This window comes from Aegilops tauschii, chromosome 7 (genome assembly GCF_002575655.3).
Source record: "Aegilops tauschii subsp. strangulata cultivar AL8/78 chromosome 7, Aet v6.0, whole genome shotgun sequence".
Taxonomy (NCBI): Eukaryota; Viridiplantae; Streptophyta; class Magnoliopsida; order Poales; family Poaceae; genus Aegilops; species Aegilops tauschii.
This window is the reverse complement of record NC_053041.3, coordinates 51,759,549-51,831,637: the sequence shown is the minus strand read 5'-3', so window position 1 is coordinate 51,831,637 and position 72,089 is coordinate 51,759,549. Positions and strand designations below refer to the sequence as shown.

Below are 72,089 nucleotides of genomic sequence, written 5' to 3'. Positions count from 1 at the left end.
AGGCGTGCGACCTCCTTCTGGCATGACCGCTGGCTCCCCTGTGGGATGCTCCGGACGACCTTTCCTGCCTTGTTCACGCATGCCACCTGCTCCGAGGTCACGGTCTGGAGGTGCGCCGCCGCGGGGTGCGCGCGCTGCTGGTGCCCCGGCTCACCCCGCGGGCGGCCCAGGAACTTGATGCGGTTCAGCTGCTGGCTGCGGCGTGCCCCCCTGGGCGAGCCCGACACCCGGTCTGTCGCGCTCTGTGCGGGGCCTGGTGGTGGGTTCTCTTCACGGGGCGCCTACGCCCTCTACCACTACGGTGGTGTGGGCGCGCCTGCGGCTTCTTTCCTTTGGTCTTCCCGTGCCCCATCGCGAGTCAAGTTCTTCGGGTGGCTGCTCACTCAGTCTCGTGTGCATACACGGGACGTGCTGCTGCGCAAGACCATCCTCACTGCGGCGGAGGCCGGGTGCCTCTGCTGCGAGGCGGAGCTTGAGACGGCCGACCACCTCATCTTCGGGTGCCCGTTAGCGGTGCAGTTTTGGCGTAGGATCGGGCTGCCCCCTGCTGCAGGTTCGGTTCGTGCGCTTCATCGCTTCGACGCGTCCCCGGCCGTCGGCGCCAACTCTCCTGCGAGCTTCGTCCTTCTCTGCTGCTGGCGGCTATGGAAGCGTCGAAACGCCATTGTTTTCCAGGGTGACACGATGTCCCTTGCTGCTACACTCAAAGCCTGTCGGGATGATGCAGTGCTTTGGCGTGGCCGGATGAAGACCGACGATCGGTCCCACATCAAGGTTTGGTTGTCTGTTCTTAGATGAGCCTGTGAGGCTTGCGGATCCTGAGAGTTGCACTCAGCTCTCGCCCCTCTTGTAATGACTGAATTCTCTGGTGGCTTTTGCCCCATTTACGCAATATATCCAGGTGGTGGAAGGGCTCCCCTTCCCCCCCCCCCCCCCCCCCCCCCCCCTTACAAAAAAAAGTACCAGATCTCGCATACCTCAAACCACAAAAAAATTAAAGAAAAAGCTCACCCATGTACGCACCTTGCCTTTCATCGATCTACATGTCCCTTCAAGAATACAAAAGAAAAAATACCAGATCTCGTATCCGCCAAAGAAAAAAAAAACTAAAAGGAAAAACTCGCCCAATGTACAGACCTTGAATACTACACCCTTCCATAAAAAGAAATATATCTACACCCACGTACACACCTTGCATCTATCTACATGTCCCTTAAAAAAATACCAGATGTGGCATCCCTCAAAGAAGAAAAAACTAAAAGGAAAAACTCACCCACGTACATACCTTGAATATATGTACACCCTTCCTAAAAAACAAGAATATATCTACACATGTATACACCTTGAATATATGTACACGTCCCTACAAAAAGAAAAAAATGACCAGATCTCGCATCCCACAAAAGGAAAAAAAACTAGAAGAGAAAACTACAACGATTTAATTGATCCACGGTACATATATATGCAGTTTGCATGATCTACACGTCCCTTGAGAAAAGAAAAAAAAATCCCAGATCTTCATCGAAAGGAAAAAAAACTACTGCATGAATCTCACGTATCTGGACTATAATGATTACGAATAGGAAAGACAACTTTGACCCCAAAAAAAGAGCTACAGTTATTTGAAAAAAATTGAGTATTACATCTCCCGTACAATAACTAATACCAGTTTGTGTTTCCAAAGACCTTTGTTAGGTCTAGCATGTCGAACAGGAGGTGCTTACGGGAGTAAGCAATCCGCATATGCTCACAAGTCCATCGATAAAGTTCAGCAGCAGCATACATAAAAATTTGGTGTTGTTATATATACATGTGATTGTATGAGGCCTATTTTTACTTGATCCTCGTGTTAAAAGGACTAATCAAGCCACAATCAAATTAGAATATTATAAGTAGACAGATTAAAATAACATTAATTACAAACAAATTGGTGACTTGGTCGCGACACCGGATAAATTATTCAGCAGTCCCAAATAAGTTACTATTTTCTTTAAATGTAACTTTTTATATATTGAATAAGATGCCATGATTAAAAATGTTAATTCAACATTCCTTATACGCATGACACATAGGTTGGCGACTTAATCTACTAACAACATAGTTATCATGAGACAAAAGAATCGTATTTTATTCCAACTGAAATTCCACAATCAAAACGTTTACTGAGGAACCTAATATAACATATCCAATAGAAACATTGCCGAGTTAGTATATAAACACCGGCTAATTAGTCTATTAGACCTAGAATATATTTTAATTGTTCTTTTTAAAGGTTAGTTTTATTACTACATGTTATTCTTTACATTCATCGGTCCTTACTCAGCATACCAATTTGATATGAATTGTGGTATCATACAAGCGCTTTCCTATTCTCTTTTGCTCGATGTCTGACCATACTAATAGGTATAAATACCATGTTTTATTGTGCACTGGTCAAGCTACAAGACATGATCTTTGTTCGTTGGTCGACCATGGCTGAGATCGCGGTTTACTCTTTCTATAATCCAGATAATTAGTTCCTTAACTGCAAACATAGATTTTTCACATGTATTTTTTGTACCATAGTCATACATGATTCAAGAACAAAGACCGGCACGTGAGGCTGGACTGCATGTGTTTAGAAGATTGAAACATTTGAAGTGTTTTTTTACTGGCTACTCAAAAACATATATGTCATACTTCAATCAATTAAATAGCAAACCAATACATATATGTGCTCGAGGAGTCTTCTAATTCAGGTCACATCCAGTATTCAATGCTTTGAAATACCCAAACAAAAAATGTGGAAATCCGAATGAATGAGAAATTTATTCTCTCGACTATGTTTACTATACCACACAATATCAAATTTGAAATCAACACTGATATTAGTTAATTAATTAATTAACACAAATTAAATGTTAATAGTGCTGTTTGGTCATGGTCAGAACCCAACTAAATTAGCTAATATTGAGCCACATATGTCTCTCACTAAACCATGGATCAAATTAGAATATGAATTGCCCTAATATTCCTATATTTGGTGATTCTTCTAAACTAAATGATAAATTTATTCTCTCAACTATAGGGTGGGTGTAGGCTTAGGTTTATGTCATGTAGGCGAGAAAAATATTTACAAAAATATTATGCTTACCAGTCCTCTATATTGAACTTGCATACAAAATTATCTTTTAAAATCATGCATACCCAAGAGGCCTTTAATAAGTTTGCTTTCTAATGATATTCAATTTAGCAGAGACAATGGAATATAAAAACATTAACTTCCTAACATTTTTAGAACAGTAAAGGAGGTGCCCCACAAATGCCCACACATAAACTTCATAAAATTCCAGCCCGCGCATCGAGCGGGCCACTGTGCTAGTGAGATAAATTGTGAATCATCCTGGTTATTTGCCTTGTCTCAAGTTTTCTTTGTGATGGATCGTGACCGTCAGGTTAGGCCGTAGCTATCCATCACCGTACCATCATCAGTACGCTATACCAGAATACAAAGAAATGAATTCAGAAGCCACCTCACTTGACCGATTCCATGTGCCTAAACGCGTCCGCTCATTTTCTCCCGATCATTGTACTCATCCTACTTTTTTCGCCTGCTGCGCCAAGGCAGCAACAGTTCGTTCTTCGCTGTCTGTCGGACGTCAACCCACAGTTGTCGCTCTTCTATTTATTTACTGGAGGATTGTTGGGAATAAGCCGTGGAAGAGCCCGGGACGCGGTGTGCGTGCGTGCGCGGCGGTGAACGCGTCGGGCTCGGCCGTGGCAGCCTGGATCGCGTGTGTGCGTGACCAGGTGTGCGTGCCTGTGTGTCCTCACGTTCGAGCGCGTGGGCCGTTGTGTGTAGGCGACAGAAACAGAGTGGCAACCACGTCGGGGCGCTTGACCCGGCCTGCGGCGTCTGTGTGCGTGCGCGGTGGATACGCGGGCCTGGGAGCGTGGACGTGGGGGTGTGCGCAGTTGGAGTGTGGTGTGGCGCGTCCGTGCGTGCTGGGATAAAAGGCCAGCTCCTCCACCGTTGTATATCGCCAGATTGAGTCTGAGCTCGAGAAAGGAAACAAGGACGCCGTTCGTGCGGCGGGCGGAGTTCGTGCTCCAGCAAAACCACTTGTGTCCTTGCGTCCTTCTTCTTCCTCCTTCTTCTTCTTTGCTGTGTTAGAGAGTGAGCGAGAGGGAGGTGCTGCTGAGCGAGAGGAAGAGGAAGGCCGCGGCAACAACAAGGATACCTTTTTCTTCGCTCTTCCATTACCTCCTCTCGGCTCCATGAAGATGGTGATCATGCTCATGCGCATCCGACGCCCCCTTGCTCTTTTCGACTACCTCGCCGCCCTTCTCCTCCTCGTGCTGCTCGCCGTCGCCGCTGCCGTGGCAGCTCTGCGACACCACCGCCGGGAACTACACCGAGGGCAGCCCCTAGCAAGCCAACATACGCGTCCTCGCCGGCGGCTTCCCCGGGAACGCCTCGGCGTCCCCGGCCCTTTTCGCCAAGGCCTCCACCGGTACGGCACCAGACGTCGTCTACGCTCTCGCGCTCTGCCGCGGGGACACCAACGCCTCCTCCTGTGCGGCGTGCGTCGCCGCCGCCTTCCAGAACGCGCAGCAGCTCTGCGCCTTCAACATGCGCGCCACCATGTTCGACAACCCCTGCATCCTCCACTACTCCAACCACGACTTCCTCGCCAGTGCCAACGACGACGACGGCGCGGAGGTGTTCATCGCATTTAACTATAAATGTTAGCAGTAATCTTGATTAGACTATTAGTTAGTGCATGTGTGGCTGTTAGTTGCGTAGATGGGTCATGGAGATATTCCAGGCAGTAGTTGCTGGGCATGCGTTTCTGTTGAAGGCTCGCCGCGTCGTGCGCACGTTGGAGCGCATCGTGGGCGTCGGCCAGAGCAAGCGGATCACGCATGCACCAGAGAGAGGTGGGCAGCGTCGTGTGTGTGCACCTGTGTTAGCCCGGGTATAAATACCCCCTGTACCGCTTGTTGATGCATCGGAGCTGAGCCAGCCATGTAGCCATTGAAAAGATAAAGAAGATTAGGGCGTGCGTGCGCCCACGGCGGCGTTCGTGCGCCGGCCCAAAATTTCTTGCGTCTTGTGTCTTCTTCTACCTCTAGCCGAGAGTGAGGGAGGGATGCGGTTCCAACATTTGGTATCAGAGCTTGGTGTCTTGGGCGTGCGTGCCGTGCCGGAGGCGTGGCAGCGATGGCGGCGCTCGCCGGTGGCTGCGCGATGGAGCTCCGGGCCGTGTGTCGGCCTCTGGAGGAGGGCGGGGCTGCAGCGATCATGGCGCGTGGCGGAGGCGGCGGGCGGTGACGTCGTATGTACGGCGACCGCGGAGGCCGCCGAGGCGCTGCGTGGTGGCTGCGGCGGCACGGTGAGGAGGCCGCGGAGAACCTGCATGGTGGCGGCTTCAACGACGACGACGGCGCGGCGAGCGCGTCGCGGCGGCTCGGCGCGACAACGGTGGAGGCGTGTGGCATAGAGCCGCGGCGCTCGTGTCGGATGCGTCAGGCGTGTGTATGGGCGCGCGCCGGACGTGTCAGGCGCGGCAGGACCGTGGTGTAGGGTAGCCGTTGGCGAGCGAGGGTGTGCGCGTTGAGCTGGTCCATCGCGGGCTTGCCACGCCCAGACGTGTGCGTGCATGTCGGAGGGGGCGCGGGCAGAGCGGGCGGGACGGGCGCTCGACGTGGGCTGGGACGTGGGTGCGTGCCCGGTGCGTCCCTGGGTATAAAACCCCCGTGTACGTTGTAATGGCAGTGCCCGGAGTCGAGTTCGAGCTTGAGTGAAGCCAGAAAGCCGTCAGTGCGGCAAGCGTCAGTGCGCCGGGAAGATGGTGGCTGCCACAGCGTGTGGCGCTGTCCCATGATCACGAGTTCAAGATTAGAAGGGAGAATGTTAGCAGTAATGTTGATTAGACTATTAGTTAATGCATGCGTGGCTGTTAGTTCCGTAGCTGGGTCATGGAGATATTCCAGGCAGTAGTTGTTGGGCATGTGTTTCTGTTGGAGGCTCGCCGCGTCGTGCGCATGTTGGAGCGCATCGTGGGCGTGGGCCAGAGCAAGCGGATCACGCATGCACCAGAGAGAGGTGGGCAGCATCGTGTGTGTGCACCTGTGTTAGCCCGGGTATAAATATCGCTGTACCGCTTGTTGATGCATCGGAGCCGAGCCAGCCATGTAGCCATTGAAAAGATAAAGAAGATTAGGGCGTGCATGCGCCCACGGCGGTGTTCGTGCGCCGGCCCGAAATTTTTTGTGTCTTGTGTCTTCTTCTACCTCTTACCGAGAGTGAGTGAGGGCTGCGGTTCCAACAACAACGTCAGCGCGGGGGCTGCGGCGGCGTTTGACGCCGCCTCCGGCCGGCTCGTCAATGCCACCGCCGACTATGCGGCCAAGGACCTGACCCAGCGGTTCGGCACAGGGGAGGAAGGGGGGGGGGGGGGGGTTGTACGATAAGGCTTACCCCAAGATTTACTCGTGCACGCCGGACATGACGGCGGCCGACTGCCGGACCTGCCTCCGGGACATAATTGGGGAATTTACCCCCGAGTATTTTGTCGGGAAGCCAGGCGGGAGAGTCTTCCGTGTGCGCTGCAACTTCCGGTTCGAGACGTATTCTTTCTTCTCTGGGCACCCACTGCTACAACTCCCGGCCATGTTGCCGCCTTCGCCGGCGCCGGCGCCAGCGGCGACCGGAGAAGGTGAGTTTCAGAAACACAAGTGACCCCTCCCGCTGGCACTTATGGTTGTTTGGTTCCTGCTTGATTGGTGGCTATGATTAAGATGCGCCTCGTCTGTATTTGTTTGCAGGAGAAACAAGACATAGGAGGACAGGTTTGGTCTTGGCCATTACACTGCCTATAGCTGCCGCACTACTGCTTCTCATTGTAACGTGCGTTTGCTTTTGGAGGAGAAAACTGGCAAAGAGAAAGCCCTCAGTACAATGTAAGCTGAGTTTATTTTTTCTTTTTCAATTCAACTGCAAGCTAAGATAACCCTTATATGAAACTATTTACCAAAATAAACAGTTAAAAACTAATAAAGTATGGGGTATTTCTACACTTTAGCCGTCGTAGTTTTATAAAAAGCTCCTGATGTTTTTTAAATAACCCGTGGTCAAGTATTAAGTCCCTCTTCTTTCTCTCCATCTGTTGGGTTTTGGCCCAACTTCTGTATCCAGTGTCGCGCGCATCTGGGCGCTGGTTAGTATTCCACATTCATCTATAGTAGACCCCGTTCACTCTATTTTCAGATCGTTTAGGTCCCTGGTCTTTATTATTTACAAAGAATATGTTAAGATGATCAATGCTATCACTTTGCAACCGTAACTCGGATTAAAATAATTTATATATGTCGTTTGACCAGAAAAATGCTTAGTTCCAACCGTGCTATTAGTGCTCCTGTTAACTAATATAAAGTTCTTTTTATGGCATGACCTCATTTAACCTAATTAATTGCATTGAAATATTAAATGTTTTCTACCTCATTTAAATTGGCTACATATGTTCAATAAACTATGTCAGAAGGGCCTACAGTGCACCTTTTTTTTCTCTAAAGACTAAGGAGTAGCAAATATGTGTGTGTGTGCGCGCGCGCGCGCGCGCGTGTGTGTGTGTTTACCCCATTTAAAATTGCTATACATGTTAAATAAAATATGTTAGGAGAGCATGCACTGCAGACTAAGGAGTAGCAAAAAATATCTGTGCTTTATGAGATTAGAACTCATGACCCACAAGGCCCCAACCAGCTGACCTAGCATGTGCTTGTGCTAAAAAATAGATTTATTATTTAATTAAAAATTCTTGCTTTGACTCTTTGCACGAGAATACATCAATTTATTTACATTTGCACGGGCTAGCATTGTTGAATAAGAATATCCTGGTGATTAATATTATTTTTTACAAATAACATGCCATATTAGACCATTGCATCTAAGCAGAGAAATGGACTTTATAAGAAAATTATTTAGATCCTCTAAAACTTTTGCAACTAAGTAGAAGAATGGTCAATATAAGAAATTGAGTATAAGAGCTTATAGTGTTGTTTGGTAGAAACTTACTAATATTCTCTAAAGGTGTCCAGTAAAATACAGTAGAACAAACAGCACAATTATGATCAGGTATAAAGTCACATATACTCTTCCAATGGAATGTTTTATTCTAAAATATTATAATATGGTAGTGTTATTCATTTGATCAAGTACTTAGCTAGTACTCAGCTTGATACGTAGCTACCCATAAAAGTTCATGTTCCACATTGCCATGGGAATTAAGGACAACGGGACATGAATTTTTTTGAATGTTGCAAGTTACTTCATCCTTAGTCTCAAATAGATAAACTGAGTCGATAAGTCAATGCTTTTGAAGTTTCACGAAGTATTTATACAGAAATATGAAGATAAACGATACCAAATCAATATGATTGTATCCAATATATATTGTTAATGTATTGTTGATTTATTTTTCAATATACTTTGTCAAAATTGAAATAATTGACTTTTAAAATGAATTTATATGCCATCTTTAGGGAAAGAGGGAGTATATAGAAATAGAGACCCATGCATTCTTTAATTTCAATCATATGCATGTGTTTTTCTAATTTGAGTACATTTTCATAATATTTAAGTGACATAGCACGCATACGAAAACAACCATACATCATCTACTCTTGGATTGTCAATGGGCCCCATGGGCCAATATATAGATTTGCCAGTTGTTAATATTTTACTTACATAACAGCAATACGAAAAAACAATGCACCATACACTACTGAACTGACCAAGAGCCCAAATCTAAATTTGGAGGTTGTTAATAAAGAATGTATATTTATATCTTTTTTTTTTACTTTCTTTTGTATCTGCTTCGTTGCAGGAACATGCTATAGAATTTAGTAGGTATATATATAAGCATGATGTAACATGTGGCCAACTACAAAAATATGATCTGAAATATGACTCAGATATGAAAACGCAATACAGGTTCCACTTTTAATCAATTAACCTATTTAAATCCTTATAATAAACAGCATCATGTATCATGGAGAGAAAGGGAAATATTTGTTCGACAATGATGTCGTCTTTAACAAAATAGTAGTGAGCCTATCTGTAGAAAAATATTCTACATAGTGATGAGGTCTCCACTAACTGCCCGAAATAACTACATACACAATTCGCCAATATTTTGATGGTAATTGGTTACCCGAGGTGCGCGCTACTGCTGCTGCTATTTCCAGCAAGAGGCCATGATGTATCTTCATGTATCTACGAAACAAACATGTCTTGGAAGTGTCAAGGCAAGATATAGGTGCACCAATGTATTATATGTTAATTTTCAGAATTAGAAGTAACGATTAACGGCATGATATGTTCATTAAGGGCATGTTGTCCCAGGAAATAAAGCGCAACTATCTAGGTACATGAAACTCTTAGCCTAGGTATGTCTGCATGAGATATTACAACTTACTCCTGTCGTATACAACTTCCTACAAACTTAAAGCCACATATATCCATTTCCTCAATTGCCATTGTCGACCATGGCCTCTTCTCTACTCCCGACCACTCGATGCAAATTTAATCCAAACCGAGTTTGGTGCGATCGATATAATCCAGTCTAGGAATTTGCTGTTGTTGCAATACGCAGATCGGATGTCTATACTTAAATCGTTTTCTACGTGGAAACATTGAAAAACCAATTGTGATATTTCATATGCAAAAAGTAATAGGTGATGGGAGCACCCAACACTATTTAAACAGACAGTAGAATAAAACATGTGAAAGATATTTACTAAAACAGTCTTACTGCCAGTATATATCTATATTCAGATAAAACTAAGAAGATCTAGCAAGAATTACCAAGACTATGTGACATGGATGCATAAATTTCACAAAGAAAGATTAAGATCATCGGAGACTATAGTGTGTCAAAAGCCTAATGATAATAAAATTTCAGTGCTAGAAAGAAAATAATCGCAGCTAGTACTTAGTAACACATATAAAAAATAGAGTAGCTTCAGATTGTCGTTTTGAAAGAACAATTGGTGAGCATGCCAGTGAGCTATCAGGTAGCTGAAGGGGAGCAGTCAATGTAAGCTGCAGATACCAGTACATCTATAGGAAAAGTAGCATCTAATTGTATCACATAAGGGAATCGAATCTCATGCCAAGATATATAAGGTCTGCATCATGGCCACACATATGCTTTGTTACAATCAGTGGAGTCAATCTGTCAGAGAAGCTCGTGTCTTGATATAGGTTAGTACCTGGATACCTAGAATGTGGTGATGGAAGCCTGGGGCTGGTAATGTGGAAATAGATGGTTCAGCCAGAGCGACATCTCCACATGTGTTTTACATATAGAAAATAAGATAGTTGTTACTTACCTGAAGTAGTAACTCGCAACATTTTAATCATGCTGAAGGGTAGAAATTATTGCGTACTTATCAATTTCAGTTAGTCTTTTCGAAACAAAAAAAAAATCAGTTATTGTGTTCAACTGCAAACATGAGTGCAGAATTAATCTAACAGATAATGTCGTCCTCATCCAAATGCATGATTATCAAAATGTGGTATGAAACTGTAAGATTTCAGTTAAGTCAGGAAATCAAAGGATTATTGTCACACTGCTATAAAACCCAAAAATGCTAGATCAGTAAGCAACTTCTATGGAACTCAAGCCAAAAGTTCTGGTCGCTTAGCCTTCTTAGGAGAAATGACACTAATAGCTGCTATATTTTGTCATCAGTATAGATTCTGGATTCAGCCATTTATGCAAGAGGACATATAAAAGATGTATTGGGTAATTTAAAATTAGTATATTCTAGTTTTCTAAGCATAGCAAGATAGCAATACAGAATGAGTCAAAGAAACAAACATAAGTGCATGTGCATCGTACCAAGAAACAATGGATCTATACATTGATATTCCCAAAGAAAATGATGTAATTATCGGGCAACATGAAGAGGAATTCGGAGAGGTAGAAACCTATGGAGAGGAGAATTGATTCCATACCTACAAAAGCCAAAACTGTTATCAATAAACTGACCATCCTGAAATTGGATGTAGTTAAAATCACTTGAAAATTCTGGATGAAGATTGTACATCATATTTGCAATCTATTTACAAATAGTATGGTAGTGCTTAAGTTTGCTCACATAACATTTTTTACAGTTCATGTTCTAGAGTATTGTTTTCAGAAGTAGATATAGTTGTTTTACAGTTCCTGTTCTGGAGTACTGTTTCCATAAGTAGATATGTTGTGATGGTCTAAACATTCTATTATGCACAACGGAACACAGGAATCTACTAATTTTAGAAAAACAAAATTGGCCGACAATATTTTGATCATTATCAATGCAAACAGCCCCGGCCTTCAAATATGGAAATCACTAAGAGGGCTGTCTGATATCGTAGCTGACAATATATTAATATAGGTAGCATCTCTAAAATCATAACATTGGAATTAAAAAGTATAGATCATGCACATTATTAGAAATAAACCTAGGCAATATGGATTTCATTATTATATTTGCAGGAAAGTTTCATATGCGTGGATGACTAAGTACGCCATACATCTAGCTTTACTTTTTGCATGTGCGACAATTTAAAATCTTGCTGATCTACCATGGAAAGATTATGCACTATATATTCCATGGTACCACACAGATACTCTAAGAAATAGCGTTTACTCGTCGAAGAAACATACAAAATAAAAATTCTCTCCATAGGAACAGTCAACTAATTCTGTTGTCTAGCAAATACGGTTGCATGGGAAGACATAGGTGTAAAGTTTCCAATAAACAGTCTATGTAAACTGGGTCGTGGGTGCTTGATGTATATGCAGTTTAACAAAAACTTACTGTGGGGGAGCCACTTTAGGCGATGCCGAACACCTATGTGCTTCTCCTCCACTCCCCAAAACGTATAATCTGATAAAGAGAAGAGAAGCGCTGAAATATAGACACGTGAATACCTAGTTTTTCTTGATGAGATGTTATGTATCAAGGCGACTAATTAATTTCTCGCTCAGGATATGAACTTGAATAGGGTTTGGAGTGTGAGTTGCGGTGCAACTAGTCCAACGTAATTCCTCAGCTCGGAACCTCGGGTTTCCATGGCGGCTTCCTTTCTTCAAACACTCATGGATACACCTCCACATCTGATCCATCAACCATACTGGATCTGAAAACTAATAATAAGAGGAGGATTAAAGGTTTGGGAGGAAGGAGAAGAGAGATGGGGTTGATGAACTAACGGATTTAATTAGTGTTGATGAACTAACGTGAATTCGTGGCCCATAGGTAATTAATAACTGTTCATATAGAGATTTTTTTCCTCCGTATGATTTTCAAATTTAAATTAAAAAACATGAATCATGGCAGATAGATGATTATCAACATGCAAATTTGGTTTTAGATTATTTTGAAGTGTCCAATATATAAACTGAGGTCGGGCAAACCAGATGCACCACACTCTCAAGTGCACATCATAACTTTTTGAAAACTTTGTGGTTGTTGATTTTGGGTCGTAAGTTTCAATGTTAAGACGGAACTTTTGCTAAGTTGGCACAACTGCAGCGCCGACTTATTGATTATTAGTTATTCATTATTCTCAGTTCAATTTCATTTTCAATAGTTCTTTCACAAAAATGGATGGGCGCGGCAACGCGTGCCTTCATGTTCTAGTAGGAATAGGAAAAAAGGAAGAAAATTGACAATAATAATAATAAAAGAAAAAAAAAGTTAGGGGAAAAGTGGAAAAAAAAAGAAAAGGAAAAGAATAGACATAGAATATAAAGGTAAATGGATAAAAATATCTGTACTTATTTACAAAAGTGAAAATGTTCATAATTATATTTACTTTATTTAAAGAACAACTTAAAAGGGAAAATAAAAATATTCATAATTATGTTTATTTTATTTATAGATAATAACAAGGAGGAATTTTTTTATTAAATTATATGTAAATATTCAAAAATAAGTAAAGAGAAAATGGAATAGAAAAAGTAAAATATTAGAAAATAAAAAAATTAAACTGAAACAAAAACTGATGTAAGAAACCAAAATAAGAAACCCACGTATTCCATTCCACACTAGGAACTAGGAAGCACATATGCGCATGAGCATATTGGGCCAGCCTAGCACATATTGATGCCGCATCAGATTGCATGTGCATCATTTGTATATCCATGATCAAGAGGTGTTGAATCCACAAAGCTATGGAAGTTAGATTCGTATTGATAAGAGGAGATCTAAAATGAGCATTAACATATTTATGGATAAAGAGGGCATTAATACAAGGATATCCAAAATCAGGATATGTATTCATGCAGAGCTAAGCACTAATAATTTGAATAATATATGGCCAAGCTGCATACTGCATTTCTGAACCGCCAATGCATATGTGCATAGAATGGAAAATATTCATTTCGATATCCATGTCAAGATGTGTTGCATTTATGGCTATGCACTAGAAGTATTAGTAACAAGATATCCGAAGTGAGTGTCAACAGGTCTGTGCACAACCAAACTGGATACTGCATTCATGAACCCCCACTATATAAACTTTATAAATACATGCTTAGGCATCCATCAAACCGCACATCCATTTCAGCCTTAGGCATTGCCTACACACTTATCCTCACCACTCCTACTTTCAATAAATTCAAGGTTTCTAGCCGGCCTTGCAACAATGGCAGTAGCACAAACGACCACCATCTTCTCCTCTGCCATCATCATCGTGCTCTTTTCCTCGTCAATTGTTGCTCATACTAGCGGTGATGTTGGTGGCAAGCCGAAGGCAGCCGATTTCGTGACAGAAGCATGCAAGAACGCTACAGCCAACTATGACAAAGAAATTCACCTCACGGAGAAATTCTGTGTCTCGACCCTCCGGTCGGACAACCAAAGCGGCAAGGCTAAGGACCTTCATGACCTGGCACTCATTGGCGTAGACATCCTCAAAGCACGTGTCGTCACAGCCAATGGTAAGGTCCAAGAAATGTTGCACAAAGCCAAATCTGGCATGTCGAGGGCGCGCCGACTCACTTTCTGCAAGCTGGACTATGACGTGACGGTGAGCATCACGAACGTCACTAGTAGAAAAAGGGTCTTTTGTTCCGGTTTATAAGGGCCTTGAGTCCCGGTTATGGAACCAGGACTAAAGGGTCGTTACTAAAGCCTCCCCTTTTAGTCTCGTTTCTTACACGAACCGGGACTAAAGGCCGTCCACGTGGCCGCAGCCTGGAGCTCCACCTTTAGTCCCGGTTGGTGTCAACCGGGACTAAAGGAAATTTTATGATTTTTTTTGAATTTTTTTTTGAATTTTTTTTTGATTTTCAAATTTCTGAATTATTTTAACCTCTAATCTCTAATCATCACCCCTCATCACTGCTCAATTTAACCTCTAATCTCTAATCATCCCTCATCATTCTAAATCATCTAACTTCCCGGACGGTCACCCATCTTCTCACTACTCCAGCCTGAGCACGCTTAACTACCGGGTTCTATTCTCCCTCGTTTTCAAGTCTGCACTTGTTGTTTTCCTGACAATAGTAAGATGTCAATCCTATTAACCCTCAGGAATTTAGCTTGAGCATGAAGTCACACATTTCACTGTTTGAGTTTTGAAACTATTGTTTTAAAAAACAATAATTATTTAGTAACACTAATATTTTTGAATAAGTAGTTTGACCACACTTTGACCACAGTTTGACCAGATTTGACCAAAATTCAAAAAAACTGAAATAATTATTTAGTAACACTAATATTTCTTGAATAATTAGTTTGACCATTGTTTGACCATAGTTTGACCAGATTTGACCATAATTCAAAGAAACTAAAATAACTATTTAGTAACACTAATATTTCTTGAATAAGTAGTTTGACCATAGTTTGACCACAGTTTGACCAGATTTGACCAAAATTCAAAAAAATGAAATAATTATTTAGTAACACTAATATTCTTGAATAATAAGTTTGACCATTGTTTGACCATAGTTTGACCATAGTTTGACCAGATTTGACCAAAATTCAAAAAAACTGAAATAATTATTTAGTAACACTAATATTCTTGAATTATTATTTAGTAACACTAATACTTCTTGAATAAGTAGTTCGACCATAGTTTGACCAGATTTAACAAAAATTAAAAAAAAACAGAAATTTGAGCATAACTTTTTTCCTTTTAGAATTTGAGCATTCTAAAAATTTGCAAACAAGCCGTAGGCGGTCAAAATCAGATGTGGATTTTCGTGCTGAACATTTTGATATATTATACGTTTTTTTTCTGACATCGTATGCAAAAGTTATAGCCGTTTTACATTTTCCCTAAACTTTTTGCAAAACATGTCCAAATTTAAGTTTTTAAATTTTCCTAACTAGTACATGTAGTAACATAACTACATCTGGAAGGATTTTAATTTTTGAAGTTTGTATCATTTTATTTTGCTTTTTACAAAACTGAAAAGGCGATCCACGGTTCGTGCCATGAACCGATACTAATGCCTCAAACCCCATATGGGCATCGCACCCTTTAGTCCCGGTTCGTGTCTCAAACCAGGACTAAAGGGCTCAGGTGAACCGGGACTAATGCCTTAGCCGCAGGAACCGGGACCAATGCTCACATTAGTCCCGGTTCATGACTGAACCGGGACTAATGTGAATATTGCCCTGTGACCAAAGCCCTGTTTTCTACTAATGCGTCTGCACCGCCTTGCTGAAGGACTACCGTGGCGCTGACGGTGGTGACAACGACGGGCCGCCGTCTTTTATGCTCCCTCACTCTGTGGAGCAGGTGAACATCCTCAGCGGTTACTGCGGGCATGAGCTTCTGGATATGCCGGGGCTTCATGCGTTGTTCAACGAGAATCTTGACTAGAGTATGCTGGCCCACCTCAACATGGCCTTGCTAGCACCATATAGAGACAACGATTCATAATATGTATTTTAGCCTGAGTGGTGTATGCTGCTTCATTTAGAATACTAATAATAATGAGAGGTTGCTACATCTTATTCTATTGAGAAGTAACTATTTCTCCACCAGTTTCTGAACCACTGAATCTATGCAGTGATTTGTGCTGAATCTATTTATTTTACGCATGTAATTTTAGTTGCATGCTCATAGCCTACGCGCAACTACAGTTGCATAAATGCCTATCTATGCACAACTGCATCTCTATGGCCAGCACACGATTACACATATGTCGCCTTTTCGCTTTTTATTCTTTTTGTAGATGAACGTTTTATATTTTTTATGTGCTCTTATTTTCATTTTCTTCTGACACGTTAACTATAGTTGCACGTCACTAGTAGAAAAAGAGGCTTCCATACGCCCCCATTAGTCCCTAAAATAATTGAACCGCGACAAAAAGGGTCTTTAGTCGCGATTCGGGAGGAGACCCGCGACCAACTATCTGGGCCCAGCGCGCTCGGTCGACAGCTGGCGGACGGGAGGGGCTTTAGTCCCGGTTGGCCTGGCCAACCGGGACTAAAGGTCCCCGAAGGCCTTTAGTCGCGGTTGGCCAGGCCAACCGGAACTAAAGGCCCATCCCTATATATAGGACTCAGCTCACTTCACAATATTCAGAAGGGGGTGGTGGGTTTGCTTTTGGTTCCTCCTATGCACACAAGGTGTTCGATGAAATGCCCGAGAGCCTGAAACAAACATGATATGAAGTGTCCGAGCCACACTTGGGCTTTCTCATTTATTTTTCCTCCGCGATCGCGGTTAGCAACTTGAACCTTTCATGTGTCATTGATAAAATATGCATGTGTGTAGTTCATTGTTTAATTTGTATTATTTCTAGCTAGTTAGTTTAACAAATGCATGATGGTTAATTATATACTTTATATAATAATAATGCAGATGAATCGGCAATGGATGTACGGTCCCCGACTCTCCGGCGAGTTCACTACGGGTTTGAAAGATTTCCTCGTAGTGGCAAATGCGAACAAGCAGCGAGGTTTTATTATCTGTCCATGTGCTGTCTGTAAGAATCAGAAGGGTTACTCCTCAAGAGACGTTCACATGCACCTGCTTCGGCACGGTTTCATGCGAAGCTATAATTGTTGGACCAAGCATGGAGAAAGAGGGGTTAGAATGGAAGAAGATGAAGAAGGGGATGATATCGATGACAACTATCATGATCATTTCGGTGATACTTTCATGGAGGATGATGCTGAAGGTGGGGAAGGGTTAGGTGAAGGTGAAGAAGAGGCACATGATGAGCCCACTGATGATCTTGGTCGGACCATTGCTGATGCACGGAGACGCTGCGAAACTGACAAGGAGAGGGAGAATTTGGATCGCATGTTAGAGGATCACAAAAAGTCGTTGTATCCAGGATGCGATAATAGTCTGAAAAAGCTGGGCTGCACACTGGATTTGCTAAAATGGAAGGCACAGGAAGGTGTAGGTGACTCATCATTTGAAAATTTGCTGAAAATGTTGAAGAATATGTTTCCGAAGAATAACGAGTTGCCCGCCAGTACGTACGAAGCAAAGAAGGTTGTCTGCCCTCTAGGTTTAGAGGTTCTGAAGATACATGCATGCATTAACGACTGCATCCTCTACCGCGGTGAATACGAGAATTTGAATGAATGCCCTGTATGCACTGCATTGCGTTATAAGATCAGAGGCGATGACCCTGGTGACGATGTTGAGGGCGAGAAACCCAGGAAGAGGGTTCCCGCCAAGGTGATGTGGTATGCTCCTATAATACCACGGTTGAAATGTCTGTTCAGGAACAAAAAGCATGCCAAGTCGTTGCGATGGCACAAAGAGGACCGTAAGTCCGACGGGGAGTTGAGACACACCGCTGATGGAACGCAATGGAGAAAGATCGACAGAGTGTTCAAACATTTTGCAGCTGACGCAAGGAACATAAGAGTTGGTCTAAGTACTGATGGCATGAATCCTTTTGGCGAGCAGAGCTCCAGCCATAGCACCTGGCCCGTGACTCTATGCATCTACAACCTTCCTCCTTGGTTGTGCATGAAGCGGAAGTTCATTATGATGCCAGTGCTCATCCAAGGTCCAAAGCAACCCGGGAACGACATCGATGTGTACCTAAGGCCATTAGTTGATGAACTTTTACAGTTGTGGGGCAGACCTGGTGTACGTGTCTGGGATGAGCACAAAGGAGAAGAATTTGACCTACGAGCGTTGCTTTTTGTAACCATCAACGATTGGCCTGCTCTCAGTAACCTTTCGGGACAGACAAATAAGGGATACAATGCATGCACGCACTGCTTACATGAGACTGAAAGTGTACGTTTGGTTAATTGTAAGAAGAACGTGTACCTGGGTCATCGTCGATTTCTTCCCCGAAATCATAACGTAAGAAAGAAAGGCAAGCATTTCAACGGCAAGGCAGATCACCGGCCGAAGCCTGCGGAACGTACTGGTGCTGAGATATTTGATATGGTCAAGGATTTGAAAGTCATCTTTGGAAAGGGTCCTGGCGGACAATCAGTTCCGCGGGGAGTTGACGGGCACGCACCCATGTGGAAGAAGAAATCTATATTTTGGGAGCTAGAATATTGGAAAGTCCTAGATGTCCGCTCTGCAATCAACGTGATGCATGTTACGAAGAATATTTGCGTGAACCTGCTAAGCTTCTTGGGCGTGTATGGGAAGACAAATGATACAAAGGAAGCACGACAGGACCAGCAACTTTTGAAAGACCCAGATGACCGGCATCCGGAATGGTTTCAAGGTCGTGCCAGCTACGCTCTTACCAAAGAAGAGAAGGTCATTTTTTTTGAATGCCTGAGCAGTATGAAGGTCCCGTCTGGCTTCTCGTCGAATATAAAGGGAATAATAAACATGGCAGAGAAAAAGTTCCAAAACCTGAAGTCTCGCGACTGCCACGTGATTATGACGCAATTGCTTCCGATTGCTTTGAGGGGGCTCCTACCGGAAAATGTTCGAGTAGCCATTATGAAGCTATGTGCATTCCTCAATGCAATCTCTCAGAAGGTAATCAATCCAGAAGATCTACCACGGTTACAGAACGATGTGGTCCAATGCCTTGTCAGTTTCGAGTTGGTGTTCCCACCATCCTTCTTCGATATTATGACGCACCTCCTGCTCCACCTAGTCGAAGAGATTTCCATTCTCGGTCCTGTATTTCTACACAATATGTTCCCCTTTGAGAGGTTCATGGGAGTATTAAAGAAATATGTTCGTAACCGTGCTAGGCCAGAAGGAAGCATCGTCAAGGGCTATGGAAATGAGGAGGTAATTGAGTTCTGTATTGACTATGTTCCTGACCTTAAGCCGATTGGTATTCCTCAATCGCGGCACGAGGGGAGACTAAGTGGAAAAGGCACGATCGGAAGGAAATCAACGATATGTATGGACGGTCATTCTATGACTGAAGCACACCACACAGTTCTGCAAAATTCCAGCTTGGTGGCTCCGTACTTCGAGCAACACAAGAATATTTTACGCTCGGACAACCCGGGGAAGCCTGAATCCTGGATTAGAAAGGCCCACATGGAGACTTTCGGCAGTTGGTTGCGAAAACATTTAATGAATGACAATGATGTTGGAGATCAGCTGTACATGTTGGCCAAGAAACCATCTTTGACTATAACGATTTTCGAAGGGTACGAGATAAATGGGAATACATTTTACACCATCGCCCAAGATAAAAAGAGCACCAACCAAAACAGTGGTGTCCGCTTTGATGCAGCAACCGAGAATGGGCAAAAGGTCACATATTATGGTTACATAGAGGAGATATGGGAACTTGACTATGGACCCTCCTTTAAGGTCCCTTTGTTCCGGTGCAAATGGTTCAAGCTAACAGGAGGTGGGGTAAAGGTGGACGAGCAATACGGAATGACAATGGTGGATTTCAACAATCTTGGTTACCTTGACGAACCATTCATCCTTGCCAAAGATGTCGCTCAGGTTTTTTATTTGAAGGACATGAGTAGCAAACCGAGGAAACAGAAAGATAAGAAAACGATCAGTACATCATGCGATGATCCAAAGCGCCACATTGTTCTTTCAGGGAAAAGAAACATCGTGGGAGTGGAGGACAAGACAGACATGTCAGAAGATTATAATATGTTTGGTGAAATTCCGCCCTTCAAAGTGAACACTCACCCAAGCATTAAGTTAAATGATGAGGATGCTCCATGGATACGGCACAATCGTAAGCAAACAGGGACACAAGGGAAGAATTGATGTGTAATAATTTATTGTACCAAACTTTGTTGAATGGATCATGTGAATTAAAACGTTGGATCATGTGTAATGAATTAGTTTTATTTTATTGAATTTTTTGATATATTATTTCTATTTTTAAGATTTTAAAATGAATTAGTTTTATTTTATTGAATTTTTTTGATATATTATTTCTATTTTTAAGATTTTAAAATGAATTAGTTTTATTTTTCTGAATTTTTTGATATATTATTTCTATTTTTAAGATTTTAAAATGAATTAGTTTTATTTTTCTGGATTTTTTGATATATTATTTCTATTTTTAAGATTTTAAAATGAATTAGTTTTATTTTTCTGAATTTTTTGATATATTATTTCTATTTTTAAGATTTTAAAATGAATTAGTTTTATTTTTCTGAATTTTTTGATATATTATTTCTATTTTTAAGATTTTAAAATGAATTAGTTTTATTTTTCTAAATTTTTTGATATATTATTTCTATTTTTAAGATTTTAAAATGAATTAGTTTTATTTTTCTGAATTTTTTGATATATTATTTCTATTTTTTAGATTTTAAAATGAATTAGTTTTATTTTTCTGAATTTTTTGATATATTATTTGTATTTTCTGAAAAGTATATGAAAAAGGACCTTTAGTCGCGGTTCGTGACACGAACCGCGACTAAAGGCTCTTTCCACGCGGGAACGAAAGCGGCGCGAAAGAACCTTTAGTCCCGGTTGGGGAGACCAACCGCGACTAAAGGTACCTTTAGTCGCGGTTGGCGTCCCCAACCGGGACTAAAGGCTCTGTCTATATATACATCACTTAGCATTTTCCGCCACCTCCCATTCTCCTCTCGACGCCGAAGCCCTGCCCCGACGCCGACGCCGATCGACGCCGACGCCCTGCCCCGACGCCGACGCCCTGCCCCCAGTGAGCTCCGCCGCCCCTGCCCCAAGTGAGCTCCGCCGCCGCCCCTGCCCTGCCCTGCGCGCCGCCGCCGCCCTGCCCTGCCCCTGCGCGCCGCCGCCGCCCCTGCCCTGCCCCTGCCCGCCGCCCGCCGCCCCTGCCCCTGCCCCTGCCCGCCGCCCGCTGCCCCTGCCCTGCCCGCCGCCCGCCGCCGCCTTCCTGGCGTCCTCCGCCTCCCGCCGCCGCCTGCCGTCCTCCGCCTCCCGCCGCCGCTGCCATAACGAAGGAAAAATGTTGACCATGTGTTCAAAAAATATTAAAATGTGTTTGGAAGATGTTAAACATGTATTAGGAAAATGTTAAACATGTATTGGGAAAATGTATTAGATATATGCCAAAAATGTACAGTGTGTATGAAAAAAACCCATACATCCAAAAAAAATAAGTTTTCAAAAAAACTTAATCATGTGTTTAAAAAATGTTAAATGTATATATAAAAATCTTTCTGATGTATAAGAAAAAGGTTGAAAAAGTTAACACGTGTTGAAGCAAAAAGAAACCGATAAAATCGACAAAAGATAAGGAATAACAAAGAAACCCAATGAAAACCAAAAAGAAAAACAAAGAAAACAAAACAAAAGAAACCAATGCAAAGGAATGAAATCAAGAAAATCGAGAAAGAAACAAAGAAAACCAATGAAAACCAAGAAAAACAAAATAAGAAAAGGAAAAAGAAAAGGAAGAAGAATAGGAAAAAAGAAAAGGAAGAAGAAAAGGAAGAAGAAAAGGAAGAAGAAAAGGAAGAAGAAAAGGAAGAAGAAAAGGAAAAAGAAAAGGAAGAAGAAAAGGAAGAAGAAAAGGAAGAAGAAAAGGAAAAAAAATAAGAAAAGGAAAAAGAAAAGGAAGAAGAAAAGGAAAAAGAAAAGGAAGAAGAAAAGGAAAAACAAAATAAGAAAAGGAAGAAGAAAAGGAAAAAGAAAAGGAAGAAGAAAAGGAAAAACAAAATAAGAAAAGGAAAAAGAAAAGGAAGAAGAAAAGGAAAAAGAAAAGGAAGAAGAAAAGGAAAAAGAAAAGGAAGAAGAAAAGGAAAAACAAAATAAGAAATGGAAAAAGAAAAGGAAGAAGAAAAGGAAAAAGAAAAGGAGGAAGAAAAGGAAAAACAAAATAAGAAAAGGAAGAAGAAAAGTAAGAAGAAAAGGAAAAAAGAAAAGGAAGAAGAAAAGGAAAAACAAAATAATTCCTCCTCCTCTATGTCCCCTTAATCCTATTTTTTAATTCCTTTATACTTAATTAATTTTTACTACATGCAGGAGTGACATATGGCGGACGATAGAGCCGAGCCGCTTAGGGATCCGGAGGCTGAATGTTATTTAATGGGCATCATAAACAACGAGATTCCTTATGTGCCGGGCTCAGAATATGAGCAAGAAGAGGATGTAGTCTCTTCTTTTCTGAACCTTGACGGTGGAACAGACATTGTCGATGATCAAGAAGGTGAAGGAACGGACATTGTCGACGGAGGTCAACCGTCAACAAACGACGATCTCGAATTGCAAGTAGCAACCACCTCCGGCGAGGTATATATATACATTGAGCCTCTCGTGATACAAACTTACTGAAATGTGAATACATATGTATTAACGCGTGCGACTCTCGTTCTTTTTTTAGCCCTCGGCCGGATCGAGTACGACAAAGCGTGGCAAATCCAAGGCGATGAAAACAGGAGAAACATATGCCATTGATTTTGTCAGTGAAACCGGCAAGCCCCTACAGCACACCTCAAAGTTTATCAACCAATGCGGAGTCGTTGTTAGAGACAACATCCCGATCACCGTCCAGGAATGGAAGGAGCCAAAGAAGGCACGTCTTGGTTTCAGTTTTGTCGACAAGAGAACGAAAAAGGATTGCTGGAGAAAGCTTATGGAACATTTCATTCTACCTCCGGAATATAACAAAGTCGATGAATTCGGTAACGAGGTTTCGGGTGGACGTGAGAGGAGGAGGCTAGTTAAAGAGTTCGCTCTTCAGAAGATGGGCGAAGCATTCCGGAACTTCAAGAAAAATTTAACCCGTGACTATGTCAACAAGGGCAAGACTCCGGATTTCAATGGACAACATGAGAAACTGAAAGATGATTGGCCAGAATTTGTGAGGCAAAAGCAATCGGAGCATTTCAAGGAAATATCGAAAAAAAATAAGGATAATGCAAGTAAGAAAAAGTTCCATCATATTATGGGGCCAGGAGGATACCGCCTTTCGGAGCCTAAGTGGCAGAAGATGGAGGAGGACCTGAGGGTGCGAGGAATCCCTCTAGGTACAGAGGGATGGGACCCAAGGGCCAAAAGCTGGGGTACGGGCATGGGGGATCGCTAGACCCGGAGACAGGGGTGTGTGTTCACCGGAAGAAAAAGTTTGCTCCCACCCAAGCCCTTATTGACGCAATGACCCAAGCTCAAGAGGGCTTGATCAAGTTCAACAGAGAGAAAGACGCACTGACAACAGCCCTCGGGAATGATGAACACAGAGGACGTGTACGAGGCAAAGGCAAAGTTCCGTGGAAAGTAGGGTTTTCCCAAGACAATGACCCGTACTGTTACAGAAGCCGTAAGAGAAAGACGGACCGGGATGCAGATCTTCTGGCGAAGTTTGCATCGGAACTCCATGAGTTGAAGCAGACCGTGCATGAACTAGTAAAAGAAAAATCGGCTGCAGGGCCGCATGAAGATCATGAAGCGGATCGCGGAAGCCAGCAGCGGAGAAGCAGCGTGGCTTCCACGGATGCCCCGCCTGGTGCTAATGCACCGATGATCGAGATTCGTGCACCGGAGCCTCACTACCCCGTGGATGATGTAAAGGAGATGAAAGAATGTGATCTGCATTATCCCGTGGGGAACGTTTCCACGAAGGTAGCTAGCGGCAGTGCTTTACCCTGTACACCTGGAGCACTCCACCACAACAACCCCATTGCATATGGCTATGCTCGTGTCACGGTGGAAGACATAGTCCAAGGGTTTGAGGACCTGGAGATTGACAAAGCTACACCCAAGGGGAGAGAAGACTTGGAGATGTCAAGCGCCAGATCATTCTATGGAAAAAGAAGTACATAGTGTTTCCAGGCGAGGCGCCAAGGCTAACAAGTCCACCCCCTCCGATGATGGTGGTGGTGGTGGTGGTGGCGGTGGTGGTGGTCGTGGTGGTTCACCTACACCTCCTTCACGCCATTCGACGCCGTCCCCCGATCCACAACCTCCGGCGGGTAAGCAGCCGCCGCCCCCCAATCCTCCTCCGGCGGGTACGACGCCCCCCAATCCACCTCCGGCGAAGAAGCAGAAGCAGGCGGACAGCAAGGAAACCCGCTCCTGGACTATTAACCCGGACCCTTATGTACCTAAGACCACAAGGGTACCGGAGCCATCACTGAAGCCTCTCCTCCCAAGGCCTTGGGAACTTAGTGAAGCTGAAACCAAATTGGCCGCGTCTGCTCATTATGAAAAATGGAAGGCGGATATGAAGGCGATAAAAGAGCCTGAGCCCAAGCAAGTATTCACTGAGAAGCAAAAGAAGTGGGCTAAGGATTTTTTGACGACACCGTCCCAAGCCGAGCTGAATATGCCTGACGACTATGGACATGAACTTCGTAGGCAAGCAAAAATATTGAAGGAGGAGAAAGAAGAAAGTAAAAAAAGCGGGAAACAAGTTGACCAGCTCGGGATGCAGAATAAACAATCGATCCCCCCGCTCATAGTGAAAGCCGGTCCGGAAGAGGACCCCGAGATCATAGCAGCTGCGGCAGCACTTGGATTGACTGTAGCGAGTGCCATGAAACAAGCGTCCGAGATGGGTTTGACTCTTCGTGCCTTCTTAGGCCTTGAGGATGCGCCAGTATGTGAGATAGCATTACAATATGTGCGGAATGGGCCTCTCGTCGAGCCTGCGCGGGAAAAGAGTCTACCACCACAAATGCGAAATCTGCTACGTTGGTACAAGCAATTCATAACATGGGCCGACAAAGAATATGTTTATGCGGATGTTACAGAGGAACATCACACCAAACGGTACTCTGTACAAGTTCATATGAGTGAATTGTTCCAGCTGTTCAATCTGCGCGACCTTGACAAATCTATGTTGAGTTGCTACGTTATGTAAGTGATTTATTTCTACCTCATCTCGTTCTTCATTGCCTGCACTATATATATTGTCCTAACTATATTGTTGCGTATGCTATTATGCAGATTGAAGATTTGGGAATGCAAAATAAGAAACATCCATGATGTTGGGTTCATTGACCCACATATCGTTAATGGACATGTGTTACAAAATCACCCCGAAGACGTGGAGAAAGACTTGTACAAGTTTCTTAGAAAGCATCAACTCAAAAGTCATATTCTATTTCCTTACCATTTTGGGTGAGTGTTTCTCTCTTGTGCCCATTCTCTTTTGTTTACTCCATGCATGGTATGTCTAATCGATGAGTTATGCATGACTGTGCATGTAACGTGTCCGCAGGTTCCACTGGATTCTGCTAAATATTGAACTTCACACCTCCAGAGTTCTAATCATGGACTCTATGGATTTGGATCCAAAGCGTTGGGTCGACATGAGAAAAATGCTGCAAAAGTAATTATTTTCAATCATTTGAGCTCTATATCGATCGGTCTCTTTCGTTCATTTCCTAATATCAAGTAACTAATAACTCCCTTGTTCATTTAATTTTCTTTGCCCTGTAGGGTTTGGAGACGGTTCTCAGAAGAAATTGTCGGTGAATTCAAACATGAGCTAGATTTTAGAAGGTTAGTTAATGTGGATAAGCAGCCACCGGGGACCAATCTATGTGGATACTATGTTTGTGAGAACATCCGGAGACACACCTCTGAGCGGAAGGCATCGGATAGCGTGCAGAAGGCGACGGATAACTTGCGGAGGAGGCTTAGTCCAGAAGCTCGCTTTCGACCAATTCAAAATGAATTAGCAGGATTTTTCATGAGGGAAGTCATCAATCCTAAAGGAGAACACTATACCGAGGACGAAGAAATTTATATGCATACCCGAGATTGAAACTTGTTCGAAATTGTATATGGTCATCCATCCTAATTGTGTATGGAAACTTGTTCGAAGTTGTATATGGTCACCCGAGATTGAATATATATTATATATTCCTCTTGAATTCTTCTTGTTTGAAATTTCATATGCATGTACATAGTACCGTAGAATATGTGTACTGAAACTTCATCAAAATTAAAATAAAACACAAAATAAAATATAAAAGAAATAAAACACTACAAATTAAAAAGAAACCAGGTTTAGGGGGGCTAAAACCCTAAACCTGCGGAGGAGGCCTTTAGTCCCGGTTAGCCACGAGAACCGGGACTAAAGGTCCTCCGCCCCGACGGACTCCTGGCGCCCACGTGGACGGGCCTTTAGTCACGGTTCGTAAGAGGCGCGACTAAAGGGGGGGCCTTTAGTCGCGCATATTTAGTCCCGGTTGCACAGCCGGGATTAATGGCCTTTGCGAACCGGGACTAAAGGCCTATTCTCTACCCGTGCGTGTGTATCTCACGCTACTTGTTGTGAAGATGTTTTTCTGCGTACAACAACTGTACATCTATTGTCCACGCGTAATTATAGTTGTATGCATGTCTTTCTAGGCGCAACTGCACATCTGTCTGCTGAGCATGCTAGGACGGCCGAACAGAAGTAAATAGCATGTGGGCTGGTGTTCCAAGACCCAAAAGTAAATGTATAGTGTTCAAATTCAAAATGCTAGGCAAGCCACGTGCAACTACACCTTCGCCGCCCGCGAGTAACTATAGTTGCACCACCGCCAGCCTAGCACAACTGCAGGTTCGCTGTCCGCGCACAACTATAGTGCCCTCCGACTGCTTGCCAATGCAGTTAAACATCCACCGCCTATGCCGAACTATAATAGCACACCCCTCCTGGGTCGTGCGTGAAAAAATAAAAGAAAAGGAAGAAAAATTAAAAAATATATCCTATGCTAATCCACACCCTAATCTATATCTATCTATCTATCTATCTATCTATCTATCTATGTATCTATCTATCTATCTCTATCTCTATATCTATACCTATACTTCTATATCTATCTATGTATCTATCAATCTATATCTATATCTATATCTATCTATATATATATATACTTCTACAAATAGACTCCCAATAAATTCTCTGGTTATTTCGAAATTAAGAGCCGTTTATCTGGTGGGTCCAAATTATTGCGGTGTAGATCGACCCAGAAAATCCTTGGCCAGAAAAAACTCAACTCCACGATCTTTTTTACCTGTTGTTAAAGTAGAGAAAAAAAATCCCATATCAGTCAGTCTGTACCTTTAAAAAACTCAACTCCACGATCTCTTTTCTCTGTTCAAAAAATGGAAAAAAGAACTCCCATCTCAATCTATCTATACCTTTTTTTTGCTGGGACAATCCATCTATACCTTGATGGCCTCTTCTTTTCCCCAGAAGAAAAGCAACAACCTGAAGCAATTTCGAAACAAATATCCTCTCCATGTTAACCCCATGCATGCAATTGGTTGTTCTATGGATTACTGTTCCTACACGGCCTCCATGTGGCCTCCCTTCCCCCGCTTCTTACACTTCTCCAACAAATTACAACCGGCTGGACATTGAGCGGTCAGATGGTAGGACAGCGCATGTCCATGTCCACCGTTTGATCTTGGCTCGACCATGGGCATCAAGTCCAATCTGCCAAGCTGCAGTGGAATCCGCTTCCGGCGTTGTTCTTGATTGGTTTTCTTGCCCTGCCATCCGAAGGATACTATTTGGCTATCCGAGTGAACCCGTTTGTGTTTTTCTGATTGGAATTGTTTCTTTGAATATAATTGAACAATCGAAATAGCCTACTTGAGCTTTGTGGCAGGGATCGAGGGTTTTCTCTTCTAGATTCTATATATCCTTGCAACTTATATTATTGTCTCGATCTGGTGTGATTGAGATCGATCTGGTGACCAAACCTCCTGAACTGCCTCAAATTTATTAGTCTCATGCCTGTGCAATCCATGGACGTGTCTGGGTGCAAGTCGTGCGCCTCCACGGCCACAACACATTTGCACCATCTGGGAATTCAATTGTAGCATTTGACAACAATATGTACATGCTTTCATGCTTTCCTCTTTCAGTTAGACTACAAATGTGCTCAATGAGACTATTCTTGATTAATTGCCCAGCCGGAAGGCTCCCACACCGCTACTTGAGCCTTGGTCATCCGTGACTAATTTTCCATATCATGGTGTGGCATATACTGAACAATTAACTATCATTGCAATTGATTCACTATGTAATCCAACTAGCTAGTGATGGCCTCTGATTTAAGGCGTGTGAATGCATGTGTATGCGAGTGGGTTGTCTCTGTATTAAAGAAATTAGAAACTTCTTTTAAAAGTTTAACCTAGGAATCGAGACATGTTATGTCCAGTATAATCTTATCTACATCTCGAAATGACTTACCAGAAGAATATTATAACATCAATTTCCAGTGTGTATAAAGAAATATTTGTGCTATGGTATATTTGGTGTTGATGGTGGTAAAAATTCTTAAGGGTTCTATCAGTATCATAGAAGAGGATAGATCCAAAATATATTAACCTAATATTCAAGACATATTATATCCAGTTTAATTCTATCTGCATCTCGAAATGACTTATGTGAGCATTATTATGACAGTAAAATGCCACTATGTATACAAATATATTTGTGCTGTGGTATTGTATTTGCCGTAATAAGAACTTATTAAAGTTATGTCATTATCAAAGAAAAGGACAAACTTGAGCTAATTTGCATGTGTACCAGTCATCAGTATAAGTTCATATCATTAAGCACCTTAACCCGATTGGATTTCTACGGCGGTTCGTAAATACTTTCAATGGCCTTTCCCATCATGCAGAAAAATAAAGTGGTTAGTAAATATACAACCACCTTCTATTTATATGATCGATTCATGCTATTTATGTGTTTTTTTGCAGTGCACTGTTTTTCGTACTGCCACCGTCCAATAGCTGCTATTGGGTAATTCCACGTCTGACCTCATTCTTTATACTTGTAGATGAAAGGCCAATGTCAAACTTGTTTTCATTCTCTAATTAATACATACTTCCTCCTCCCTCCGTCCCATAATATAATATCGTTTTGCAAGCTGACGATCTTATATTATGGGACGGAGGGAGTACATATTAATAGAATTCTGGTATCATCTGCCTTAAATTGTAGCTGACAAACCGATTTATCTGGGCAAGAGAAATTAAAGCACATATTCCAAGTATACTATTTCACTATTTTAAGAATTACATCTGAAAATAGTAGGTTCTATTTAATTTTTTTTACACCTTATATGTGTTTTATATTTTCTAGCAACCTTCACATGTTTTACATGTGGCCCATGGAACAAAAGATTAGTTTCCAAATAACATTCTCTCATAGGTTTATGATGATCCTCTCTTTATATCTTGCTCGCAACAATTTTGTCTTTGTGATATAACAGAGCAGTGGACGTAAAAATTTGTTCCTTTTTCACAAACTATTTGTTTGTTTTCTTAACTATCCCCCTTTCCTCCAAATCCATTCAGGTCAGGACGTCGAGACTGACGGTGTGGCACTGCCTGAGACAAGCAGCGGAGAGCGAGCATCAATTCATCCTACTGGCTAGAGGCAACCCATAAATACCTAGCGGCACTGTTTTTCTTTTAAGGAAAGCTAGCGAAGCTGGTGGGCGAGCGGCAATAATACAACGATGAGAGTTGTTGGGCTGGCTCTTGGGAATATGGGGACAAGCACATCGATTTGAGCTGAGTTGGGAAGAAAATAACTCCGCAACAAAAACAACATGTACTGGTGGTTACAAAAAGCTGCTCACCTAGGAGACAATTCAACTGTACATAGCATTGCGAAAAAACAAAGAACCATTATGTATATCAGATTTGTTCATTGATTAATCAAATAACAAAACAAGTTTTTATGCATTTTATTTAGGCAACTGTACTTAGCATTGCAAAAAAAAGGATCCATTATGTGTTTATGGCTTTACGCTTTGTAATTTACATGCCTAAACCTAGTAGACAATTGAACTGTACATAGCTTGAGTTAACTCTGAAGCAAGCTGAGGATGTTGCTTGCTCTTGATGCTGTGGCAGAGATGAGCTGCCTGGATAAAGTTCTCCGCTCCAGTGTAGTGTATGCTATCCAATAACGAATGCCCTAGTCAACCATAGAGTAGACTTGTTTTGCCTAACATTTTGAAGTTTGCATGTTTTTTTAAAAGGATTCGAGCACCTGATTACAAGCTTGAGATGCACATCATCGTCTGCCTTCTTTTTTTCTTTTGAATTTTATATCGAGTATAGTGGACATAGGTTGTGACTACATCTGAAAGACTGTACTGTCCTGCTTTCGGGAAAGCAGAGTTCTATGTTTGGGGAGTTCCAGCTCTCTTGTTACTTTCTGCTTCCAACAAGATCGAGGATGTACGTACTGTAGAAATAAGCATGCATCAATGTTCTAACTAATAGCTGCTCAAGAAAGCCGCCAGAGCTAAGCTAACTTCATTTGGGCATTCTGTTTATATGCAAAAATCTGTCTACCAATGTGTTCATGCACTTTCACAAAATTCAGAGCATACATGTTCCATAAATTATTTTCCAGGTATTGCCGGTTTGACACTGCAAAAGAGACATTCGAGCTCAGTGTAGATCATGGGAGCTACTGGGTCTGTTTATGCGACACAAGACTCCCGGTTATCAAAGATTTTGCAATACGTTGGTTTTCCACGATCACATAATTCAATTTGGCCTAAAAGTAACGAGTGACAGCTTCTGCACGTGCAACATTCACAATATAGAGAGAGATGGTAGACCTAAGGCCTGAAGAAAAATTTGGCCCCTCAAGGAAGCATCGATGTAGTAGATGCCAGTAGTGGTCCCAAGCCAAGTTATTCCATGCAGCAATACACACATTTTTTCTTCAAAACCATGCCATTGCAGGAGTTCACCAAATCAAGTAAAACTCAGACTTCGAACAGGGCATACCTAATCTTTTAAACATGTACATTGCAGTAGCAGATATGTTCAGAGATTCAGTTGTTTGAACCTAGTGAGTACCTAAAAGTTCATAGCTTCAAACACACACTTCAAATGCTGTAACTGGGGAAAAAATGTGCGCGAGGATATCACTCACACATGCACACATCATAGCTTCAAACATGCCAACAAGCAATTGCATCCAAAATTCTAACATATTCAATGGTTTGTAAATAGCCAGTACCTAAAAATTCTAAACATGGAAATACAGCAAGCGAATACATCTAATCCATGCATCACTTTCTTTTCCTAGACCACAAGGCGCTTGGAGGAACAAACTCTTCTTCGACATAGCATCAGCATCTGTGGATAGAAGAAAGTCATGAAACAGCATGAACTTCCCATATGAACAATACACGAATAGGAAAATAGAGCTACCGAGTACATGTAACAAGCATCAAATATATCACATCTCATGCATGAACTAGACACTGGATCTTTACATCACATTGCACTGTGACATTTAATTACATGAAAAGAAGAACCTACCAAACAGGGAACAATACTCCAAATATTTGCTCTGCAAACCCCCTGAATTTCCAATGCGTGCATATGATTAAACAACCTAGAGTATCTACGACAAGAAAGCACTATGGCGAGGTCTCCATTCAAGAAACCGATATATTCAAGGACTGGTGCTGTATCCATGTAAATAAAATTGAGAGACCGGCCTTTCAAGGGTGTCTAGACTCCCGCTTATCACCACCGTTTGTGCATAACAAGAGATCTTGGGATCTGTGCCACACACCGCAGCGTTCTTTTGTTTTGCAGGCCTACATGAACAGTAACAAGGGCACTGTACATTGCAGCAAGATTCCACCGCACCTGTCACTTTTGATGCACAGTGACAATACTTTTTTCTCTTCTCACTCACGCAGCACCTCTATCTGCTCCTTCTGTCGCATAGCACCTCTGTCCGTCTCTCTCTCATAGGTCATAGCACATCTCACAAAAACGTCCTCCCCTCCTCTCTCAGTCTCTCTCCAGTCTCCACACGTGAGAGAGACAAAAGTTTCGAGAGAAGAAAAATGGGTGGTCTCTCGAGTGCGGCGTTTCTGCTCCCGGGCTCAGCTGCACCCGCGTTGATGAAAAAAATGAAAACAAATACTAGAAAAATTCAAATAATTCTAATTTTTTTTTGGGTGGTAGATAATTTGATGCGTGATGTTCGCTGAAAATTTCAACTCATTTGGACAAGTGAGCAGCTCTCTGCAAAAAAGACAAAATCGGGGTCTGTAAAAAAGTTTACTGTTCACACACTGTTTTGACCAAATTTGTCTTTTTTGCCGAGAGCTGCTCACATATCCAAATGATTTGAAATTTGGAACGGACCTCATGCATCAAATTATCTACCACACATAATTTTTTAGGGTTTTTTTTGAATTTTTCTAGTATTTGTTTTGAATTTTTTTCTGACCCGGAGCAGATGAGCCTGAGCACCGATTTGGATTTTCGGTGGTCTCTCTCTCCTTTACTTTCTCCCCCTTTCCATACATATAAGAATAAAGATTCACACATCCTACAACGACTACTACAGCCTAGGACAGGCTGCCTACTCTGCCTACTACAGCCTACGAGCACTGTTGTTTGTCGCGGTCAAATGACCTACCTAATTATCCTGACGCTGCAAATGAGCTGCTGCTGTACAGAGCCTGGCACGAATCTTTACAAGGCTGTACGGACCAGATAAAAGGGAGTCTAGACTCCCGGGTGCTATCGCACCTTTTCGAATAAAATTACTTACCCAGATCAGCTGAAACGTAACAATAACAATAATATACTTATGACTGAGATTACTTGCACCATATGTGACATCCTGCTTTCTGCTTAGAAGTTCAAAGGCAGAAATGGACAGACAACTAAATTCTGCTTTCTGCTTTCAGCTTACCCAAAATCAAACATTCCACTAAATTGACTAAGGCAATCTACAGTCATATATGGACCTAGTAGACGAACTATCTGTGTTTATACTAGAGATTTATGGAGTAAGCTGCAGTGAAATGTAATCACATAAAAAGTAAACTGTCGTTACCTCATTGCTTCCAAAACTGCTGTGGAAACAGAAACATGGGCTGTTGTAATCTGATGTTTTCTACTCATACAGAGGTTATGTATAATAAAGAAATTGGAAATATATTGTATAAGACTATAAATGGGAAACGATGTGAACTCGACCAATTCATATAGTGAATGCCTGAATCTTATTTCTGTTGCGTAACACTGAAACAAAGTAAAATAAAAGTAAGCGAAGAGTAGTTAACACGCTCACCGCTTCATATATTTGGCGCACACAGTGATGGTGGGAAACCAGCGTATGGTCGTCCAGGTGGGTTTGGGAAATCAGCGTACGGTCCTCCAGGTAAGTGCTTACAAAGTGCAGCGAACAACTCGACCTGGAAAGTCTTAAGGTCCACCGAAAAGTATCGAAACTCCAGCTTGTCTCGTGAAGATTTTAAGTACACCGTGTACATGAGCAGGAATCCCCCGGCTGCACCAACTAGATGCACATCCTTTACCAGTAACCGGATGACCTTCTCCACATGCCATTGGTTATTTGTCAGAATGGAATACGCGAGCCAAATTCGGCGATCTTTGATGTCCTTATCATAGCCGTTACGTGTAGTGAGCATCCCGAGCATTCCTTTTTCTGCCTCGACAAGGACAAATCTTTTACTCCCTAGTGACTCAGATTGGAGGTTGACAGTAGAAAACTCCATTGCGCGCAAGTCAAGCACAAGTAATTTGTTCTGCAATTGCAAATGCCAATAGAAGCATCCACGGACGAATTGACGACTTGACAGCCCAGGATCAGAATTTACAAATGAAGCAAGTGTGGCCGACGCACCCCATTGGTCATAAGTAAGAACATGCCATTGTCCATTCAGTGAGGAGAAGACCAGAAGCAACAGATTCATTCTGCATTGCGCCAAGCATATCACCCTGAATGACAAGGGGTCCTTCTTGTCCTCACCGGGAGAAAGGAAAGTCTCCACATCGAGGAGTTCCCGTTTATGGACCAGCGCGTTCAGGTCAACGGGAATGGCCGGCAGCATGATATAGCGACGGTGCACAGGGTCGCACACCGTGAAGCCCATGGGGATGCGTCTACCAACAAAATTTCTGACCAGGATGTCGGCCAGGAGGACACGTCCGTCAGAGAAGTCAATTGGACTCTAGGTATGGCCGGCGGTGGAGGGGAGGAAGGAGGAGCAAGAGAAATCGAAGCCAGCGAAGGCGCGGGCAGCGACGGCGGAGGGGTGCGGCGGCTGTGCTGGGACGAAGGCTTTCTGGTTGTCGAGAATGCCGATGAGAGGCGGTGGGTGGAGGGCGTGGTAGCGGCGCAAGAAGTCATGATGCACAATGATGTGGCGGAAGGAGAGGCAGGCGGCGGAGGCCAGGGCGAGGTCTTCGGCAGCGGGGAGGCGGAGGAAGATTTCCTCGAGCAGCACATCTAGGATGTCGGCGATGGACGGCGCCATCACGGTGGTCAGGTGGGGATTCGGTTCGGCCTTGGGAAGGTATGGCCCGTGGAGCTTTTGTTCTCTCGGGAACGGCGGCGGCGGCGGCGACAAGCAGGTAAGCTCCGCCCTCTTTCTTCCACGCTGCGCCACAAAGCTCGCCCAACCGTTGCTCCCCGCCCTTTCTTCGCCGCTGGGCCGCCCCGCCCCCCCACCGGCAGCTGCTCCCCCGTGCCCTTCTTCGACAGGGGCCGACATTAACAGCGTCTGGCTCATCTCCCCCCTCTGCTGCTGCTCCGCCGGATCACTTGCCTCAGAGTTCATGTTCATGGAGGATCGGGGCCTAGGGTTCATGGGGGAGTTTAGATTGCGACTAACGCTGACCTTACCAGAATATTGGCTAGCCCACGATATTTGGTGGTTGTTTGTCTCACCCCGTGCGCCCGCCCACGTAATTTCCGGCAGCACGCCGGCGAAATCGTGTCGCTAATCGCTATCCCTTCTAAGTCGGGATCTATGCATGCAAAGCAGTTCTGATTTCCATGAACAACAACTTTGTAGCGCGCCGACTACAACAATCGTCTGACATTTTTCTTTCTTTTCTCCTTGTTGGATGCATCTTAGAACTTTTATCAGTTTTGCTCTTTAGAAAATTGCATCTAAATTTCAATCTATATAAATTAGTAATTTTGAAAATACAAATTTTATTTTTTTAACACAGTACAATCGAAGTTGTTCACATACATGACTACACGAGCGACTTTAATTGAACTGTGTTAAAAAAAACCACACATTTTTAATCATCAAGTCACATCTGGTAACAACCCAAATAAAAGGGTTATTTTAACAAACTTTTCAGCGGTACAATGGTTACAGACCAAACAACAATGACTTGCGAAAAAATTGGTTGTGCCCTACTTTGGTTGAACACGGTAGAAACATAGGCACTCATACATACGCACATACACTTGTATCTATAAATGCATGCACGCACATCCTATCCCTATGAGCACCTCTGAGGGACTGAGATGGTATATCATCTGAAGACCGACGAAGTCGCCACAGACATCATCATGGTCGATGGGGACTTCTCCTCCCAGTGAACGTACATCATCGCACTAGTAGAAAAAGGGTCATCTGTCCCGGTTTGTAAGGGCCTTTTGTCCCGGTTGTTGAACCGGCCATGACTAAAGGGTCGTTACTAATGCCCTAGCCCTTTAGTCCCGGTGCTTACACGAACCGGGACAGATGGGCCTCCACGTGGCTGTTGCGGCCAGCCCAGTCAAGAGGGCCTTTGGTCCCGGTTGGTGACACCAACCGGGACCAAAAGGCATCCACGCGTCAGCATTTCAGTGGCTGGGGTTTTTATTTTTTTTTGAAAGGGGGGAGGGTTTAGGGGGTAATTTAGGGTGTGTAAGCTAGCTAACAGAGAGAACTGTCCTCTCTTATTTCCGTGCTTGATTTACCAACGATACTGCTATGCCTAAACATGGCTTAGATTAAAGTGAAGGCAACATGTGATGCATGTCGAAAGTAATATTAATCCTAACTTGATCAAGTTTGGATTAGTACTACTTTCGACATGCACCACATTCTTTTTGCCTTCACTTCATTCCAATCCATGTTCATTTCACCCACTGATATATAATAACTCTTCATGCCCGCATCATGCATCATCATAATAACAAGTCCTACTAATCATCATCATACAACTTCTACTCGTTATTAATAACAAGTCATACGATCATCATCCTCATAGTCATCGAACCAACCACTAATAGGAAAAGGCCTGCTAGTGGCGCACCTGTTTTGGCTACTAATGGCGCACTACAGGTGCGCCACTAGCATCACGCCATTAGAATTTTTTACTAATGGCGCACCACAGGTGCGCCATTAGTATCCGGTATACTAATGGCGCATCACAGGTGCGCCATTAGTATCTGATATATCCCACGGTGCGCCATTACTATCTGACTTAGAAGTGCGCCATTACTAACAATTTTTTTTCAAATTTTTTTCAGAATTTTTGTTTCAAAATTAAAAAAAAAATCACAATTTTTTTTCGTTTTTTCTTTATCTCGGGTCACTAGGGCTTAATCTCAAGCCAATATGCTTAATCTCAAGTCAAATCGCACTCCGTGGTCAAACTTCCCGGAAGGTCACCCATCCTCACACTACTCCAGAGCACGCTTAACTTCGCAGTTCTATCCAACCCCAGCACCAGCTCACTTCACAGGCACTTGTTGACATATCTATCATAAAAATCCTATTAAACCTTGTTGATGTCTAGGACTTTGTTCATGTTCATGAGTGTGATGAAATTTTGTAAAAATATTTCAAACTTCCCGGTCATATTACGTATCATATTTTGAAAAAAAAATTCCAAAAGAATTTTTTTTTAAAACCAATTTTTTTTCTGTTACTAGTGGCGCACCTAGCAAATGGTGCGCCACTAGTAAGTTTGATTTTTTTTTCATTTCCCCCCTCTAGATCCTAAAAGCCCCGTATCTTTCGTTCTGTTAGGTTTTTGGGGATTTTGAAGATGTTTAACGGGGTTCCCCCGGTTCAAATCGTATGTAACTTTTTGAGTAGATGATGTTTCATATAAAAAACTTTTTAATCCGAGTTCGTATGCAAAAGTTATGCCCATTTTACAAATTCCAGAGTGATTTTGCAAATAAAGTTGAAATTCATATTTGTAAATTTTCCCAACAACTAGACCACATATCACATGGGAAACTTATTTTATTTTATTTTTGTGACATTTCCATTATTTTTTTATTTTTTCTAAAACTGAAAAGGCGGTCCAAGGGGGGTGGATTTTTGGGCAAAGTTAGTAATTGCGCACAGTGGGTGTGGTGCGCCATTACTAGTTTAACTAGTAATGGCGCACCACACCCACGGTGCGCCATTACTAACTTTGAAAAAAAATTAAAAAAAAATTGTTAGTAGTGGCGCACCGAGGGTGTGGTGCCCCATTACTAGTTAAACTAGTAATGGCGCACTATCCCCTGGTGTGCCATTACTAGTTTTGAAAAAAAAAATAAAAAAAATGTTAGTAGTGGCGCACCGTGGTATATAGTAGTGGTGCACCACATGTGTGGTGTTACATTAGTGTCCATATTATCTATAGCCCTTTTCCTAGTAGTGAACCCTACTTAATTGTTCTTAGCACATAATCATCAGTATTAGGTAGGACCAAAATACCCTCTTTAAGGTAAAATAGCATAAAAACAATATAGACCCCGACTCTCCATTATGGAGAATGGAGATCATCCTGTCTCCAATTTTTGCGCTTCGCTTCCTTTTGCTTCCAAGAACCTCCTTGCGACTGTCCATACATTTTTTCCATTCTTTGATTTTCATGTCTCCACTTCTTTTAGAAATCCGGTATGGACAGTTGAGATTCGTAGGATGACCTGGTTGTATGTTCAAAACATCAAGACTACCATTCTGATACATCAAATGAGGCACACAATCCTCTGGGATTATCTGTTGAAAAACATAGTAATAACTTCATAGTTACCAATGATGTACTAGTTTTAGAAGTATGCAAAAGATGCACGGATGTCGTAATAGTAAGAAATCTTATCAGGGTATCTCCATAGTAGTTACTGTAGTTCAACACGTGCACTAGCACGTATTGACCATAATGTGGAGGAGTTTTATAATAGATATTGTAATTCTCAAGATCAGTTCCGACCAGATGAGTTTTCTCATAAGTTAACTCAGAGCCATCGGTGTAGTAGGTTCTGTCTACCATGTTCCGCACATTGTTCGAACAATCAAAATAAGCTGTCAATGAAAATAAGCTGTCAACTATTTTGAAATGAACAATATAAATTAGCTAATAACTATGTTTGAGAAACTCACATAGCGGTAGAATTGGAGGCGTATCAACAAGGACCCAAATGTCCATATCTCTTGCTCAATGTCAGGATCACCAAGATCCATGATGACAAGCATACCCTCATCAAAACCATACATCTTGCAAAATGCTTCTCAATTTGTGCAACCAAAATGGGTTATGCTCTCAGAATTATACAGATTTACTTCAAAATCTATATCATGATGGGTCCTTAGGTGAATTTTCTTTGTATCCATACTTTCATGGTCTTCAAAACCCATCCTCTCCAAGACGTAGCGTCTTGCGTGGCATGGGATAAGCTAGTCGAATTGTAAAAGATGAAAAGTACACGTTGAAATAGTTGAAGTCGTGCTTAATTACGAAAAAATAACACTTGTCATCGTTGCGTACCGTTTCAACATCGAAGGTCTCCTCCAGCTTAATACTGAAGCGCCGATCTTCGTCCAGGTGAGGCCTGTCGCACAGACCTCGGTCGTCGTGGCACCAGTCGCACTCCCACGGGAGACTTTCGTCGTCCGAGTACGACATTTCCTATGTTTATAATTCAAATATTAAACGTCTACAATTAAATATATGTACTAAAAAACCTAAGTTAGATCATTATTATTCATCACGGGTTGACTATCGGTTTGTCGAGTCTTTTCTTGAAAACTCTCAGCTCACGTGGTGTATACATTCGACCGTTGTTGATGGTCGCTCCTCCTTTCATACCCGAGTGCATTACACCAAAATGTCTAGCACACGGGAATGAAGGAGAAGCGACCCCCACGACAACAGTCGGGATTCTTCGTCCTCTCATATATATATGGTGGAACTCTCCCTCACTGATTCCTCTCAGACATTTGCGACCGTCGGTGATGGTAGCTCATTCCTTTCGTTCCCGAGTGCATTACACCAAATTGTCTAGCACACGGGAACGAAGGAGAAGCTACCCCCACGACAACAGTCGGGATTCTTCGTCCTCTCATATATGGTGGAGACTCAATAGACTTAAAGTCAACCCGAAATATCGTTTAATTATCTTTCTAAAACCGGTTCGTGGCTGGTCGCACCTCGAGGTCGGAGGGGGTCGGTGATGGGGACGACGGCGGGGATGATGGAGGGGGGCTCCTAGATTTCTGCGAAAACAAAAACCCTATAAGCTATCAACTAATCGTATGCATACGCCTTGCATAGTGCTCTCCAATTTTAGCATTCAAAGTAGGAGTAGTTTTCCAATTTGAGCATTCAATAAGCAAAATCAAATCACAAAATAAAGTAGTATTCAAATTAGGATGCATTTAATTATAAGCAAAACTACATCATCTCCATGCGTCCGTACATCATCAAATATTATCACTAATACACCTCGAATACTATCATACATATAGCATCACTAGTACAGCTAGAACCGTAGCGCCCGACGGGTATCGGCGCGGGAGGTGGATACCCAAAGAGAAGGAACCATCACAGGATCATAGCTCCAGTGAGATCCCTGAAGAACCTGCCAGGTATTGTCGAACCTGCACTCCAACGCAACCATGTAGCGACGGACGTGCTCGTCCTCCTCGCTGACACGGTGACGTACCACCTCCTCGGTGTCCGGAAGCCTTGGCACCATCACTGGCCCACGCGACCGCCACCAAACAAGGATCGGGTCAATGACGGGCTGGCTCCTCACCAACCTACGCCCCCCGGAAGGTAGCACCTCCAAAAACCAGCCCGACGGAGCCCAGTCCCGGACATGGCCCCTCTGATCAAGCCGGCCTCCTCCGCCGAGTCGACGACGAGGATGCAGGATTGGCATCGTCGACGTCGATGCAGGAATAATTGCTTTAACTAAAAAAATAAACTAGTTCTATTAATTTTCTTGCTAAAAATAAACTACTTCTATAGTAAAATAAATTAGTTTTATAAGTCAACTAGTTCAACTACTAAGCACTTACTATAAATAGAATAAAGTAGTACTTACTAAAAATAAACTAGTTTAACTAGTTCTATTATTTTTCTAACTAATTCTATTAAACACTTTCTCTTCTTATTCTATGAACAAAATTACAACGGAAAAAAATCATAAAAATTCTATGAACAAGATAAAAATTCTATGAACAAAATTACAACAGAAAAAAATTATAAAAATTCTATGAAAAAATTGACATATTTTTTGCATATATATGAACACACAAACATTTGCATATTCAACAATAATATCACAAAAAAAATCTATGAACAGAAAAAAATTCTAACTTTTGCATATTCATTTATGAACAAATTACAACAACTCAATTAACTACACATCTAAACTACACATCTAAATTAACTACACATCTAAATTAGGAAAATTCATATGAGCTCACTAAGGGGGCGGCGATCAACGAGGAGGCAGGGCACGGGGGCGACGGTGAGGGGCGCGGCCACGGGCTACGAGGAGGCAGGGGGCGGCGATGGCGACGGTGAGGGGCGCGGCGACGGGCGACGAGGAGGCAGGAGGCGGAGGTGAGGGGCGCGGCGACGGACGACGAGGAGGCAGGGGGCGCGGGGCGGCGACGGCGTCTGGGCGGCGTGGGACGGCGTCGGAGGCAGGGCGACGACGGCGACGGCGAGCCGTAGAGGGGCAGCCTGGCGGCGTGGTCGGGGCGGAGAAGACGAACTGAATGAAAAATTTCACAAGTGCTAGTTATATAGACGAAGCATTGGTCCCGGTTCGTAACACGGGAAGCGGCGGCCTTTGGTCCCGATTGGTGGCACCAACCGGGACTAAAGAGGGGGCATAGTGCCACGAACCGGTACCAATGCACACCTTTAGTCTCGGTTGGTGCCACCAACCGGGACCAAAGGCCTTGTGCTGCGGCGCCTGCGTCGAAAGTTTAGTCCCATCTCGCTAGTTGAGAGGGGCGCGCAGTGGTTTATAAGCCCCACTGCCGCACCCCTCTCGAGCTCCTCTCCATTGTAGGCTTACGAGCCTAATTGTTACTGCTATGCCTGATGGGCCTACTGGGCCTTCTGTGGGCCTGAATCCTGGCCCATGGATGGGTTTCTAGTCGTATTCAGGCCGTGGTGGCCCAGTAGGTGGCATATTTTTTATTTTTTGCCTGTTTTTTTGTTTTCTTTTTTGCTTTATTTATTTTGTTTTGTTTCTACTTACAACAAAAAACTTATTTATTTTATTTTGTTTCTAATTACTTATTTATTTTTACTTTATGATAATTCTTTTTGCTATAATTTTATATAATTTTAGTTTCAATAATACATAGGTTTCTTATAATGTTTTGAACAGAAAATACTTGGTTAATTTTAGTTTCATAAATTTTATTAAAGTTATTTTATTTTGTTTCTACTCATATATTTTAATAAAGTTTATATTATTTTGTTTCTAATTACTTATTTATTTTATTTGTTATTTTTCATGCACCATTTTTCATGCATTTACTGATTATTTTGAGCTATATGACCCTAAAATTGAAAAGCATTTTAAATGAACTCTGAAAAGGTTGAAAGTTGGCATGGTATCATCATTTCATCCACATAGCATGTGCAAGAAAGTTGAGAGGGTTACGGCAAAAACTGGATGCACTTTGTGTACAAAACGGATAATCTCTTTCAAAGTATGAGGATTTCATACGGAAACTCGTCTGTTACAAAGGGATTTCATTTTTTAAAACTTATTTGAACTCCCGACTTTTTGTGTGTTCAAAATGCATCATTCAAAGCCACATCATCATTTTTCAATCCTTTCTGACTTCATTTGTTATTTTTTTATGCATTTACTAATTATTTTGAGCTATAAGACCCTAAAATTGAAAATCATTTCAAATGAACCTGAAATTGAAAAACCATACAAATGAACTCTGAAAAGGTTGAAAGTTGGCATGGTATCATCATTTCACCCACATAGCATGTGCTAAAAAGTTGAGAGGGTCCCGGCAAAAGCTGGATGCACTTCGTGAACAAAATGGACAATATCTTTCGAAGTATCAGGGTTCGGAAGAAAACTTATCTGTTACAAAGGGATTTCATTTTCTTGAACTTATTTGAACTCCAGACTTTTTGTGTGTTCAAAATGCACCATTCAAAGCCACATCATCAATTTTCAACCCTTTCTGACTTCATTTGTTATTTTTCATGCAGTGACGGATTGTTTTGAGCTAAATGGCCCTGCAATTGAAAAGCCCTACAAATGAGCTCTGAAAAGGTTGAAAGTTGGCATGGTATCATCATTTCACCCACGTAGCATGTGCTAAAAATTTGAGAGGGTTACGGCAAAAGCTGGATGCACTTCGTGAACAAAATGGACAATCTCTTTCGAAGTATCAGGGTTTCGGACGAAAACTCATCTGTTACAAAGGGATTTCATTTTCTTGAACTTATTGTGTGTTCAAAATGAACTATTCAAAGCAGAGACTGATTTTGAATGGTGCAGATTCAACACACAAAAAGTCTGTAAAGATCGCCAACCCCAACATAAAAAAATGAGCATAGATGCGCCTATAGAGAGAATTCAACCTAAATTCATAATAAATTTCTGTGAATTTCAAAGAAATTTACTCTGAATTTAGGTCAAATTCCCTGTATAAGGGCATCTATTTTCACTTTGAGAGGAGCTCAACAAGGCAGAGAGGGACGGGCTTATAAACCAGTGTGAGCGCGCTTCGGTTGGCGAGGTGGGACTAAACTCTGACCGCAACGAGGACCAACCCTTTAGTCCCGGTTTGACTAATGGTCATGGGCCAGGGGCGAGGCGCATTGGTCTCGGTTCGTGCGTGGAACCGGGACCAAAAGGTCCAGACGAACTGGGACCAATGGCCCACGTGGCCCGGCTGGCCCCCTGGGCTCACGAACCGGGACAGTTGCCTCCTTTGGTCCTAGTTCGTGAGCGAACCGGGATTAATGGTATTACGAGGGCCGAACCAATGCCCTGTTTTCTACTAGTGTCGGCCGGCCTGAAATAATGCAGTAAAATACGAGCACCAATATCAAGTCTGGAAGTTGAACCCAGTTGGGCCGGAAATACCATTGTCCTCCTACCCATCCAACCACAGGTTGGTTCGTCATACCAAAATTTTGGTGGGGATAGTTGGACCATTAACCAAACATACATGCCCTGGTTTGGGGTAATAGGGTATTTTGATCATCCACTATATACACCTACAATGAACTCTCTTTGTACGTATCTTCTTGTTCTTTTGCTGAAACTCTCTTTGTATCTTAATTTCAGTTAAACTGCAAAAACGTCTTATAGAGGTAGTACCTCTTTATTTCGTCCAGTGCAAATTACAGTACTCCCTCCGGTTGAGTTTATAAGTCGGATAAGAGTTTTTAGGTTTCCAATTTTGACTAATAAAATGTATAATATTCCCGTCAAATAAATAAATAAATAACAAGTACAATATGCCAAAAAATATGACTAAAAACTTCTTTTGAAAATGAATCTTAAAAATATTTGTGTTTTCAATATAAGGCATGTTCTTCTAGTTCAACTTATAAACCCTATTGGAGGGAGTGCAGTCTTAGAAAAACACTGCCAGCCGACCGACCGGCTACATCTTTCATGGGTCTCACACAGCTTGTGGGTCCCACAAATGTGTCTTTTTTTGGAACATCGGTACAGACACGAGCTCTCATATACACGCGCATACACTCACCCCTATGAATGCACATACGCACACCCTACCCCTATGAGCCCCTTCGAAAGACTGAGCTGGCATATCATCTTGAGATTTACGAAGTCACCGTCGGTGCCTCGTCATCGACGGGAACGTCTCCTCTCACAGAATGCGCATTGCTGGAAATCCTGAAATAAATCAAGGAATAAATGCGAGCACCAGGATTTGAATCTGGTGGGCTAGGGATAGCACAGTCCCTCTAACCATCCAATTACAGGTTGGTTCGCAAGGTCCCACATATGTGTCAGCCACGCAAACCATGTCCCCTCCTTTTTATCCCGTAGAAGACACGACTTCTAGTCACGTTTCTCCTCGCAGAAGACGCCATGACCACCTCCTGCCTCCCCATAGGCCGCTGGCACGTCGAGCCCGCAGGACCAGTGCGCCGCTGTTGATACTAATATCTACTGACAAATTATTTGTCCTCCGGCTGTTCAAGATCATAGTTCAACTGGTGGTCAAAATGCGTAATTCCTCAACTCTGCATCATTTTTACTTCTCAGTAAAGCAGATTAACATTACAGAATAACCTGACCGACAAAGAGTTCGGCCAAAAGAAAATAAACATGACACACCCCATTGTTGAGGAAATCGTTAACTGGTAGCTGCTCGGTTGGCTGGCGAGTAGGGGATTAATATGCTAATCGGCAAGTTAATTAGCCAGTTAATCAATTAATCGGACGATTCATCAGTTTATCGACTATTCGGTGACCCTACGAGTAGGGATTAATCGAGAAGTTAACTGGCCAATCGCATCAATTCTTGAACAAGGCCCCAAACTAGTTACATTATGGATCAGCCATGGAGTGGTCTGGATGTCCACACAATATATCCTCCCAGGAAGCTGTTGCATGGATCAATACCAAGGCTATCATCAAGCCCTCAACCCATACATGCCATCCTATTAACTATCACTCCTAACATGTTCTTCCTGAAATTAGACACATTTTCTTGCAACATGCCAACGCACCCGACCTTTAACCCTGAATTACTTGTACCTCTCACTACTAACACATTCAGTTACGCAAATAAACTAACATAGCCAAGTAAAATGCACAGAACCACCACAACAGCAGCGTCATTAGCGAAAAATTGCCACTTTACAAAACGTGGGAAAAGACACCGAACCAAAAAATTGACAGTGCCGAAAAACACTGTCCGTGATAGTTAAATGGTTTGATGACATCACTAATTGGCCTGGCCCACCCATCAAGCTGAGTTGGAAGGAAAAAATGGCCACGCGGGGCATGTTGACTTGGTCTTCTTCTTCCTCCTCCCCCTCTCTCTTTGTTGTAATTATCAAATTATAACAGACCCTTATTTGTACTTTGAGTAGCATTTTCAAATTGATGACACAGTTCTGTCATTTTGTTTTTACATGGTTACAATACACTGGCTGTTTAGAAACAACCCCTTATTTTGTAATTATCAAATTACAACAACCCCTTATTTGTACTTTGAGTAGCATTTTAAAATCGATGACACAGTTCTGTCATTTTGTTTTTACATGGTTACAATACACTGGCTGTTTACAAACGCTTGAATGTCTAAAATAATAGGTTTGCCGTGCATAAAATTTGAGTTAGCTTGATTCAGTGTAATGCTGCAATGACAATATCCAAATGAAACAAAGTATGTCTTACTAAATGAAATGATTTGCCTTGGGAACTAGATGGCAGATTGGTTTCAAGCCACCATGTGTTGTGGATGTGAAAAAGATTTGGGCCAGGGGACCTTGTACCAGATAGTTTCACTCAGCAAAAGGATGCTTAGAAGAACAAAAATGCATTTTGGTGCAATTGAGCTTTCAGAGCGATGTTTCTTTTCATGCTGCAAGAGCACTTAGACCCAGGGCTAGTTGTGTGCAAACAACAAGGCTAACAAGAGTATTATGAAATCTCAATTTCAAGTTGATTCTAATAGCAATGATAACATTGTATGAGTAGAAATTATCAAATAATAAGTTGCTTGGTCTTTCATTTTTCTTTGGATTTAACCCCAAGAAACAAACTAATTGTTATCTTGAATGAAAATTTCAGCTTATTGATGTTTTATCGTGTAAGCATTAGGTTTTGGAGCCATATGCACTTTGATATACATTTGCAAAATTAAGTTTGTTGCTTAATGCCATATGCACATTAGAATGACGCAAAGTAGCTATTGATCTACCTGATGCTGTCGTATAAATAAATACATTGAAGTGTTAGGCTTGTCTTCATGTGCTTTGTATTATATTCCAAGCTGTGGTAAATTCATCCTGTTTCATCTATGCACAGGCATCAACACCACTTGGGAAGAAGGTTGATTCCACTAAGGGCGTCATGTCGCAGGAAGAGGAAGTGATACAGGAATGAGACATATTTACTTGTTCAACAGTTGGTCATGTACGCCAGTGATGTTGTATCATGTTTGAAATCCTACATGGCACTTCCTGAACTTATATAAAGCTTGAGTTAACTCTGAAGCAAGCTGAAGATGTTGCTTGCTCTTGATGCTGTGGTAGAGATGAGCTGTCTGTATAAAGTTCCCCGCTCCAGTGTAGCGTATGCTATCCAATAACGAATGCCCTAGTCAACCGTAGACTAGACTTGTTTTGCCTAACTTTTTGACGTTTGCATGTTTTTAAAAGGATTCGAGCACCTGATTACAAGCTTGAGATGCACATCATCGTCTGCCTTATTTTCTTATTTTGAATTTTATATCGAGTATAGTGGGCATAGGTTGTGACTACATCTGAAAGACTGTACTGTGCTGCTTTCGGGAAAGCAGAGTTCTCTGTTTGGGGAGTTCCAGCTCTCTTGTTACTTTCTGCTTCCAACAAGATCTAGGATGTACATACTGTAGAAATAAGTATGCATCAATGTTCTAGCTAATAGCTGCCCAAGAAAGCCGCCAGAGCTAAGCTAACTTCATTTGGGCATTCTGTTTATATGCAAAAATTTGTCTACCAGTATGTTCAGGCACTTTCACAAATTTCAGAGCATACATGTTCCATACATTATTTTCCAGATATTACCGGTTTGACAATGCAAAAGAGATATTCGAGCTGATTGCAAATCACAGGAGCTACTGGGTCTGTGTATCTGTCACAAGACTCCCAGTTATCAAATATTATGCAATAAGTTGGTTTTCCACCATCACATAATTTAGATTGGCCTAAAAGGAACGAGTGACAGCTTCTGCATGTCCAACTTTCACAATATATATAGAGATAGTACTCGTAAGGCCTGAACAAAAATTTGGCCCCTCAAGGAAGCATCGATGTAGTAGATGCCAGTAGTGGTTCCAGACCAAGTTATTCCGTGCAGCAATACACACATTTTTTCTTCAAAACCATGGCATTGCAGGAGTTCACCAAATCATGAAAATCTCAGACTTCGAACAGGGCACACCCAATCTTTTAGACATGTACATTGCAGTAGCAGCTATGTTCAGAGATTCGGTTGTTTGAACCTAGTGAGTACCTAAAAGTTCATAGCTTCAAACACACACTTCAAATGCTGTAACTGGGGAAAAAATTTACGCGAGGATATCATTCACGCACGCACACATCGTAGCTTCCAACATGCTAACAAGCAAATGCATCCAAAATTCTAACATATTCAATGGTTTGTAAATAGCCAGTACCTAAAATTTCAAAACATGGAAACACATCAAGGGAATAAATCTAATCCACGCATCACTTTCTTTTCCTAGACCACAAGGCGCATGGAGGAACAAACTCTTCTTCAAGACGGCATCAGCATCTGCAGATACATGAAAGTCATGAAACAACACGAACTTCCCATATGAACGGCACAAAATAGGAATATAGAGCTACCGAGTACATGTAACAGGCATCAAATATATCACATCTTCTGCATGAACTTGACACTACTCCCTCCGTTCCTAAATATTTGTCTTTTAGAGATTTCAAATGGACTACCACATACAGATGTATATAGACATATTTTAAAATGTAGATTCACTCATTTTGCTTCGTATGTAGTCATTTGTTGAAATCTCTAGAAAAACAAATATTTAGGAACGGAGGGAGTAGATCTTTGCATCACATTTCCCAGTGGCATTTAATTACATGAAAAGAAGAAACTACCAAACAGGGAACAATAGTCCAAATATGTGCTTTGCAGACCCCCTGAATTTCCAATGTGTGCATATGATTAAGCAACCTAGAGTTTCCACGACAAGAATGCACTATGACGAGGTCTCCATTCAAGAAAGCGATATATCCAAGGACTGGTGCTGCATCCTTGTAAATAAAGTTACTTACCAAGATCAGCTGAAAGTAACAATAACTATAATATACTTATGACTGAAATAGTGAAATTACTTGCACCATATGTGACATCCTGCTTTCTGCTCAGCAGTTCAACGGCAGATATGGATAGACAACTAAATTCTGCTTACCCAAAATCAAACATTCCACTAAATTGACTAAGGCAATCTACAGTCATATGTGGAGCTACTAGACGAATTATCTGTGTTTACACTAGAGATTTATAGAGTAAGCTGCAGTGAAATGTAATCACATAAAAAGTAAACTGCCAGAACTACCTCGACTGTTCGTCCTCGGATGACTGTAACTGACTTTCTACCCTTTCAATGAAAAGAAACGCAAAGGTCTTTTGCATTTTCTCGAAAAAAAAGGAACTACTTTATTGCTTTCAAAACTGCTGTTGGAAGCAGAAACGACATGGGCTGTTGTAATCTGATGTTTTCTACTCATACAGAGATTATGTAGAATAAATAAATTGGAAATATATTGAATAAGACTATAACTGGGAAACGATGTGAACTCGACCAACTCATATAGTGAATGCCTGAATCTTATTTCTGTTGCGTAACACTGAAATAAAGTTAAATAAAAGTAAGCAAAGAGTAGTTAACACGCTCACCGCTTCATATAGTTGGCGCCAACAGTGACGGTGGGAAACCAGCGTATAGTCGTCCAGGTGGGTTTGGGAAATCAGCATACAGTCGTCCAGGTAAGTGCTTACAAAGTGCAGTGAACAACTCGACCTGGAAAGTCTTAAGGTCCACCGAAAAGTATCGAAACTCCAGCTGGTCTCGTGATGATTTTAAGTACACCGTGTACATGAGCAGGTATCCCCCGGCTGCACCAACTAGATGCACATCCTTTAACGGTAACGGGATGACCTTCTCCACATGCCATTGGTTATTTGTCAGAATGGAATACGCGAGCCAAAATCGGCGATCTACGATGTCCTTATCATAGCCGTTACCTATATTGAGCATCCCGAGTTCCTTTTTCTGCCTCGACAAGGAAAAATCTTTTGCTCCCTAGTGACTCAGATTGGAGGTTGACAGTAGAAAACTCCATTGCGCACAAGTCAAGCACAAGTAATTTGTTCTTCAATTGCAAATGCCAATAGAAGCATCCACGGACGAATTGACGACTGGACAGCCTAGGATCAGACTTCACAAATGAAGCAAGTGTGGCCGAGGCACCCCATTGGTCATAAGTAAGAACATGCCATTGTCCATTCAAAGAGGAGAAGATCAGAAGCAACAGATTCATTCTGCATTGCGCCAAGCATATCACCCTGAATGACAAATGGTCCTCCTTGTCCTCACCAGGAGCAAGGAAAGTCTCCAGCTCGAGCAGTTCCTGTTTATGGACGCATTCAGGTCAACAGGGATTTTTTAGAGAAAAACGGCTCTCAGCCCCGGCTCCACTTGTATTACCAAATGAAACCACAGATAATCATATCCTGTTTACAAGCACGCGGGGGGATAAAACAGCACACACGCTGCCCCAGCAAAAGAGATGTCTCAGCCTCAACAGGCAGAGCGCCAAATATTAAACTACTAAAAGTATCAGGAGCTAGAGCTAGTCTCAAAGACACTAACAACCGGCAGAGAAAGGTAAACTGGGGCAGAGGACCACCCAGATCTCAGCCGGTGTCACGGTTCGTGCAGCACCTCCAAGCACTGCAGAAGGCCTAGCCAGGCTCTGACCACATCAGGAGGGGGGGGGGGGGGGGGGGCTCGCGCTTCCTGCACCAGCTTTTTCACCAAGTGTATCACTCTTTCTTTGACAGGGCCAGAGCATCGAACCACCCAACTGCCTAGTATAGTAGCAGTTTTCCTCCACAGCACCTGCATCGCAAGCCAGGGAACATGATTGAAACAAATGTCGTTACGATGCTTCCACAGAGTCCAAAGGACAGCAGAATGTAACAGATGGTCTGATTGGGTGATTTTTGTGATTAAACCACCAGGCCAGCATGTCATCAATGGGCATTCCGGCTTGCTTGTTAGATATAGCAAAAATCACTCTCCATAGTTCTATCGCAACAACACAGCAAAAAAAATGATCAATAGATTCAGATTCACCACAGAAAAGACAAGTAGCATCTTCTACTTGCTGTCTTTTTTGTAGATTGTCTCTCGTTAATAACTTGTTTTTGGCCATAAGCCAGAGAAAGATCTGAATCCTCAGGGGAACGTTAATATTCCAAATAACTGTTAAGTTACCCGGGCTAACCCCCCTAAAATTAACAAAGTTGTAGAAAGATTTAACAGTGTAGACACCCTTAGCTTCATAATTCCAGCGGATGGTATCTTCTCTGTCATTTAGATTAATGTTAACAATGCGGATGAACATATCATTCCAATCAGCTAGCATCTTTTGGGTGAACCACCTCCTAAAAGTAATCTTAAGGTTTGTGCCATCCCAAACTTCACTAATAGAGATATTATGGTCATTGGCAACATTATACAAGTCCAAATATTGGGTAGCAAGGGTGGTATTCCCAATCCATTGATCTTCCCAGAATCTAGTACTCTTACCGTTCCCAACTGTCCAGGAATAACCTACACTAGTGGCTTTAGCAGCCCAAAGGATCCCTTTCCAAAAGGGGGAAGCACCATTACTAGGGCAAGTAAAAATGTTAGGACTACGCGTTCTATATTTGGCATCAATAATTTGCTTCCAAATCTTGCCCTCGTCCAGGAAATATCTCTTAATCCAGGAGGCTAAGAGGCAGAGATTCATGTCAGCAGTATTTGGGATACCCAGACCCGCATGCTGCTTTTGTAGGGTTACATTCCCCCATGCAGCAAGGTGATATTTATGATGCCCCTCATAATCATCCCAAAAACAGTGAGCTAGTTGAGAATTAATAAGTTTTATGGCCCACTTTGGGAATTTAATAATCCCCATAAGGTAGCCAGGAATAGTGGAAAGACAAGTCTTCACTAGTGTGAGTCTCTTGCCGGAAGACAGTAGTCCCCCCCCTCCATCCAGCCCCTCTCTTGATGATTTGATCGACAGTAGGCTGGAGCTCACTTTTCTTTAGTTTTCTGTGATGGAGAGGAGCACCTAAATATTTAATAGGGAGCTCACTTAGTTTGCAACCAAGAATTTGAGCAAATATATTGGCATCATCCTCATTAATATTAATGGGCACCAGGTCACATTTGTGGAAATTAATTCACATATCAGATAATTGTTCAAAGCAGGAAAGTAACCATTTGAGGTTTCTGGCATGAGAGGTGTTATTACTGAGAAAAAGTAAAGTGTCATCAGCATATTGCATACTTACGATGCCAGCTGGATTGGAGCTAGGGAAAAGACCTTCCAGGATATTATTCCTGGAGGCTTTAACAAGAATTCTAGTAAAAACATCAGCTACTAGGTTGAAAAGAAGAGGGGAATAAGGGTCCCCTTGTCTCACCCCTTTACCAGCAACAAAGAAATCACTGTCCATCAGAAACTCTTTGTTGATCATGTCATAAGCTTTTTCATAATCTAATTTAAATACAAAACCAGACTGCTTACTGGAGTGAACAGAATGAATAATTTCATGGGCTGCAATAATGCTCTCAGCAATATATCTGCCTTTTATAAAGGCTGTCTGGTTAAAAGAAATTAAGTCTTTGCAAATAGGGCCAAACTTATTCGTGGCACATTTAGCAAAGATCTTAAAACTGCAATTAATCATAGCAAGAGGCCTAAGCTTCTCCATCCTAGTGGCATCAGCCTCTTTAGGAACTAAAGTAAGTAGGGAGAAGTTGAGTCTATATAGGTCTAGATCACCTTTCTCCCAATCATTAAACAGAGCAAATAGGTCACCTTTAATAAGGTCCCAAAATTGCTGATAAAATAGAAAAGGAAAGCCATCTGGCCAGGAGCTCCTTCAGCATATGAGCCAAACACAGCATCCTTAATTTCCTTTTCAGAGAAGGGGGTGTCTAGAATGCAATTGTGTGCATCAGTAACCTTCTCTCCATCTTCCGAAAATTCATCTTTTAGGTTGATGTTAATTTTATCTTGGAAACCAAATAGAGTTTTGTAGTAATTCACAACAATATTCATGATACCTTCAGGGTCAGTTACAGTACCTTCACTTCCTTCCAGCGCCATGATCTGCTTCTTTCTCCTCTTTTGATTAGCCACAGCTTTAAAATATCCAGCATTTAAGTCCCCTTCCAGTATGTCTCTCTCTCTGGATCTCTGCCTGGCCTTGATTTCTTCTTTCCTCCAGATTTCTTCCAGGTCTCCTGCAATTTTTTTGATTCTCCTGTTAGTGTTAGGAGAAGGAGGATTGGATTCAGAAAAAATATCTAGACAGTTATACTCAGCCACCAACGCTTGTTTGTTCCTGTTCTGCTCAGCTTCATAGTTGGCCATCCACCCTTTAATGGCTTTTATGGAATTTGTAATCTTGAACTGCCAGACATCTATTGCCTTTTTAAAAGGGCATTTAGTAGTCCAAGCTTTAATCACAACATCTCTAAACCCATCTACTTTCAAGCACCACTTTTCAAATATGAAGTGCTTGTCTTTGGGAATGGAGAAAGCACAGGTATTAATAACCAGTGGAGTGTGATCACTCCCTAATCTAGGCAGTGCTTTAAGGTGCATACCAGGGTAAGCAGAGGCCCAATCAGTGGACATGAACACTCTATCTATGGTGGCCAGCAATAAATTGCCCTGATTGTTGCCCCAAGTGAACTTCCTCCCATTGATCTTGAGCTCTAGTAAGCCAAATCTATTAATCCAGTCATTAAAGAGGTCAGCCCAGTGTTGATTAATAACACCAGTGTTCTTATCACTAGCCTCTCTAATAAGATTAAAATCACCCCCAACCAGGGTGGGTCCTGACCAGTCAGCTAACAAGGAGTGGAGTTCGTTAATGAAATCCAATTTAAACTGGTCATAGGTAGAACCATAAACAGCAATAAGTCTCCAAATAGAGAGATCCTGTTTGTTTTTAAGCAAGCAAGACATACTAAAATTGTGTAAATCACATTGGACTATTTCAAACAGATCCACCTTACATCCAATCAAAATCCCTCCCGCAGTGTTAATTGCAGGGAGCCATCTCCATTGGAAATCAGATCTGGGATCAAAAGCTTCAAGCTGAAGAAGAGTAAATTCTTCTTTCTTGGTCTCAGAAATACAAATAAAATCAGGGCTATTGGCTCTAATTAGCTCTTTCAGTTTGTCAACTTTGATGGGGCCATTCAACCCTCTAATGTTCCAAAAAAACATATCATTTAACAATAAAGTCAATTTTCCTTCTCCCTCTACAAGAGCTGGATTTCCTATTGACCTCAATCCAAGGGGAGTCTGAAGTAGGGAGCACATTCATATGTGTCCCCTCTTCTAACTCAACATTATTCCCAGGATTGGCAGCAATATCACTAAATTCCTCACCAGTAATATCTATACTAGTAGGTAAAAAATCAGGATTATCAGAATTAAATTTAGCAAGTCTATCTAACTCAATCTGCTTAATAGTGTAGATGTTGTCTCTGATATCCTCCCTGCTATCACCCAAGTTAATACCTGAGAACTCTGCAGTTTTAATAAGGAGAGAATCATCTAAACAAGCAAAAGAGTTATGTGTACCTTTTCTTATAGTAGGTTTTTCCAGGTTTTTAATTTGCTTCAACTCCTGGGCTTTTTGAAGAGCTGGCCTGTCATCTCTCTTGTTCCTGGTGCGAACTCTGGAGGCCACCACAGGGCCCCACTTCTGTTGAGTACTAGTGCACTTCTGAGAAACAGGCTTGTGAGCAGCAGCTTCAAATTGATCCAGGAGGGGGTGCCCATGGTATCATTGTGTCTCTTCTTCACTGCCTCAAGGTAGCTTTTGGTCATAGGTGCATCCCAGGAATTTGGAGGAGACTATTATTTCTTCATTAGCTCTGGGAGCAGGTGTAGAGCACTTCTGCATAGTCCTGGCTCCATTGGATCTAGTGGTTTGATGCTTGTCTTTGGCATTGTTGTTGCTATTTCCGGTGTCCATATCTTCTCCAAGTAAATCATCACCACTTGAATCAAATTCTTCTTTAGTATGCTTGTTTTGAGAGGGATTGTTATCATCAGGGCCTGGAGGATTATCTGACTCATGACCACTCACAGCCTCAGACTCCACAGTAAACTGCAGCAAATATAGTTCATGGTGTATCTCCACCATCCTGTCTCTAGGAATCTTAGCAGGGTCTCTGACAGCTACCTGGATCCTCACCTTCTCATAGAAGCTCCTGAAGATAGTGTGCCAATCAACATTAACAAGGACCCCAGCATAGTATATATTTGAGAGATAATGTTCCAGGATATCCATTTGGGAGGTAGTCCTTCAATCACAATCCATGTTTCCCCCAAAGTGCCATAAGCTGGCATTTCTCCATTCCAATCACTGAAGGATATAGTCACTCCTTCTTTCTTCAGGTTAATGGAAGGGTATTCCACCAAATCCTTGATCTTCTTGTTGGGGGGAAACCTGACAATGATTTTTTTCTCATCATATCTTCTGATCTGCCAGGGCCAGTTAGTTTTCCACATATCAGAGAAACATAGCCCCAGCTCTTTCTCAGTGATCTCTCCTTTTTCAATTAAGACTAGGCCAACATTCCCAAAGTTTAGCCACTCGCAGTCCTCCTTGCCACCAGTTTCAATATGAAAAAATCCTAGACCATTATTAGCACTCCCCCCAGTACATGGCAGCAGGGTAGGCTCTGTACCAGGTAGGACATGTATCCATGTGGTGGCCAGGGGTCTTGCAGATGAAACACACTTTTGGGATGGGGCACATGCCCACAAAGTGTCCTGGGAGACCACAGTTGTAGCAAATTGCCCCTATGAACTTAGGATCAACATTAAAGGAGGAGGATTCATCACTAGTAGTAGCAGCATCTGCCTGCTTGATCTTTTGGTTCTTCTTTTTCTTATTCTTACTAGAATCCGGCTGGCTGTTCTGCACACTTCCTCCAGTAGATGATCCACTTCCTCCAAACTGAACTTGCTGCATCTGAGGGCTGAATTGTTGGGGAAAAACCTAAGAAGGAGGCAGGTACTGGAAAGGGAACTGCTGCTGATTCGCCCATTGTGGCATCTGCTGCAACTACTGCATCTGAGGGTTCCAGCCCCCTTGATATCCATACATCTGCCCTCCTGCCTGCATCATAGCTTGAGCAGAACCAATTGGAAACAAAGGGGGCTTGGCGTAGATCGACATCTGCGGTGGAGCAGCTTGAGGCGCCTGAGGAATCAGCGGCGCCGGAGCGGTCCCATCCTGCCCCGACGGAGTGGGAGCAGGGGGACGACCATTACGGCCCCTCCCCGAGCCATATCTCCCTCCACGGCTGCTGGCATCTCTTCCTCCTCCAGCGATCTTAACAATGGAAGCGAAAGGGATCTTGCCCGATTTCCTCGCCGAGTAATCTCGAGAGAAGGAGAAGATTTTTGGAGCTGTCAAACGATCCTTATTACCGACTGGGTGGCAATCCGCTTCAGTGAATTCTCTAGAAATGAATTTATCTTTTCGAACCCACACCTGATTGGATCTGCTGGACCTGCTATGCATAGGACGAACCCTAGCTCACCCCCGCCCCAGCCCCTCCTGGTGCGGATCTAAGGGGGAGACGCCTTTTGAAGGGGCGCAACCACCACTCCCGCTAAAGGTATGGGGACGGAGCAAGCGGGGTCCGCTGCTAGCTGCTCGCTGACCTGCAGGGCCCTCCTGGCAGTGACACCTCGACCCACGGCTCTCCTCATCGGCGAATTGAACGGCATCGGAGGCGGCGAAGCATGCCTACTCTTAGCATCACTGCCTCTCGTGTACGCCATGGGTGAGCTTGGGGACGTGGCGACTTGAACTCCAGCTGAGCTCAATCCCGAATCGACGGTGGCGGCTAGGACGAGATGTTTTGCAACGTCGCGCCCGATGGAATCACTCCAAGCATGCCCTCCCATCTCAGCGCCCTGCGAGGATCTTCGGATTTCGCCTCTGCCCTCGCCCACTTCACGAACTCGGCCGACGGGGAGTGCGGGTAGGCAGGCATCCTCTATCTCTCCACCACCGTAGCCTCGTCGTAGATCCGCTTCGCCAGGATCCTCTATTCCCCCTCTGCTTGCAGACGGCAAGTCTCTGCATATCTGCTCGCCGCGGCTCGCGTATCTGGATCTCTCACCGCCGCCACCGTCTGATTTGCCGCCTTCCAATCCTGGACCCGCCGGTTCCACGCTGCAGTAGCGTCGCGAATCCTTGTCGCCCGTTCCACCCAACTTCGATCCCCCGTCGCCATGGCTATCGCCTCAGGTCAATAGGAATGGCCGGCAGCATGATATAGCGACGGTGCACCGGGTCGCACACGACAAGCTTCCCGGCCAAACTTTTTCCGCACACCATGAAGCCGATGCGGATGCGTCTACCAACAAAATTTCTGATTAGGACACCGGCCAGGAGGACACCTCCGTCAAAGAAGTCAATTAGACTCCAGGTACGGCCGGCGGTGGAGGGGAGGAAGGAGGAGCAGGAGAAATCGAAGCCAGCGAAGGCGCGGGCAGCGACGGCGGAGGGGTGCGGCGGCTGCGCTGGGACGAAGTGCTTCTGATTGTCGAGAATGCAGATGAGAGGCGGTGGGTGGAGGGCGTGGTACTACAAAGGTCGCCCAACCGCTGCTGCCCCGGCTCCCCACCCCTTCGTCGCCGCCGGGCTTCCCCGCTCCCCCAACCACAGCTGCGCCGACAGAGGCCGATGTCAACAGCGCGTCGCCCATCTCCCCCACCTGCTGCTGCTGCTCCGCTGGATCACTTGCATCTCTCTTCATGTCCATTGGAGATAGGGGGAGGTTCATGGGGGAGTTGGTCTGATTAAACCTATTGTTGTGCGCTGCTTTCGCCAAACAGAAACCCTATTCCTATGCATGAGTAATTTTTTACTTTTTGAATCTTACGTGCTGTGAGATAAGGAATAATTGACTACCTAGAGCAAATTATGCTAAAAACCATCTCAAAAAAATTGTGCTAATAACCGTCGCCCAAGTGAAAAAAAGTACATACCTTTTTTATTTAAGTAAAAATGTGCTGCTGCCGCTGCATGCCAGCATGCACTCTCGCCGGCCGGCACACAACCATCTGCCCATCGAGCCCCAGCCCCACTTCACAGGCAGACGCCAATGCAAAATTTTGTATTTAAAAAAAACTGGTAACTTTTCAATGGAAATAAACTATTCTTTCCTCTAAAACAGAGGGACAGGACTTTCAACAAACAAAGAAGTGAGTTGAAGCCTTCCTTTCGGCCAGGAGATGTCAGGGATGGGTCTAATAATTCTTCTATTTAGTGTAAGGAAACCAAAGGAATTCGCATACACCCAGGAGGTGAATCGGAGATCGAGGAGGCCCAACTATGAGATACATCAGCTTGTGTTACAATCATAGGTAGATGAGTTCTATGGGAGAGAGTGTCCCCCCCCCCCCCCCCCCGCATCGCCCTCCTCTGGCGACACGGGGGGAACCCTAGCCGCCGCCAGCACAACCCCCGCCGCCGCACTCCCTCGCTTCGCCGCCGCCGGAGGGCCGGCCGGCGAAGCCGCGCCGGTCCCGAGGAGGGTGGCGACGGGGCGGATCTGCGCCCCTCGCGCCCCAATCCCCGTCCCCGACGACCCCCGCGCCCCACCCCCTGCCGTGGCGGCGGCCCCCTCCCGCTGGTCCGGCGGCGGTGGATCCGGTCCCCTCGTCGGCCTGGCCCCCACCTCCGGCGTGCCGCTCCTCCCCCGCCATCCCTTGCCGCCGCGGGCGGCCCCCTCCTCACGCGCCTCCGCCCCCTCGGCCCGCAGCCCCGGCACCCTCCCCGGCGATCCTCGGGCGCTCTCCCACCAGCTGCTGCTTGTGCCTGCCGGCCGGCGGCGGTTCCGACGATCCTGGCCGCCGCCACGGTCTCTGGCGGCCCTCCACTCCCCCCAAGCCATGGTGATTGCTTTTGCATCGAGACGGCGAGGCTTATGCGGTTGTGGCTGGCATAGGGCTTCCCGTGGTGGTCTCGGGCCGGGGCTGTTTCGGTCCCGGCGGCCTCGTGCCCGCGTCTCTCTGGTGTCCCTCGCTGCCGGCGTCCCCATCCGGGCAGCTTTTCCATCGGCGACTAGGTAGCTGCGTTCCTTCCAGCTTACCTTGCTCGCCGATGCCCCGACGGCTAAGGCCACGGCAGCTTGGATCTGCGTCCCTCCAGTCCTTGCTTGCTGGCGTTGCTGGACGCCGTCGTCCCAAGATCCCCGCTTGGTTCGTCTTGTCGCTCGCCCTACCTTGTACGCCTCAAAGTCTCGCCCTTTTGCCAGATCCTATGCTCGTGGGTTTGGAGGCGTTGCTACCCTCCGACGGCAGGTGCAGTCCCGCAAACCCCTTTCTGACATGGTGGTTCAGACCAGCGTTGGCCTCCCCATCTTCGATTCGGACTCGGCGGCTATGGGATCGCTCAGCTTCAGGCCAGGGAGAGATCCCTGCTCGGCTTGCCGGTGCTGGCAGCGACGGCGCCTGCGGGTGTCATTTTCCTCCTTGGAGGCGCTGCCAAGGCCTTCAGTTGCGCCCCTCTTCGAGCGCAGGGGAAACCCTAGGTCCGGGTCCCTCGGACCAGATAGTGACGGTGTCTCGACGTCGTATTCCTTCTTGAAGGCACTCTCTTGATTGCTCGCGGTGTCCCCGGTTTTGGCTCGGATGATCTTGGAGTTCTCATTGGCTTGGCTTTGCCACCCTTGGCTCGGGTCTGGTAGGTTTAGCTGTGTTGTATCCTCTGTACGGGCTGAGCATCCCTTGTCACCCTGCTCCGGGCACCATGTACACGCCTTCCTGCGTTCGTGTCATGTGTTGTACCCCTGTGTACTCATTCTCCTCCTTCTATCAATGAAATGATACGCAAGCTTTGCGTATTCGCGAAAAGTTCTATGGGGATGGTGAGAAGAGATATATTTTACATCCCAAAAGGATTATAATTGGAGATACTATTGTTTCTGGTACAAAAGTTTCTATATCAATGGGAAATGCCCTACTTTGAGTGCGGTTTGAACTATTGATTTACATAATTGGAAGTAACCAATTAGGTTTACGACGAAACCTAGAAATCGATCACTGATTCAAATTGAGTACCTCTATGGGATAGACCTCAATAGGAAACTGTGCCAGAATAATCCCACCGCCGTCCACCAACTTTGAAAACTAGCTGGACGGGATTTGCCTAACGACGCCCCCCGACAACGGTGAGGGGAGGGAGCGGACGGAAGGAAGCGGGGGTGGGGACGCTATCGTGGAATTGTCACGGCAGATGTCCTCGTGCAAGGACTTAGTCGTGGTGCCATCGCAACTAGGAAGCTTAAAGGGGTTAAACGGGACAAAGGACACGAGGGTTATACTGGTTCGGCCCCTTACGGTGAAGGTAAAAGCCTACTCCAGTTGAGGTGGAATTACTTAGGGTTTCGATGACCAGGAAGCTAAACCGCTATGCCTGGTTATCGATCTGATGTTGCCTGTCCTGAACCGCCGCTGGGTCGTCCCTTTATATAGAGAGGTTAACGCCCAACGGCTCTCAGAGTCCCGGCCGGCTCATAAACAATGTCCGGCTCAGACTCTTAACTATTCTTCCCTTACACTACTAGTCACGCCATAACGACGGTTCAACACTACAGGCCTTAAGTCGCCTTCGGGCCTTAGGCTCATTACTAAACCGTCATCCTTAGTCTGTCCTTGGGCTTCTGAATGAAGAGCTGTCGCGACGTAACCCGGCCCATCCTTGGCGGGTTACACCAGTAACTATATCTTTAACATTAGGCCCCAGATTGATTTGAACCGGTTCATGTCAATCTTCAATACCTTAAGAGAAAATCTTCCGGCTTCTGTTTGCGCGAAGGTTATAACCCTCCATGATGTCATCCTCTGGATTTTGGTAACCCGCCGTGAAGTCATCCGCCATTAATGCACGTTCTGCCCAACATATCTCAACGGATCCTTATCTTTAATAACTATCCCGAGAATCGAGGCGCCTCAGCAGCTGAATAATCATGTCTTCAGCCTCCTCGTTTCTCGCGCCCACTTAATAGCCGTCCCTTATAAATAGGCCCGACCGGGTCCTCTCTCACTCTTCCCTTTCCATCGTCTTCCTCCTCTCAACGCCCCAGAGTCCGAGCTCCGCCGCCGCCGCCGCACATCTCGTCTTCCTCAGCCTCAGCCGCTGCATCAACCTGAGCTAGTCTAGAGAACGGCGGCGACTCTCCGCAGTGAACCTGCAACTGTAAGTCCTCGCCGTCCCGTATATTAGATCCGCATTAGGGTTCGCGAGTTCTTCTGTGTTCTTCGTGGTTCCTCGCGGTTCCTTCGCAGTTCTTCCACAACGGCCCCCTTCGATCCAAGAGTAGTGCATAACTTCGGCGGTAGTCGTTTTGCACCCATTTTCAATACTAGCAGATCCCTTTTGCTTGCAAAAAGACCTCATTTAGAGCTTATGAACTTCTCTGTATCAGTTTTTAGGTATATAAATTTTTCTTTTCGGGACGATCGTTTGATCCAAAATAATCCCTGCAATCTGTGAAACTTGTTTGTGCAACACTTAGAGAGAAAACTGCATCTGTTAGCCATGGCGGCTCATATCGCCGGCTTAAAAGAGGCGATGCTTCATGAATATCTGGGTCATCCATAATAGATTCAAATAACTTAATTGCTCATGATATCCATAGCGGCTTAAATAACCTGACATAATTAGCCATATATCATTAGGCCCCTTCCTAAGCCGCCACCTTAAATACGAAACCGAAATTTTCCTCCAGCTTAAATTTGAACTGGAAATTTAATTTTGTCATAGGCTTCCATCCTTCACAATGCCGCCCAAGGCTCCCAAGGCGCCCATTACATGCAACTGGGTTAGATCCAACGTTACTTAGCACCTTAGCTGACTTCGTGAAAACGGGTTACCTGCCCAAGAAAGAGGTCATGTCCTATCGTGCTCCTGACCCGTCCGAAGAGAGACCTCAACCCAAGGATGGAGAGGTTGTCATTTTTGCTGATCACATGAGCCGGGGCTTTGCTCCTCCCGGCTCAAAATTCTTCAGAGATGTCCTGCACTATTTCGATCTGCGACCTCAAGACATTGGACCTAATTCCGTGTCAAACATTTGCAACTTCCAAGTGTTCTGTGAGGTATACCTTGGAGAAGAACCCAGCTTGCTACTCTTTAGAGAGTTATTCTATCTGAACCGTCAAAATGAATGTGCCAATGGGCCCAGCCTGGAGCTCGGTGGAATCTCAATCCAACGACGGAGAGATTGCCTCTTTCCTTATGCTGAGCGCCAAGCCACCCAAAGGATTGGAACCAGACATGGTTCTACTGCCAAGACACTTCTCCGGCTGATGAGAATCCTATGCCCGGTTTTCGCGCCCTGCGTCTGGAATCAAATCACCCCTTGCCAGATAAACTATCTCAAGCTGAACGTCAACCACTTACTCCCACTATTAACAAGATCAGAGCTCTTCTGGGGAACGGCCTGAATGGCATTGATCTGGTCCGGGTCTGGATTGCTTGGCGGGTGATTCCTTTAAGCCGCCACCCCGGCTTGATGTGCGATTACACGGGCCGGAAGGATGATCCTCTTCGGCACAGTCCCGACGACTTACCTGAGGACGTCATTGATGACATGACCAAGTCTCTTCCGAACGAGAGCCTGTCGGATTGCGGGAGAACAGGCTTAAGCCCTTTCTGCAAGGCTAACCCGGCCCCAGCGGTAAACTATTGACCTGAACACCTCACCTTCCATTTAACGATTTTGTCTTAACTTTCAAAAATCCTTGTTGTATTTTACAGGCTAATGATAAATTCTGGAAGGTCAAGTGTGACCATGAAGCTGCCAAGAAAGCCAGAAAGGTTAAGAAAGCCGCCAGGAAAGCCGCTCCCCGTAAGAAGGGGAGTAAACCTAGCGCCTCGGACCTCCTTCACCTAGAAGACACCTTCGAGTCAGAGGTAGCCCTTGACTCTTTAGGCTCCTTTTTTAACCATCTTATTGACATGGATTATCAGCAGGGGGACACCGGAGCGAGTCATGAACCAGTTGAAGAGGTAACTATAATTTCCTCCGACTCCGAGGCTTTGCCGAGACAGAAAGTCCGAAGAGTAACCCGGAAAGTAAGATTTTCACATCCTTTAGCTTATTAAGATCCTCAATTTATTTTGAAGCAACAGATTTATGAGAGTCGGAGGCAGACCCGGACCAGCAAGGATGCAAACCTCTCCTCTGGTTTACCCGAAGCATCAAGGAAGCGCCGGACTGAGGTTATCTCCGACTTATATCCTTTTCATCCTTTGGCGGGTGTCACTTGTCAACAGTCAATTCTTCTGACTCAAACTACCAGGGAACGTCACCTTCCTCCGGCGACTCAATGCAGTCCAGTTTGCCGGCTTTCAAAACCACACCCGGGTAATGATGATCAGCTTATTTTGTGCTTATCTTACTCATGTTTTTGCGCTAACCCTTTGACTTTCAGTGTACAAGTAAAGCCCAGCAAGAGGGCGAAGAAAAATAAGCCGGCCGAAGGGCCGGTCCTGACTGAACCTGATGCTTCTTCTCATGAGCCGCCGTCTGCACCAGCTCCTGATGCCGCCACTGCTCCATCTGATGAGCAAGTTATGGAAGGTTCTGATAACCCGGAGATCCCCAGCCCGGCTCGTCCAGAGGATCCGGACGTTGTAATCACCCGGACCGAGTTTGTCGAACCGGGAAGACCTACCGTATTGGCTAAGTGCTCTACCAAGGAGGAACTTCTAGAACGCCGCAGGGCCAAGCTGGACATCACTGATTATGCTCATCTGAGCATTGGAGATATTGTCTCTGGCTATCTTAATCAAGTGCACAACAGCCGGGACCTAGAAATTGATATGGTGAAGCAAATACATCAAAAGTATGAGGTATGACTCTCTTGCTTACTCCATAGTTATCCTTACCATGCCAGCCCCCAAGTCTATTACTTATGATGAAATATGTTGTAGACTTAATACCGGCTTAATAATCACTTCAAGAGAACCGACTTACCTGGTAACACTCGAGGGCCGGTTTAAACAGCATAGTTGAACCGGTCCTTACCTTATTTTAATCAAGTAGTTGAGCAACTTTACGCATTAGCCCCCATGTGCCAAGTACCTTTGCCTGCAAAGTGCTTGGGACTTATTTTCATGAACCGGCACTGTAAATAGAGCTTTTCAGCATACATTAGCCCCCAAGTGCCATGTATCTTTGTTTGCAAAGTGCTTGGGACTTAATGTTGCATTATAATCACCCTAACTGTAACCCGGAATTTGTACAGGCCGCCTGTAAGAAATTTGAATCGGAAATCTCTGATCTAAAGAACCGCCTGAAGACTCAGGAAAGTGAAACCCAAAAGGCCAACTCCAAATTTGAATTTAGTGTATCTGCACAAGAGAAACTAAAGAAGAAGTCTGAAGCAGAAAGAAAAGTCTGGGCGGATGAAAAAGCTGCTCTGCTCAGCCGGGCCGAACAAGCGGAGGCCACTCTTACTGAAAGAACCGCCGAGCTATCCGGCTTAAAACGCCATATGTCTTAGAGGGTCTCCGCAATCTTTGGTAAGTTACTCTATAAATTTCTAACTAGCTTACATCGCTCATTTCCCATAAGTATCTCAATTGCCATCAGCTCACCTGACCTTGTAATGCAGGTCCCAGGAGCTCCAATCTCAACCAGAACGTGCTGACCAAACTGAAGGCGGTTTATACCTTGGTAGAGCAACTTTACACCGGGTCACAACGTGCCTTAGCCGTTGTGGCTCTGTCAAACGAAGTTCCCACTCATCTGGCGGATGTACTCAGGCGGCTTGCCGTGCTTCCTCAACGCTTCCGAGAGTTACGACGAGCTTCTGCAAGAGCCGGAGCCATAGCCGCTCTAAGTCGGGCCAAGGCGTTTCTACCGGAGCTAGACCCGGCTGACATCGCCCTTGGGTATCCTAGCTTGAAGGAAGATGGCACTCCCTTTGACCAGAAAGACTTCGCCGCTTGTGTGAAGAGCGTACGCCCGGTGGCCACTTTGATTGGTAATGACACAGACCTTACCAAATATCAACCGGGCTATGACGCGGAGAATCAAAGAATCCCAACACCTCGTTATGAAGCAGCCAGCCTGATTCCTCCAACTCGTAAGCACACCTTCGGCCCTGAAGTTGACCCGGCCGGGTTAATTGATGATAAAGCTCAATTTGAAGCCTTGAGTGGCATTGACTGGAAATCACCAACCTTCCAGGACATGGAAACAGCCGGTGGATGTAACACCCCAAAAATTTTGAACTTGTTTTATTAATTAAAATTTTGCCAGGAAATAAATTTTTTATTTTTCTGGATTTCTCCTTTGATTTCAGAACCCCTCTTCTCTTTAATATTGTGGGTTTTTACCTCAAGTGGAAACTTTCCAAAAATATTTTTTGGACTTGTATGCCCTATTTATAAAAACAATTCTTTATCAGTGGATTTATTTGCATAATTACTTTTCATGAGCTTTATTCTTTTAAAATGAACATTCATTAATTTGGAGCCCCTTTTTGCACTGCAACCATTTGATAAATGCTTCTAATATTTTCACCAAAATTTGGGGATGTCATGTGAGGTTCCCACATCACTTTTATGCAAAAACATCTTTTGGTTATTGGAGATTTTGAGCTCTACATCAATTTTTCAAATCTGGTCCAGTAGGTATTTTTGCAATACATCCTATTTAAATATTTTTCTAAAAATTCTTCCAAGTGTTTGGTGATGCCAGGAGATGCATATAATTCAACTTCATGCAAAAACCCAGTGATGTTCTTTGAAAAATTTGAGTGGACCAACCTCATCTTCATTCTGGTCCAATTTGGTGATTTGTACTGCAACCCCATTTTATTTTGCTCTAGTGCCCTTGAGCTTTTTTTCTACTTATAGTCCTCCCTACCAAACCCTTAAGTCCAGGAGATTGGACCCATTAGCATATTTTTGGTGCATGCAATGATAGCCTTTAGTTTCTGCCCAAAACTGGTTTTCTCAAAAACTTGCAGTATCAACTTTCTGTTTTTGCCAAACTAACCTTACCACCTTCTTGAGCTCCTAAAGAGACTAGGATCTGGAGATTGTGGCCCCCCCAAGAGTTGCCTAGTTGACCATGGCATTCTGTCGAACACCCTCTGTGCAGGAACAGTTTTGGCATGTCTTCTGGGTTGCATTGTGGACTTGAGCCCCTGACCCATCCAGCATGTCCACTAACCTCCCAGATGTCCCTAACCCTGGCCTGTTGACTGCCAGCCTCACCCTAGCTCTATAGCGCGCACTGGCATTTCGTCGAACACCTGCCGTGCGTGCTCTGGGCGCGGCCAGAGCGCGCGTTTTGCACGTGCGTGCGCTCGAGTCGACGCGTCCCGTCACTGGTCCCAGCTCGCCTGCAGAGCCGCGCCACACACTCGCCCCCTCGCAGCAAACCTCCAAGCCGCACTGGCACCCTACAGCTTCGCCGGCAGAGCTCCCTTGGCGGCACGCCGGCGTCGGCAGCGGGCTCTGCCGTGGACGGCGCCGCCCAAGCCACCCGCGCGCGCCAGCTGCCCCCTGGGAAAAGGCCGAGCTTATCCGCATGCTCGTCGGCACGCGCTCGTCGCCGCCACGACGCCCTGCAGCTACAGCAACGGCGACTCGTCATCGATCTTATCCACCGCCGCGGAGCCAGCCCCGTCGCGCTATAAAAGGGGACCCCGTGCTCCTCCGAGCACTCAGGCAACCCCAGGCCACTCCCATAGCTTCCCCTTAGCCAGCAATCGACGGGGAGGACCCTTCTTCCTCGTCTCCAGCCAGTTCGGCCGCCGCCAAGCTCCGGTGCGATACGTCGCGGCCAAGCCCTCCCCCGCCAATCCAACGCCACCAAGAGCTTCCCCGTAGTCATGCGGAGCTGCCTAGCGCCTTAGGTTCGACCAAGGACCACCGGAGCCCAAAACCCACTCTGCTCCCGAACCTCCGTCCGCCGCGGAGCTCGCCGCAGGTGACTTTATCCGTCCCCACCCGCCTAGCACCCACCGGGAGGACCGCCTCGGTCTGGCGGATCCATCCCTGCCCTCGGGACCCCGTGGGGAACTGCCATTCGCCGACGGCGATCGCCGGAGCCCCGCACCGTTCGGGCAGAGAGAAGGGAGGGAGAGGAAGAACGGTCAAACCTGACCAGTCCACTGTCAGTGACCCGCGCGGCCGTCCTCTCTGTTTAAGTGAAAGCGCAAAGACCGGAGTACGTCACCTCTGCTTTGACTGTTCATCATGTATATGTGCACATCCTCTAAAAAATTCAGATCAAAATGTGAGATACACAAAGAGAAATCTAGATGTGAATAGTGTCCTTTTGACACTATTCATGTTCAATTTCTCATTTTTTTCTCTTTGTGTATTATGTATACTGATATGAATTTATTAGGGGTTGTAGACACGTATGTGATGAACATTCACAATTTAGTACTTCGTTAGTTGTTGGTAAGACTAATATCTATTAAGGATTTAGTTGGTCATGTTGATCAGGTAGCCATTCAAGTCAAATATCCTTGACCAGCTATTTTGTTCGTCAATATATAATATTTCTTATATGTTCATCATACCGTAAAGAATGGAGGACCTATAATTGTATGTTGCCATATTCGACAATCATTTTCAGGTAATAGGGACATCCAGTCTATATAGCATAATATCAGCTTAACTTTATTCGTCTAGTCAAGAAAGTTAACAAGTAGTAACAATTGAGAAAAACTGACATGGTCATTAACTCATGCTCCTCTCTACTTCATTACTTATATTGTCACCTGGTACTGTAGGAGCAACACTGTGTCTGCAGTATTATTATTCTGGATTATAATTGCAAGTGATGTATATTTTCTGAATATTAGGCATGGATCACACGATATAAATGTAGCATAAAATACCTTGAACTGTAAGTAGTCACCAATATACTGGTTGTATGGAAGATCCAATAGCTCATTTTCATACATTTGTTCATTTATATTTTTCAGTAGCATCCCATCAAACTGACTATAACGTAACCCGTTGATTAAATATATATGAAAGACAAAAACAGAGACAATATCTGGAGTTGAGGCTATAAAATATTATCTCATATATTGTATATGGACTTAAATAATACTTTGCAGACATGGCATGCAACATTTTAGACTTGTTTAGATATGACCTACATAAATTAAAATACATAAGCATTAGGATATAGTAAATTACCTCGTCTTCAGGGGCAACTAATGGTTTGTAAGCTAGCGCTATAGAAACTCGATGTCTATCTCTCTCATCCCAAACATACCTACGATCATCAAACACGTAAATTTTAGTTCAGGAGGAGATATGAAAACATCGACAATTAATGTTCAATAAACAACGACATTTTTGTATACTTGCAATGTGTGTGTGCTGGTACTAGAGAGAATATCAGGTGATACCATCATTCATGTACTAACATGGTACAATGTTGACAAGTTCAACTTTAGATGTGTCAAAATATTTTGATTTTCTTTTTAATGTTCATCACGATGTGCACATCCTCTAAAAAATTCAGATAAAAATGTTAAATACACAAAGAGAAATCCAAATGTGAATGATGTCCTTTTGACACTATTCAGGTTCAACTTCTCTTTTTTTCTTTCTCTTTATGTATTATGTATATTAATCTGAATTTATTAGGGGTCGTAGACATGTATGTGATGAACATACACAATTTAGTACTTCGTTAGCTATTGATCACACTAATATCTGTTAAGGATTTAGTTGGTCACGTTCATCAAGTAGCCATTCAAGCAAAATATCCATGACTAGCTATTGTGTTCGTCAAGATATAATTTTGTTATATGTTCATCATACTTTAAAGAATGGAGGACCTATAATTGTACGTTGCCACTTTCGACAATCATTTTCAGTATATAGGGACACCCAATTTATATAGCATAATATTAACTTAATTTTATTCGTCTAGTTAAGAAAGCTAACACGTAGAAAAAATTGAAAAAAACTGACATGCTCATTAACTCTTGCTCCTCTCTACTTGATCACTTATATTGTCACCTGGTACTATAGCAGCAACACTGTGTCTGCAATATTATTATTCTGGAATATAATTGCAAGTGATGTAAAATTTTCTGAATATTAGGCATGGATCACATGATATAAATGTAGCATAAAATACCTTGAACTGTAAGTAGTCACCAACATCCTGGTTGTATGGAAGATCCAATACCTCATTTTCATAAATTTGCTCATTTATATTTTTCAGTAGCATTCCATGAAACTGACTATAACATCACCCGTTGATTAAATATATATGAAAGACAAAATAGAGACAATATTTGGAGTTGAGGCTATAAACTATTATCTCATATATTGTATATGGACTTAAAGAATACATTGCGGACATGACATCGAACATTTTGGACTAGTTCAGATATGACCTACATAAATCAAAATACAGAAGAATTAGGATACAGTAAATTGCCTCGTCTTTAGGGGCAACTAATGGTTTGTAAGCTGGCGCTACAAAAACTCGATGTCTATCTCTCTCCTCCCAAACATCAGCTTAACTTTATTCATCTAGTGAAGAAAGTTAACAAGTAGAAACAATTGAGAAAAACTGACATGCTCATTAACTCTTGCTCCTCTCTACTTCATTACTTATATTGTCACCTGGTACTGTAAAAGCAACACTGTGTCTGCAGTATTATTATTCTGGATTATAATTGCAAGTGATGTATATTTTCTGAATATTAGGCATGGATCACACGATATAAATGTAGCATAAAATACCTTGAACTGTAAGTAGTCACCAATATCCTGGTTGTATGGAAGATCCAATAGCTCATTTTCATACATTTGTTCATTTATATTTTTCAGTAGCATCCCATCAAACTGACTATAACGTAACCCGTTGATTAAATATATATGAAAGACAAAAACAGAGACAATATCTGGAGTTGAGGCTATAAAGTATTATCTCACATATTGTATATGGACTTAAAGAATACTTTGCGGACATGGCATGCAACATTTTAGACTTGTTTACATATGACCTACATAAATCAAAATACAGAAGCATTAGTATACAGTAAATTACCTCGTCTTCAGGGCAACTAATGGTTTGTAAGCTAGCGCTACAAAAACTCGATGTCTATCTCTCTCATCCCAAACATACCTATGACCATCAAACACATAAATTTTAGTTCAGGAGGAGATACGAAAACATTGACAATTAATGTTCAATAAACAATGACATTTTTGTATACTTGCAATGTGTGTATGCTGGTACTAGAGGGAATATCACGCGATACCATCATTCATGTATTCACACGGTACAAGGTTGACAAGTTCAACTTTAGATGTGTTAAAATATTTTGATTTTCTTTTTAATGTTCATCACGATGTGCACATCCCCTAAAAAATTCAGATCAAAATGCTAAATACACAAAGAGAAATCCAGATGTGAGTGATGTCCTTTTGACACTATTCATGTTCAACTTCTCTTTTTTTCTCTTTATGTATTATGTATATTAATCTGAATTTATTAGGGCTTGTAGACACGTATGTGATGAACATTCACAATTTAGTACTTCGTTAGCTGTTGGTCAGACTAATATCTATTAAGGATTTAGTTGGTCATGTTGATCAAGTAGCAATTCAAGTCAAATATCCTTGACCAGCTATTGTGTTCGTCAATATATAATATTTGTTATATGTTCATCATACCGTAAAGAATGGAGGACCTATAATTGTATGTTGCCATATTCGACAATCATTTTCAGTAAATAGGGACACCCAGTCTATATAGCATAATATCAGCTCAACTTTATTCGTCTAGTTATGAAAGTTAACAAGTAGAAACAATTGAGAAAAACTGACATGCTCATTAACTCTTCCTCCTCTCTACTTCATTACCTATATTATCACCTGGTACTGTAGGAGGAACGCTGTGTCTGCAGTATTATTATTCTTGAATATAATTGCAAGTGATGTATAATTTCTGAATATTAGGTATGGATCACACGATATAAATGTAGCATAAAATACCTTGAACTGTAAGTAGTCACCAATATCCTGGTTGTATGGAAGATCCGATACGTCATTTTCATACATTTATTCATTTATATTTTTCAGTACTATCCCATCAAACTGACTATAACGTAACCCGTTGATTAAATATATATGAAAGACAAAAACAGAGACAATATCTGGAGTTGAGGCTATAAAGTATTATCTCATATATTGTATACGGACTTAAAGAATACTTTGCGTACATGCCATGCAACATTTTAGACTTGTTTAGATATGACCTACACAAATCAAAATACAGAAGCATTAGGATACGGTAAATTACCTCGTCTTTAGGGGCAACTAATGGTTTGTAAGCTGGCACTACAAAAACTCGATGTCTATCTCTCTCATCCCAAACATCCCTACGATCATCAAACACGTAAATTTTAGTTCAGGAGGAGCTATGAAAACATCGACAATTAATACTCAATAAACAACGACATTTTTGTATACTTGCAATGTCTGTATGCTAGTACTAGAGAAAATCATTCATGTACTAACATGGTACAAGGTTGACAAGTTCAACTTTAGATGTGTTAAAATATTTTAATTTTCTTTTTAATGTTCATCACGGCGTGCACATCCCCTAAAAAATTCAGATCAAAATGTGAAATACACAAAGAGAAATCCAGATGTGAATGATGTACTTTTGACACTATTTATGTTCAACTTCTCTTTTTTTTCTTTCTCTTTATGTATTATGTATATTAATCTGAATTTATTAGGGGTTGTAGACATGTATGTGATGAACATTCACAATTTAGTACTTCGTTAGCTATTGATCACACTAATATCTATTAAGGATTTAGTTGGTCACGTTGATCAAGTAGCCATTCAAGTAAAATGTCCTTGACCAGCTATTTTGTTCGTCAATATATAATATTTGTTATATGTTCAGCATACCGTAAAGAATGGAGGACCTATAATTGTATGTTGCCATATTCGACAATCATTTTCAGTAAATAGGGACACCAAGTCTATATACCATAATATCAGCTTAACTTTATTCATCTAGTTAAGAAAGTTAACAAGTAGAAACAATTGAGAAAAACAGACATGCTCATTAACTCTTGTTCCTCTCTACTTCATTACTTATATTGTCACCTGGTACTGTAGGAGGAACACTATGTCTGCAGTATTATTATTGTTGAATATAATTGCAAGTGATGTATATCTTATGAATAATAGGCATGAATCACACGATATAAATGTACCATAAAATACCTTGAACTGTAAGTAGTCACCAATATCCTGGTTGTATGGAAGATCCGATACCTCATTTTCATACATTTGTTCATTTATATTTTTCGGTAGTATCCCATCAAATTGACTATAACGTAACCCGTTGATTAAATATATATGAAAGACAAAAATACAGACAATATCTGGAGTTGAGGCTATAAAGTTTTATCTCATATATTGTATACGGACTTAAAGAATACTTTGCGGACATCGCATGCAACATTTTAGACTTGTTTAGATATGACCTACATAAATCAAAATACAGAAGAATTAAGGTACAGTAAATTACCTTGTCTTCAGGGGCAACTAATGGTTTGTAAGCTGGCGCTA

General features: G+C 43.3%; 1 protein-coding gene, 1 long non-coding RNA gene and 2 pseudogenes across 2 annotated transcripts; 1 reads left to right on the top strand and 3 right to left on the bottom strand.

The window, feature by feature from the left end:
• The first annotated feature begins 13,573 nt into the window (after positions 1 to 13,573).
• On the top strand, positions 13,574 to 16,017 carry LOC120968081 (uncharacterized). Its single transcript, XM_040394531.3, has 2 exons — positions 13,574 to 14,068; positions 15,716 to 16,017. The coding sequence occupies exons 1-2, from the start codon at positions 13,685 to 13,687 to the stop codon at positions 15,869 to 15,871; spliced, it is 540 nt and encodes a 179-aa protein (XP_040250465.1). The 5' UTR covers positions 13,574 to 13,684; the 3' UTR covers positions 15,872 to 16,017.
• A 16,837-nt stretch (positions 16,018 to 32,854) lies between these two features.
• Positions 32,855 to 34,974, bottom strand: LOC109759886 (uncharacterized; annotated as a pseudogene).
• A 14,079-nt stretch (positions 34,975 to 49,053) lies between these two features.
• LOC123494829 (uncharacterized) lies at positions 49,054 to 50,138 on the bottom strand (annotated as a pseudogene).
• Positions 50,139 to 50,161: 23 nt separating this feature from the next.
• LOC123494644 (uncharacterized) lies at positions 50,162 to 55,994 on the bottom strand. The gene is made up of 3 exons (XR_006665935.2): positions 54,035 to 55,994; positions 52,522 to 52,680; positions 50,162 to 50,274 (listed from the first exon to the last, which is right to left on the bottom strand). It is a non-coding gene; the product is annotated as an uncharacterized lncRNA (long non-coding RNA).
• Between the last annotated feature and the right edge of the window lie 16,095 nt (positions 55,995 to 72,089).

Coding starts and splice junctions, on each gene's coding strand:
- LOC120968081 (XM_040394531.3), top strand. CDS start 13,685: ATGGCAGTAGCACAAACGACCACCATCTTCTCCTCTGCCATCATCATC. Junction 14,069..15,715: donor AGCTGGACTATGACGTGACG/GTGAGCATCACG, acceptor GCCTTGCTGAAG/GACTACCGTGGCGCTGACGG.